At 43.1% G+C, this 72,089-nt stretch overlaps 1 protein-coding gene across 1 annotated transcript; it reads right to left on the bottom strand.

Moving 5' to 3' along the window:
* Nucleotides 1-39,366: 39,366 nt before the first annotated feature.
* LOC126100956 (endocuticle structural protein SgAbd-6) lies at nt 39,367-57,472 on the bottom strand. The gene is made up of 3 exons (XM_049911617.1): nt 57,351-57,472; nt 48,264-48,379; nt 39,367-39,781 (listed from the first exon to the last, which is right to left on the bottom strand). Exons 1-3 carry the CDS (start codon nt 57,357-57,359, stop codon nt 39,604-39,606), a joined length of 303 nt encoding a protein of 100 aa, XP_049767574.1. The 5' UTR covers nt 57,360-57,472; the 3' UTR covers nt 39,367-39,603.
* Between the last annotated feature and the right edge of the window lie 14,617 nt (nt 57,473-72,089).

The following is a 72,089-nucleotide window of genomic DNA, read 5'->3' as shown; positions in this document are numbered from 1 at the left end:
TCTGTGTCAATTTCTAATTCTTGTAAGAGTCCCTGAAAAGCTTCAATGTCGTCTTTGCAACGCCCTACCAAAATAATATTTCTTAAATGTTCAGGCAATTTCATTAAGCAAATGTGGATGAGTTCTGAGGGGCTGTATGGGTTTGACAGGTACTGATTCTTGTACAACATGTCTTCAAAATATTTCACAAAACTGGAAAATTCAGATTGTTCGAAATGTTTCATCATTATGATGCCATGTTTTACTCGGTCTTGTGTGGCTTGAGACCAATATGCTGAGAGGAAGGCATGGTAAAATTCTCCTTCACTGTGGCAATCGTGAATGACCGATCGCATTCTTACAGCTCGTTAATTCCCTAAGTAGCCACATATAAATTCTAACCTGTGCTCCAATGACCAGTTGGGAGGATAACAATGAGATAATTGATGGAGCCATTCTTGTGGATGAATGTCGTTGCCAGAATTCTTAAATGTTTTAAATTTACGTGTAGTAATGAACAGCTTATAGTCAAAACCATCATGTCGGCGAGTCGCATGTCGGTCATTGTTACGTCGTTTCGGCGGTTCCATCTCAAAATTCGGTGTACCTTGCCAATTTCTTTCATAATTTCTGAAGTGCCCTGTGTTATTATTTTGTGGCTGTTCCGTATTTCTATGTCCCTCTTCCCGTATCGGAGCGCGAGTGTCCTCTGAAATACGTAATTCTTGTATTACCTGTGTCAGCTGATCTTGTACTTCCCGGATTTCTCTTTGGTGTTGCGTATTAATTTGATTCAGATTTTGTTTCAGTTTCATAATTTGTTCGCACTCTTCTGTGTCATTAAAGACTACTGGGTTTGTGTCATTCAGATTATCATCTACCTTCGTAGATAAATTATTTAGCTGATCCGAAAGTTCAATAACTTTCTCTGATAATGATCTAATTTCCTCCATGTGTCTTTCTGAACCAATTTTCAGGGTATGTACTGTGTCCTTTAAGTTTTCCTGAGTTTTTGAAAGTTGCGTAACCGAATCGGTAGCTGCAACTGAGTCAATTTTAGCTTGCAAGGTCTCATGATTTTCATGAACAATAGTTTGCAGTTCTTTTATGGCTGCTTCGTGATTCTGTAATGCATTTTCATGCCGCGAAAAAATAGGTTGAAAATGCTCACAAATTTGTGTTTTTACGTCATTACAGACTTTTTGACATTTAGATTCAATGTTATGTAACTCAGTAGTTAAATCTTCACGTGTTTGTTCAATTGTGGTGTCTAACTTTTGAAGCTTTTGCTGTGTTTGTCTCTGATTTTGTTCCATTGTGTCTAACTTTTGAAGATTTTGTTCCACTGTGTCTAACTTTTGCTGTGTTTGTCTCTGATTTTGTTCCATTGTGTCTAACTTTTGAAGATTTTGTTCCACTGTGTCTAACTTTTGAAGATTTTGTTCCATTGTGTCTAACTTTTGAAGCTTTTGTTCCATTTGTTGCATTAATTGTAATAACAATGCACTGGTGTCTGAAACATGTTCCTCAGTGCTATTCGGCAATGCATTTGAACCGGCAATATTCGCAGTTTGAAAAGCAGAAAATGTGTCTTGACTTATTTGAGAAAAGGGTGAGGACGCAAAACCTGAATCTACAGTATTTGTAAAAGTGTGTCCTGTCATTTCGGATTCCTGAGGCGAGCTGTTGCCGAGCGATCGATCGATAATGCTTCCCTGTTCACTAATTGTTTCACTGCCTACACCATTGTTTGCCGCCCGCTTCATTTCCCTATGCACAATTACCAAATTACTACTTCGAACATTAGTTAATTCATTACTCGGTGGCGCTAACACACTGCTTTCGTCTTCACTGTCATTTCTCAGTTTACTTTGGAGCCTAGTATTACGTTTTTCACACGCCATTATTGTCACAATATTTCACACGATAACACAGAAAAACACAATTTGAAGAGCAACAATAAGAGAAAACATTAACATAGCACTGAAAATAATATCTCGTTAATTGCAAGCGCAGCTGCGAAATACTTGGTGCAAATCTACATGCATGCCATAACTGTTTTACTGTACAACAATGAAAGGCTGCAACTACAAAGGAGATTCTCTCTACAATTACGCGCTAGCAATAAACAAAATCTACACTAATTACACAAACTACAAGAAAAAATCAGAAGATTCCAGAGAGGTATCCTCGGCTAAGGGTCGACATATGAAACATCCCCTTAGAAAAATTATGCAGGACTGTGCTTAAACTGACATACAATATTTTTAGCGCAACACAATCTGACTTTCAAAAATCCCTACAAAAGAATGGCCCTGACTAACATTAACCTATGCGTTTCACAAATCGCTTACCTCACAAAAATCTTGGTTACTCGAACTACTGCAATACAGCGAGCGCCACTACTGCCAGCTAAATAAAAGATTCAAACTACGGAAGGCACTAACTACTGATAGGCATAGTTAGCAAATGAAAGATTTTGATAGAGAACAAACAATATATTTACCTTAATAGTGCTGAAAAATCATAATATACATAGCAGTTCATAATATCCAGTATTACAAATTTCAAAACTCCGCCATCTCTCTCCCCACATCCACCACTGCTGGCGGCTCACCTCCAACTGCGCAACGCTACGCGCTGTTCACGTCCAGCTGCCCAACACTACAATGGCAGACAACAATGCAAACTAGCCACAGACTGCACACAGCACAGCCAGTGATTTTCATACAAAGAGCGCTACCTGGCAGCGGCGTTACCAATATAAGAACGTAAACAGCCTACTTACAATATATATATATATATATATATATATATATATATATATATATGAGGTGGTGCGTCGATATCGTGTTGATGTATGGCTATTGTGATCAAAATACCCAACGGGCGTGGTCGGCCGGAGTGGCAGAACGGTTCTAGGCGCTACAGTCTGGAACCGCGCAACCACTGCCATGCCTCGGGCATGGATGTGTGTGATGTCCTTAGGTTAGTTAGGTTTAAGTAGTTCTAAGTTCCAGGGGACTGTTGTCCTTAGATGTTAAGTCCCATAGTGCTCAGAGCCATTTGAACCATTTTTGAACCAACGGGCGTGTGCTATGTATGCTGCTCGGTATCCAGGACGACATCATCCAAGTGTCCGGACCGTTCGCCGGATAGTTACGTTATTTAAGAAAACAGGAAGTGTCCAGCCACTTGTGAAACGTCAACCACGACCTGCAACAAATGATGATGCCCAAGTAAGTGTTTTAGCTGCTGTCGCGGCTAATCCGCACATCAGTAGCAGACAAATTGCGCGAGAATCAGGAATCTCAAAAACGTCGGTGTTGAGAATGCTACATCAACATCGATTGCACCCGTACCATATTTCAATGCACCAGGAATTGCATGGCGACGACTTTGAACGTCATATACTGTTCTCCCACTGGGCACAAAAGCAACTACGGGATGATGACAGATTTTTTGTACGCGTTCTATTTAGCGACGAAGCGTCATTCACCAACAGCAGTAACGTAAACCAGCATAATATGCACTATTAGGCAACGGAAAATCCACGATGGCTGCGACAAGTGGAACATCAGCGACCTTGGCGGGTTAATGTATGGTGCGGCATTAAGGGAGGACGGATAATTGGCCCCCATTTTATCGGTGGCAATCTAAATGGTGCAATGTATGCTGATTTCCTACGTATTGTTCTACCGATGTTACTACAAGATGTTTCACTGCATGACAGAATGGCGATGCACTTCCAACACGATTGATGTCTGGCACATAGCTCGCGTGCGGTTGAAGCGGTATTGAATGGCATATTTCATGACAGGTGGACTGGTCGTCGAAGCACCATACCATGGCCCGCACGTTCACCGGATCTGACGTCCCCGGATTTCTTTGTGTGGGGAAAGTTGAAGGATATTTGCTATCGTGATCCACCGACAACACCTGACAACATGCATCAGCGCATTGTCAATGCATGTGCGAACATTACGGAAGGCGAACTACTCGCTGTTGAGAGGAACGTCGTTACACATATTGCCAAATGCATTGAGGTTGACGGACATCATTTTGAGCGTTTATTGAATTAATGTGGTATTTACAGGTATTCACGCTGTAACAGTATGCATTCTCAGAAATGATAAGTTCGCAAAGGTACACGTATCATATTGGAACAACCGAAATAAAATGTTCAAACGTACCTACGTTCTGTATTTTAATTTAAAAAAACCTACCTGTTACCAACTGTTCGACTAAATTTGTTAGCCATATGTTTGTGACTATTACAGCGCTATCTATCACAAAGCGAAAAAAGTGGTCCAACTAAAACATTCATATTTCTTTACGTACTACACGAATATGTAATAAAAAATGGGGTTTCCTATTTAAAGAAACGCAGTTGATATCCGTTTGACCTATGGCAGTGCCATCTGGCGGGCCAGCCATAGCGCCATCTGGTTTCCCCATTCTAGCTAGACGAGTTTCGTTCTTTGTAGTTTTTTCGTTTGACGTTTATTTCGTGAGATATTTGGTCCGGTCACGATCAGTGTACCGCCCTGTATATATTCAGCAAATGGAAAACGTTGAACATAAATGTTATTTTAGATCGTGACACCAGACTATATGTAATTTTTGTATAAAGATGACCTAACTCTGATTGCAGAAAATGAAGATGACCATCAGAAGGTAGTCTATGAGTTGTAGCAGGATATCTCAAAATTACAATCTAACATTCTCAGTAGATAAAACGAAAGTGATGTCATTTCAGGGCAGACAATTGGTAAGATCTAAAATAGTCTTCAATAACAAAATTCTGAAGCAAGTATAACATTTAAAAAATCTAGGATGCGAGATCACTAACAAATATATCGATACCCAGGTCCAAGCCTACGTGGAACAATCTTAAAGAGTTTTCAGAATAAAGCCAGGAAAGAAACCCAGCCATCGTTTTATAAACCAATTTAAAAAAAAATGTAAATGTCGTGTGACTAGTTACTCCTGTCGGGTAGACCGTTCGCAGGGTGCAAGTCTTTCGATTTGACGCCACTTCGGCCACTTGCGCGTCGGTGAGGATGAAATGATGATGTTTAGGACGACACAACACCCAATACCTGAGCGGAGAAAATCTCCGACCCAGCCCGGAATCGAACACGGCCCCTTAGGACATTCTGTCGCGCTGACCATATTTTTTTCCATTTTGTTCGGTATTGTTCGTTGCGTTTGGTCCGGGCGGGCGTCACAAGACATCCGTTTAAGTTGATCGTTGATTCCTTTACTCAATTTTTTTATTACAGAGGGCGAGCAGCCTCTGACCGAACACGCTGAGCTACCGTAACGGCTACCACTCAGCTGCCTTGGGCGGACAGTGGAAGAATGTACTGGGAAGATAGAAAAAGAAATGAAGGAAAATAAGAGAAAACGGAGTATATAGACAGGATGGTTGGAGAAAGGTTCCCGGTAAAGGCTCTGAATTATAAATACTCTGGAAGAAGAAATGTGGGAAGACCATACAAGAGATGGGTACCGTAACAGGCAATTTGCCTAATGCATGAAGCGAAGAAGAAGATTTTAAAAAAGCTCTGGGAGGGTTGAGCTCAAATAAAGCAGAAGAGATAGATAACATTCCGCCGGAATTTCTAAGATCACTGGGGCAAGTGGAAACAAAACGACAATTGAAGTTCATTTGTAGAATTTATGAGGCTGATGACGTACCATCAGACTTCCGGAAAAATATCACACAACAATTCCGAACATAGAAAGGACAGATAAACGCGAAAACTATAGCACTTAACAGCTGTTGCATCCGGGTACTGCCAGAAGAACAGAAAAGAAAATTTAAGATCAGTTAGATAACGATCAGTTTGGCTTTAGCAAAGGTAGAGGCATCAGAGAGCCAGTTCTGACGTTGCACTTGATAATGGAAGACATTGTGAAGAAAAATTGAGACACGCCCGTGGAATCTGTGAACCAAGAAAGAGCGTTCAACAATATATATCTAAGATGTCACAACTTGCTTTACCGTTTGCACAAAGTTCCCTCATACTTGTTTCCGTGGTACAGGACACAACAAACACATCTAAACAAACATAAGCATATTTATGTATTACCTCTTCTGTAATCTCAATGCATATGGTCTCATGCATGCAGTTCCATGGGTACATCTGGTTTTTCTTCTTGCCCCTTATTTGCGAGTGCCGCTGTTACTGGCGGTAAGGTATTCGTTGAACCCCTAAAAGGATGAATACATCCAACATGCATGATGGTTGTGCTCGTTGGTAACTGTACCTTGGAATTCACTGTTCATTTCCATAACCTTGTTACTGTGTGATTAACTTTTTACTTTTCCCCTTTGGGGTGCATGGCCTCGTCAGTATAACCCACTTACAAGGGGAGGCCACGACGTTTAGAACGAGGGTTTACTGCAAACTTCGTACACTCGTAGTACTCCACGAGGACAACAAAATGTGTAAGCAGTAGCGTGTACTTCTAAAGCGTTATATAGAAAAGCGCAAGATAATTTTGGTCGTCAAATATATACAGGGTTATTACAAATGATTGAAGCGATTTCACAGCTCTACAATAACTTTATTATTTGAGATATTTTCACAATGCTTTGCACACACATACAAAAACTCGAAAAGTTTTTTTAGGCATTCACAAATGTTCGATATGTGCCCCTTTAGCGATCAAGCCGATAATCAAGTTCCTCCCACACTTGGCCCAGCATGTCCCCATCAATGAGTTCGAAAGCATCGTTGATGCGAGCTCGCAGTTCTGGCACGTTTCTTGGTAGAGGAGGTTTAAACACTGAATCTTTCACATAACCCCACAGAAAGAAATCGCATGGGGTTAAGTCGGGAGAGCGTGGAGGCCATGACATGAATTGCTGATCATGATCTCCACCACAACCGATCCATCGGTTTTCCAATCTCCTGTTTAAGAAATGCCGAACATCATGATGGAAGTGCGGTGGAGCACCATTCTGTTGAAAGATGAAGTCGGCGCTGTCGGTCTCCAGTTGTGGCATGAGCCAATTTTCCAGCATGTCCAGATACACGTGTCCTGTAACGTTTTTTTCGCAGAAGAAAAAGGGGCCGTAAACTTTAAACCGTGAGATTGCACAAAACACGTTAACTTTTGGTGAATTGCGAATTTGCTGCACGAATGCGTGAGGATTCTCTACCGCCCAGATTCGCACATTTTGTCTGTTTACTTGACCATTAAGAAAAAATGTTGCTTCATCACTGAAAACAAGTTTCGCACTGAACGCATCCTCTTCCATGAGCTGTTGCAACCGCGCCGAAAATTCAAAGCGTTTGACTTTGTCATCTGGTGTCAGGGCTTGTAGCAATTGTAAACGGTAAGGCTTCTGCTTTAGCCTTTTCCGTAAGATTTTCCAAACCGTCGGCTGTGGTACATTTAGCTCCCTGCTTGCTTTATTCGTCGGCTTCCGCGGGCTACGCGTGAAACTTGCCCGCACGCGTTCAACCGTTTCTTCGCTCACTGCAGGCCGACCCGTTGATTTCCCCTTACAGAGGCATCCAGAAGCTTTAAACTGCGCATACCATCGCCGAATGGAGTTAGCAGTTGGTGGATCTTTGTTGAACTTCGTCCTGAAGTGTCGTTGCACTGTTATGACTGACTGATGTGAGTGCATTTCAAGCACGACATACGCTTTCTCGGCTCCTGTCACCATTTTGTCTCACTGCGCTCTCGAGCGCTCTGGCGGCAGAAACCTGAGGTGCGGCTTCAGCCGAACAAAACTTTATGAGTTTTTCCACGTATCTGTAGTGTGTCGTGACCATATGTCAATGAATGGAGCTACAGTGAATTTATGAAATCGCTTCAATCATTTGTAATAGCCCTGTACCTGTGCGTGTCCATTTTTACCATGAAGCGGCGGCAGCCGAGTGGTTAACGTTCAAACACCGTAATCACTGGATCGAGTTCCGTCCGGCATTTTTTTAAATTTTCAACACAGCCATCTTCTTTAACATTTACATTATAATTGATGTTGTTGTTCTGGTCTTCAGCCCTGAGACTGGTTTGATGCAGCTCACTTATAATTGATATAATGGGCAAAATACGTGTAGTAGGATGAACTTGTATTAAATTTACAATGTTATTTGGCAGTCTACTAATTTTTGTTATCACAAGTAATGTAATATTCATAACTATCGACTAGTAAACGACCAACCACATAAAGTGATACTGAAAATGTATGCTTGTCCGTGATTTCAGGAATCCCTTATACCTGGAAGGAGCCCGAAACGACTTGTTACCTCCAAGTTTTGATCGGCACAGACGGCTTTCGAAAGATGTACAATTAATCGTCGCTTTCGTCATTACAAGTTGCAGGATGGTATTTTTCGTAAAAACATGGAAAACAAAATGTTAAACGGCACCAGCTTCGTTGAATAAATGCTATGTTTCCGCATACGCAAGGTCTTTTGACGTTTTCCGTGGAAAAAAACAAACCTCGTTAACATTTTCAGAAACCTCTCATTCAGACGATAATTTGGATGCAAACCATGCATAACGCAGTATTTCCTTAAAAATCGGCACTGATATTTGGTTATGCAGTATCGAGTGTATTTTAATAGCGTCTTCCGAGAAGAAATTTCTCGTTCTCTTTCGGTTAAATACGAACAGTTTTGAAGACACGGACAAGCATACATTTTCAGTATCACTTTATGCGCTTGGTCGTTTACTAGTTGATAGTTATGAATATTATATTATTTGTGATAGTAAAAAGTAGTAGACTGACAAAATAACATTGTAAATTTAATAAAAGTTCATCCGATTACACGTATTTTTGCCATTATATCAATTGTAATATAAATAGTAAAGAAAATGACTGTGTTGAAAATGGAACTCGATCCAGCGACCCAGCGACTTGAACGCCAACCAATTAAAAAAAAATTTTTCTGTATTTTTCGTTGAATTTGTTCACGGCGGACGTCCGAAGACACCCGTTTAGTTTGTTCGTTGATCCGTTCGCTCGGTCTATTTATTAGAAAGGGTAGCTCACGCTACTATGACTTCGAACACGCTGTGCTACCGTGCCGGCACCGCTCGGCTGCAGACGCTTCATGGTAAAAATGGTCACGCATATATATTTGACGACCGAAATTATCTTACGATTTTCTCAGTAACGCTTGAAAAGTACGCGCTACTGCTTACATATTTTCTTGTCCTCATGGAGTACTACGAGTGTACGAAGTTTACAGTAAATCCGCGTTCCAAACGTTGTGGCCTCCCCTTGTTAGCCATACGGTAGTCTGGCAGTTTTGCGTTGTGTTGTCCTAGTCTCTCTTGATGCTGGCTCTGAGCACTATGGGACTTAACAGCTGAGGTCATCAGTCATCAGTCCCCCAGAACTACTTAAACCTAACTAACCTAAGGACATCACACACATCCATGCCCGAGGCAGGATTCGAACCTGCGACCGTAGCGGTCGCGCGGTTCCAGACTGAAGCGCCTAGAACCGCTCGGCCACACCGGCCGGCTCTCTTGATGCTCAAGGTACTTGGTATTGGTCTTTTGCAGTCGCTCTGCACTTCTCTCAATGCTTTCGAGAAATTTGGGTGACTGGCTCACCATTCTTCCCTGATTTTCGTTTCATCACTTTAAATGTCGATGGCATTTTGCGACCATACACTACCTCGTACGCTGATAGACCTGTTCATTCATGGGATTTATAATTATATGCCACTACCATATGTGCCAAGAAAGTATCCCAATCATCGTATTGGCTGACCACATAATGGCTTAATTTTTTCCTTGTTGTTCTATGTAAATACTATATTTTTCCACAGGCCTGTGCAGTCGTGGACTGTGCGGCTGGTCCCGGCGGAGGTTCGAGTCCTCCCTTGGGCATGGGTGTGTGTGTGTTTGTCCTTAGGATAATGTAGGTTAAGTAGTGTGTAAGCTTGGGGACTGATGACCTTGGCAGTTACTTCCCATAAGATTTCACACACAGTTCCATTCCAGAGGCCTGTAACGTAAGAGGCACCTTATCAGATTGCAAATGTGCAACACATAACACAACTGTTTAATCCATGCCCTGATCCATGATTACCATTTTCAGAACCCTGATCTTCAGTAACGAATTGTTCAAAGTTGCGTGTGCTAATTTGTTGGCTTGCTGATTCACAGTAGTGATCAGGCCTACATAGTGAGAGGAAAGAATCAATAACAGAATGTCGCGGTTTCCTCTTGGCGTGTGGCCCATAGTGTTCATCCCTGTCAGAATGGTTTTCTAGCCCCAACAACGTCTATAGTGGTACACATTGATGACTTGAGTCCGCATGTTGTGCACATGGCACAGTCTTTAATCTACCACTTATGTCTTGTCCATGCCTTCTCTGTCAGTCCCCCCACGACTGGATAATATTTTGTTATGTGCCTGTTTTAACACTTCTTCCTACAGTGTGATAGGAACAACTACATGAGATCCACGACTTGTTGTCTTATATAATATACCATCATCAACAGTGAACTGTGATCGTCTTGAAAATAGCTTGCAATTCACATGAGCAGCTTGCACTCTCTGCTGCTCTGCAATGCTAAGACCTACTATCCATACTACACCAATGTCATTGCTAAGGCCATCTGCATCAGTCTGTTTCTTACCAGGTTTACGAACAGCTTCCAGGTCAAACTCGCCCTATTCTAGTGTGCATTGCTTAAGTGTACGCGGTTGATTTTTTAATCTGTGTGATCTCTTAATAGGTTAAATTTTTTCCCATACAAATAGCAATTCCTTCACTTTTTCAAATGCACTTTCAGTCTCTGTTGTTCAATGGAGTTCACACCTTTCTTTAGTAAGTGCATTACACGTTGTGCTGTTTCTAAAAACCCTGGAACAAATTTCCAACAATAATTTGCTAACACGAAACATGACCCTAGTTGCTTGAATATCTGGGTGTTGATAAATACCAAATATTATTTACTGATCTTGGATCTGATCTTGGCTAATGACATATCCCACATAATTCACTTCTTGTGGTACAAAATAACCTTATATGTCAAGAGTTAGGTGTGGTGAAAGTAATCATTTAATAACACCTTTCAACTATTGCACATGCTCATTCATATCCCTCGCAGATAGAATGATATTATCATATACTATTTCAGGTTTAATTCTCTCAGTGTATACGTACACCATATCCATAATGTTGAACTGTGGCTGGTGCATTTTTTAATCCAAACAACACTTGTCAGTTTAATGACATCAGGAAACGGTAAGTACAATTTTGACCAGTCCTCTGGTACTACATCCGTTTGACGAGAGTCACCTTTTAGATCTAAGTTGAAAAATATCTGCATCAAATCAAGTTGTCTAGGGGTTGATTATATTCAATATTGAATACACATCTCTAATCATAAAGCTACTGAGGCATCTACATTCGCAGCAGAATCAACACTTCTTTGCTATATTTGAATTCTTCTTCAGTAATATTACAATAAGTCCACCATATGCACTGTCACTGTTACCTTCCTCAGCCCTCAGTGATACCATCACATAATTGTTAGTACAAGAATTTCTCCAAACGGGTTGTAGATGATGGGACACACTACATAGCTTATCATACACAAGTGGTAGTTAATAAACGTAAACATGGCCCGTATTACGCTTATAGCGATGTTTATTTAATCGTGCGATCAGCTAATTTCGACTAAGCGTCATGGTGAAACACAATTGTAACACAATTGTAACTCTTAGTTACAAATAAAAAGTAACCACATTCTGTCATTTTACTGAAGGATCCACATTATAGTGACACCTTTTAAGATCGTATTCTGAACTTTGCTCTATATCTGATCCAGAGCAAAGTTCAGGATATGATCTTAAAAGGTCTCACTGTAATGCGGATCCTTCCGTCAAACGAGAGAGTAAGATTGCTTTTTACTTGTAATTAAGAGTGATTTGAAAATGACATGAAATACATGTCAGTGCCCTCAGATGGAACGCCGTGCCTCCAATTTCTACCATGCACTGCTCAAGGTGAATTTTAGCGTGTTGCTTATACAGGAAATCTAGTCCTAGAGTCTGTGAAATACAGGACAAAACTTCCATATTTTCCCGTAATTTTTCTACATCAATCTGCAAACTTAACATTGCTGAACCTGGTGGCTGCATATTATCACGCTCAACTCCTCATAACCTATATTGTGGAGGAATTAAATGCGTCTTATGAGCACGTGTGTCTAACAAAAATCTGTGTTTCCCCTACCGTTCATTATGCAAATCAACATTCCTCCTCTGCATACGTTTTTGCAACATTAAAATACAGCTGGAGTACCACCCAACTCCACCAATACTGACACAAGAAAGAACCGAATATTCTTATGTCTGTCTGCTTTTTTAAAAAAAATACTATCATACCACAGTGATCACGGTACAGGTAACGTTACTTAACATCAGAAAAATGAGCCATGATTGTTGCTATGATTTAGTTAGGTGCAACAGAGATAAAATTAGTCATTTTTCAGAACATTTCTCACGGAGAAAATTCAAATCGGTAGGAGATCTGAACTGAGGTGAGAATACATAGAGGACAACATGATCAACCATTACATCGGAATGCCTTCTTGCTTGTCTTCCATAGCTGATAAAACCCAGGTGTATGCACCTTGCACTGATCAGCTGGTGTGGTGTATATCTCACACGGTAGTAACAATGGTGTGCGATCATGCATATCAGAAGCAATGGGCCCCATATGCTATGGATGATTGACCAATTGAGGCAGTCACCCTCAGATGAGGTTCGCTGTAATAAAGTATATCAAATTGAATGAAGGCCGTTGTAATGTAGGCCCTAATGCAATGAGTAGAATAAAAATTGATACTGTCGTGAGTTCCAGAACAATCGGCACGAAGGATTCCGAAAGATACCGAATGGTTCCTACCATGGAGTTGCTGGATGACTGTTTTACGAGTAGACAACAGCCATAGTTTTGATAGCCAGCCACAGCAATAAGATCATTCTGTAAAAAGTGTTAAAAAGCCGAAGTTGCACATACTCCGTGTGACTACAGTCGCCGATGGACTGAGTAAACCTGAAATAAGTGTAGCTAAATTGTAGTTGTTATGGATCACTGAAAATTTGTGATGAAATAAAGGAAGGAAAAGTAACAGCCCATCAAAATAGCACTAGGACAAGAAAAAGTGAAGAGGAACGAGAAAGAAATTATTAATTATTATAAAACTTTATCATCTACTTCTAAACAATATTCTGAATCTTTTCTGAATAATAAACCAACTCTGGATGTTTTTGGGACTTCAAAAAACTACTTTATGGATTGGTAAGAGTTTCCTATGTTTCGTGATAATCTAGTTGTGTTGTTTAGCTTTAATTACGGTCACAAAACGTTGGTTGGATCTGTCTCCAACCCTCTCAACTAACCAAGGGCAAATACAAGCACAATGTCCTACTGTATATACGTTATTTTAAATGTGCCAGTTTTAACCTATTCTTCTTCCCACTCCCTTTTCCTGTAAAGAGATTGGCCACCGCCTATGAGAGCGGGCTGCCCATTGCCACCCCTTCCGTTTGCTCGTAGAATTGACCCCTATATAGGAAGTACCTCGAAGTCAGTATGTGTCTGAATAAGTCCAGGAGAGCACCGCCGAACTTTTCTCCAATCAGCTCAAGTGCATCACTCAGTGGTACGCAGGTGAACAGGGAGACCACTTCGAAACTGACCATAATGTCAGAGTCCGAGATCTGTAGCTGCCTGAGGCGTTGTACGAAATTCTGTGAGTTGCTAATGTGATGGGCACACCTCCCCACATATGGCGAGAGCATCTTCTTAAGGTGTTGGCAGTGAGGTAGGTGGCTGCGTCATTATTGCTGACTATTGGACGTGGAGAAACCCCTTCCTTAGGCAGGCCATAAAATCTGGGTGGTACTGGTGTTTTAGCCCTTAGCTGATTAACGGTCTTTTCTGGAAGGCCGGTTTCCTTTAGAAGAGCCCTGGTCTTCTTATCCACATTGTCTGTGGGGTCCGTTTCTACTGGTCTGTACGCCGAGTCGTCTAGAAGGTGCCGCATCTTATTTTCATAATCTGCCTTCTGTAGGACGACGGTCGCATTCCCCTTATCTGCTGGTAACACCACAATGCTGTCATCTTCCCGGAGTTGTATGAGAGCCACACTCTGGTCACCGGAGATGTTTGATTTGGGCAGCTTGGTTTTAGTGAGCGCCCTACACGTCTCTCATTGGACTTCTTCAGCCTCACTGGCAGTAAGTTTCATGGCCACCTACTCGGCTGCACTGACAAAGGCCGCAACAGGAATATTTCTGGGGCTAACAGAAAAATTGAGACCCTTGCTCAATACTTTCAAGGTGGTCGCGTCCAATTCCGTCTGGCTCAGGTTGACGACAGTGCGAGCGTCCTCGTTCTGCTCCGCCTTGCTGTTAAGACGCTCAAACTTGACTAGTTGACAGGACGCCGATTTCTTCCTCGTCCACTCCGCTATGGATCAGAAGGTGCCATCAACGCGGTCCCAGTCTCTTATGGTTAGAGAATTTGCTATAAAAATATGTAGAGCCAGCAACTCTCTGGACGTGACAATTAAGTCGGTGGCGCATGTCACCGGTGGTGGCCAATCCCTTTATGGAAAGATTTGAAGAGGACGCACTTACATCGGCCCCGGATCAACGGAAATGCTTTTTCAGATACGTGGATGACACCTTTGTCATATGGCCCAACGGGCTGGAAAAGCTCGATGTTTTCTTGGACCACCTAAACTCACGCCACCCTAACATTAAATTCTCCATGGAACTGGAGAAAGATGTATTCTGTTTCCTAGATGTACTGGTTAAGAGGAAGGGTGATGGTACCTTCAGTCACGGTGTGTACCGCAAACCACTCACACCGACTTGTAACTTGCATGGGGGCTTAATTTAAATACTACTGCAGATATTGTTTAGTAGCAGTAGCGATTACGCAAGTCTCGTAAACGGCTGGCCCTGACTAGTTTTTGTACGCAATCTGACTGCATGGAACAACCACAAAGAATGAAATGAAAATTTCAGTTAATACAATTAATTAATTAAGTCCCCAGCAACTATAAAACCTACGAAACCAACAAAGCACAAGTGTAGCTGTTCTGTATGTGGTAGTATGACTCAACGCACATCTGGCACGGTTCTTCTTCAACAAGACAAGAATTTTTAAATACCAATTATACTGACGTGATAAAAGAAAATTAGAAATACTATAATTGTGCAAGAAAACCAAAATTACACTCTAATACAAGAACAAAAGCCAGATGCCTTGTCGACTGAACCTGTAATGATGCATTATTTAGGTCACTGAAATAATGAGAGAGAAAAATAAAAGTAGTTTGTTACCTTAATTTATATTGACGAAATGCACTCTGATCATTACAATGTCTCCATTAGAATAACATCTGCTATCTCTCCCATCAAATAGCTGCATAAAGTATGGAACAAACACTCACTACTACCCCATCTCACTCCAACTTCAGCTACAAGCAGTGTCCACCACAACTTCTCGGCAAGAACTGCTTGCCGCTACGTCTCAATAAGCACTGCCAGTGGAGGTGGCGGAACAAAACTCTCTGGCGCGATCTTTGGCGCTGTGGCTCAGTGTAGCCACCTTTCAAACTGCAAGCCAGCAGGTGGCACCAACCGGCACAGGAAAACGGTGTACTCAGAACACTGGTTCACCGGGCACGAACACTGTCAGATGCGGATAATTTGGCGAGGAAGATAGAACATCTACAATCTGTGTTCTACACAATGGATACTCTTCCCGAGATGTTCAAAAGGCGATGCGCCCTGTTTCGCCACCAGGGGTTCCTGAAGAGATGCAAGAAGAAACGCAAAAGGTTGCACATTTGCCATATGTTGGGCCGATATCTGACAAAATCAGCAGAATTCTCCTCAAACATAACATTAAAAGCATGCTCCAGCCAGCCACCAAGGTTAAGACTCTGCTAGGGAGTGTGAAGGATGACCTGCATCTACAGAAACCGGGCGTTTACCACGTACCATGTGAATGTGGGATGGTATACATCGGCCAGACGACCAGAACCGTTGATATGCTGTACAAAGAGCACCAATGGCTCACCAGACTGAGACAGGCGACCATGTCGAGCATTGTTTAAAACTCAATCATTCTATGAAGTGTAATGATTGAAAGATTTTAACACAAACATCGAGATAATGGGACAGCGTCATCAAAAAATCTATTGAGATTAAGGTCGCGGAGAATCTCATTAACCGGGACGCCGGTTTCCAGCTGAGCTCGGCTTGGAACCCAGCACTCGATCTTCTGAAGACGCAACGTAGGCAACATCCAGACCTCAAGGGACACAAATATAAAGATGAAATTAGGGATAACAGCCCAGTACATGTATCAAAGGACGTACGTGGAATGGTACCAAAGACAAGAGACATAATATCTGAGGGTGTTCTTCCGAGTCTCGAGCGACAGTTTGTATAGAATCGGCCTGAAAATGGCACTGCAGCCGCTCCTGGGGGACAACAACTTCGGACGGAACACCTAACACGGCACACAACGGTAACAGAACGTCTCAATTCACAGAAGGACTCAAATGACGACAATCTGCAGATAAAACGTCTAGCACAACATAACGCCATTCAGAACTTAATTCAGCTTTGTTGACGACGGATAATTGCCACGAAGTACGCGCACAGCGTTCGGAACAGCCCTGGCTAGAAGTAAAAGCCACAGCCGTTGCTATTGGTCGGCGCACACGGCAGAGGGAACGCCTAGCACAACGTAGGCATCAAATACCGGACTCGTTCCACACTGGAATCGGTATCGGGCAGTACCTGAAGAAGGCTGCGAGTCACGCATATGAAATATCGTCCATGAAAGACGCGAATAACCCCTAGTTAAAATCGTGCTTGTTAACAGATAATTTGTTTCATTATGCCTTCGCGCCGCCCAGCTGCTTCTTCCATTGTATCATTTTCGGCCTTTCAAAGCTGTTACACATTTTTCTGTACAAAAATTACCTTTTGTATAACACTGTAAAGTGAATTTCCATGGATTCTCTACTGATGGGAATTGTTTTGTACGATGTAATGATGAAAAACTTAGTTATCAACATAAAAGTGCATCGTGCTCTACGTATATGGCGTTGCTTAGAAGTTTAATCTAATTGGGTTTTCTCGTTGCTCGATACCAGTTTGCGCTTGTCTCGCTGTTAAAAATGTCGACGAGATACAATGTATACCTTTGGCAATTTCCTATGATTATCGTTATGACCTGGCATTTGGTAAGCTAAAAAAGAAGCATGTTATACTCACTATAGTATGTGTCTAATCAGTGGTGAAAATGTAACATATTTCTAATCTTCCTGTCCGCAGCTTGTGGTCGTGCGGTAGCGTTCTTGCTTCCCGCGCCCGGGTTCCCGGGTTAGATTCCCGGCGGGGTCAGGGATTTTCTCTGCCTCGTGATGACTGGGTGTTGTGTGATGTCCTTAGGTTAGTTAGGTTTAAGTAGTTCTAAGTTCTAGGGGACTGATGACCATAGATGTTAAGTCCCATAGTGCTCAGAGCCATTTGAACCATTTTTTCTAATCTTCCGATACCAATTCTGTATTTTATTTTATAGTCTTTGAAAATGAAGAAATGTCGAAACACATAAGGAGACTTTTGGGAATAATAAAATGTGTGTCAAGGCATCTGAAAATTATTAAAGTGCATACTATGACCGTTTCCGCTCATAGAATTTTCATGCAAATTGTGGCTGATAGTGAGTTATTTATAAGAGATTGACCACCTTGATGCCGTCCACCATGGATCCCTAAAACATTGATCACCCGAAACCCTACTTGCGTTTTTCTAAGTGGATATGGTATTTATTGATTTCCGGCAACACACTAACAATAATTTAAAAAAATACATGATTATATAGTATATCAGGGAAAATTGTGACTGGTAGAATGAACGCAGTATGTTATTTTTGAGGGAGAGTCATAGGCAGAAGTACAGTTAGCTTCAGATGTGCCCCACGAAAGTGTATAGGGAGCCTTGTTATTCTGTCATATATTAATGAGCTGGCAGTCGATATTAAAAAATCAACCTCAGACTTCTCGAGAATGATGCAGTTACCTATAACTTGTATTTTATGAAAACAACTGCAGCAATATTGAATCAAATCCGGATAAGATTTAAAAGTTGTGCAAAGATTGACAACTTGTTTTAAATGTACACAAAGGAAAAATTACGCACACGAAATAAAAATAAGTAGTATCTTACGGCTACAACATCAGTGACTTACAGTTAGAATCATAACAGTGCAACAGTTTGTAAAGATTTGAAATTTAATGGTCTTATAACTTCAGTTATAGGTAAGACAGACGGCAGATTTCGGTTCATTTTCAGGATACTGGGAAAATGCAGTCTACAAAGTTGCTTGCTTGCAAATCACTTGTGCGCCTCATCTTAGAATATTACTCAAGTGTGAGCAACCACTGCAGATAACACTAACAGGGGATACTGAGCGAACTCAAAACAAGGTGGCACGAAATCGCAAGTTTTTTTAATGCAAGGGAAGGCATCACAAAAACGTTTAAAAACGTGACTTGGTAGCTCCTGGAAGACAGAGACACATTATCCTACGAAAGCCTACATAAAAAATATCAAGAATCAGTATTAACTGAAGAAACCAAAAATATTCTTCAGCCCCTCACGAGTAGCTCTGGTAGGGACAGTGAAGATGAAATTGGACCTGCCGTTCTGGGTGGGCGGTTGGCGACTGGCGCCTTGACGCCAAGGGAGGCAGTGTTGAGGATGCACGAGTATGGTGTGTGTTCTCGGGCGACAGTGCACAGGAAGAGTATCGTGCCTGTGTTGCTTGACGAAAACATCGTTTGCATAGTCGCTAGTATTCTGGTTCCGATTCACCTTCAGCGTTTTCCTATTTACTATTGTCCTAATGGGTGTGCTGCTCCAAGACGTAAGCATATTTTGCTGAAATGAATTCCAGTTGTCGATTATGCGAATAGGATGGGGCAGGGGATGTGTTCTTATAATTGTTGTGTTTAAGTGGGTGATCTTCTTATATCTAACTGGCCGGCCTTATGTTTGGTTTTGCTGTCCATCCCGTCTATATTCCAGCATAGTGTCGACCATTCTCTGTGTTGATTAAACTATTTTCTGCTGCCTTTAAATGACTGGGAAAATTGATATTAACTTTAAGTTTTCTGTATGAGTTCGCATTTGCGTGTTATTTGTGAACATGGGTTTTTGGTTCTGTTCAAAGTTGTGGTGGCGTGTACGTGTTATCGTAAAGTATATGAAAATGTAGCAGCAAGAATAACAGAATTGTTTGAAAGAAAGAAGTAATCTCTGGTAATTCTTATTTATGTGCTGCTGAGCCCGACCGTAATGAACTATTTTGTTATACCTTATCACTACAAATAAATATTGAAATGGTGTTTCAATAATTCAGTACGTGACATTAAAATGTATGCACCAAATAATTAATATATCACACCACAATCTCTAGCCATAACAACACTGGTGTCGTAAATATTTTTATTTAAAGTCACTGATAAATTATTCTGAGAAACATTAATCTTACGCACCAGACATAAAAATTATTTCATTTACGCAAAGTCCAAGATTGTTCTACTGATGTTATTTTCACTTTTAGAATAGAAAAATAATAATCTTCTCTGGGTTCTTGTCCTCGGAGTTCAAGTATTGTAATATCGATCGAAAGAATTAATGTCTGGCTACTTCTGCAGCTTGAAGTTGCCGCTCCATATGCTCACGTAGTGGCGACAGACAAAGCACAGTCTGGACTGATGCGGACACAAACATTCATAGTTGGTTATCTAGTTACAAATAGAAGTCCGTACACCAGATTTCCATTTAGTTAATTGTACGTTACATTTTTCTTTTGATCGCTTATGACGACCTTTTACAATATTTAAAAGAACAGACCTCAGCTTATCTTCGATCTCATCCGCTTCATACATCATAGAGAACAACAGAGCAAGGAAAACTTCCACAGACAATACAATACCAACACTTTCTTTTAGTGGTATTATCTTTCGTAATATGATTATTCTTTGTAGAAAACTGTTTATAAAGATAATAAAACATATTGTTGTTCGACATTTCACAATATAATAATAAGTCACAATATAATGATAAGTCTTTTCTCAGTTCTCACATATAGGCTTAAAAGTCATTTCTGGAAAAATATTCATCACTTCATAAATCTCGAGCACCGTCGGATACACAGGCGACACAAAATTTGGCGTTGACTTTACAGTACGTAAGGTGGACATGTCAATTTGATTTTGTATGTTATCGATGTGCATGTCAGAAAGAGAGAGAAAGTTATGTTGTTGTTGAACAATCTTTGGTTTTGTCGTAGCACAGTCTTTTCCTCTGTGCAGTCTGATACATTCTTAGTTGAATTGTGATGGACATATTTTAGTGGTACTGTGCTGACTTGTGATTGTATCTGTTAGATGTACATAGTTTTGGTAATATGTAGGTTTTTTATTGAGTGGGAGGTAACGTTGGACTAAATTTCACACAGAAACAAATATAATGGGAAGGTTACATGTATTTATTTCAAATCTATTCGTCATTTCCTCCTTCTCCCTCTCTCTTTCCATCTGATTCTCCCCCATCTAACAGTCCACTTTCTTCACCTTCCTCTCTCTGTCCATCTCCTCCCTCTCTCCCTGTACAAATTCTCTTCTTTTCCTACTATGTCGATCTCCTCTTCCCCCTTCTCCCTGTCCATCTTTCTCTCGTTCCTTTTTATGCACATCTCCTCTTTCCCCCCCCCCCCCCCCCCTCTCTGTCCACATCCGCCTTCCATCATCTCCTGAACGATGTGTAGCACCAGGTGGTTACAATTATACTGCACGTACTGACAGAGGTCCAGTGTGCGCTCTAATCATAGCACGATAGCGAAATTTGCGAGATAGTCTTACGCACTAATGCGGAATCAATTTACCCCGAAAATATTATCAGTTCCACTTTTGGCAACCACATACAGATATGGCACTGTGAATGCAAGAAAGACATACAGAAATGTTTCCATATGCAACTGCTTGACAACTGGACTTTGGCAGAAAAGGTGAGGGAAGTGAGAAAGGCATAATGTTGATTTTATTATTAACTGTCGCTTACACAGGTTGTTCAAAATGAGCACCAGAGACAACGGCGATATGCTGTACAGCGTAAGATTTGCAACTGGTAGCCAAAATTGGAACTAATTTTTTCCAGCGTAAATCGGTTCCGCATTAACGCATTAACCTACCTACCAAGTTTCGCTGCCATATGATAATTACAGCCCATACTGGACCTCGGGAAGCAGCTGTCATTTAATTATAACCACCTGCTACAATCATGTAAACTTGTACGTACATTCAGAGGAATATGTGGTAACTCTCTGTTAAATGTGTTGGGACTGGAGTTAGTAGCAGAGAAGTAATGAATTTAAACGCCATGACGTCCTGCCTGATGCTATAATTTTACTGCATGAACAGCGAAAATGTAGTATGCGTTAAACTTTTCATCTATCATCATTTTGTGAGGGTTATTTGCGAGAAAAAGTGCCTTAAAATATATATTACTGACATTACCAGAGCGGGGTCGATCTGTAGTCTATTGAACTCCGGAAAACTTCAAAGAGCCAAGATCTTTAGTAAGGTACTTATTTAGACTACCGATTTCGGTAAGACTACGTTTCATCTTCGGATTTTCAGCTTTACAGTTCATATGGCGGAGAAAGTACGAATTATAAAGTTGAAGATTCGAAGATGGTAACACCGTCTTACCGAAACCGGTCGTCTAAATAGAAACTTAACTAGCGATCATGGCTTGTTTGGAGTTTTAAGGGAGCTCAGTTCCGTAAATGTATGAAATTGTATGTAAATTTTATTGCAAGTAACTAATCACGTAGTACACATCAACCAATAAAAGCATTTTAACACATATGATAAAGTTCAAGACTCAATGAGTAATTAACTTTTACAAAGAGTAAACATCTTTCCGTTATTCGCTTATTAGTTTTCAGATCAGCATGTATCTTGCACTACACACTTTCTGAATTAGCCTATTTTCTTCCTCAGGTTTCAAGCTTCCTCCTTACCAAATCTCATCGAAATCTGCTCAGCAGGTTACGAGTAGTAATGATAAGTTTAAACGTCATGGATGATGAGGCTGTTATGCACGAATCTAAGTGTTTATGACGTATTTGCTAAACTATGTGTCGTGCAGTGATATAATTTTGCGGATACATTCGGTGGTGTACATGAACGTTGTCTGCAAAACGTGTTACGAATACAGTCGCAGTAAGGAAGTAAGAAAGTTTAAACGTCATTATTGATACGGAAATGAGTGGTGGCAATGCTGTAAGCGATAAACATTTTTCCTTCCATTTTTTTTAGGGGTACGTCAGCGAGAAAAAGTTTCGTAAAGGTTTGATATTATGTATTAAGTTTGTTGAAAGTCACTAAGTGCTCTCATTTTCAAATATAGATAAATAAAATCTGGTTATTCGTGCGTCCCACCCACTTTCATGGGAAAGTGGTTCTCACCCTCACAGCGAGTCTTTCCTCACTGTAGGTGATATGTGTATCAAGTCTGGTCAAAAGTGGTGTAGTAGTTTTGGACGAGCTCGGGAATATAGATACATACTTACATAAATACATACATTTTTATAATATGTGTGAATATATTTTTTACCATGACTCTGTTTTCATTTAATATACCCCGTACGGTTCTCCTATCTACGTTGAAGTTACTGATGAAAACCCCATAAAAATACGTCTAGTAGTTCTACAGATTAACATGTTCAAGACAGGTAGACAAGAAAGTTTTAGTAAAGCTTTAAATAGCGATATCATTTTTTCCATGATTGTGTTTTGATTAACTAACACATAAGCGCTAACCCAAACGATGCTCAAATTACCTCGGAAACCGCCAAGAAAATCGGTCTAGTAATTCTGGAGGTAAGACGTGACGGTTTTAAGATTTATTGTTAGTGTAAATTGTATGTTAAAATATTTCTGTGTCACATGTTTTAGGCTTTCATTTGCTTTCAGCAATAGCACTTACGGTGTTTTATATTTGATTACAAAGCTGCTGTCATCATCATAAACAATTTTCCCCTACGTCTAACATTGTCTGGAAAGTCATTGATGTATATCTAAAATAACGTAGATACCAAGACGCTCCTATGGTAATATACTTGGACATTGGTAAATGTTACACAAAAAATTTGGTTTTAGTTGAAACTTGTACAACATTTATCCTTTGTACCCTGTTTTTTCAGATACGATCATAACGAGTTATTTCCAATTCGTCGTGTTCATAATGTATAGTTTTTCTAGTGGAGTTTTACGATCAACAATATCAAAGGCCTTTAATAGATCTTAAAATATGCCTTCTCTTTTGTAAGGTCTACAATTGCTGATTCTGTATTTCTGCTATTCTAGAAACCGAACTGTGCTTCACTGAGGAGGTAATATTTACCCAAGTAACTCGTTTATCTTTCACAATGGATTCTATTAATTTTGAGAACGATGACAGCAGAGAAATTGGATTATAGTTTTTTCATATCTTCTGCACCGTCATTCTTTAATGAGGCACAAATCGTGCCTCTCTTAGATACTCTGGAAAGTTACCTGAACTGAAAGACTCGTTTATTATACCAGTTAATGAAGGTGGTATATAGATAATGCATTTCTCTAGCTTAAATGTTGACCTACTGACTCTCGTTCTTGAATTTTTGTACTGTTTCTCTGACTTTATACCCTGTGGTGGCTGACAACGTTATTGCACTTGCTGTGTAATCTTTTCTGGTACATCATTTGAGATACGAAATTTTTCTTGTACTTTCTCAGCTTTAGCTGAAAAATATTTATTCGCATCTCCCTAGTTTCTGTGGATCATGTATCGACCTACACCTGCCTTTTACCTGTAAGCTATTTTCAGTTTGTTTGGTTTCGTGTTGCTTGTTTTAACAATCTTCCATTCTGCTTTGCTTTTATCTTCAGTATTTAGTTTTATTTTGTCATTTGATGACTTTTCACGGAAGCCACACTTTTCTGACACTCTTTTTGTATCTTGGGTAATACACACAACAACAAAAGTTTTGCATCAACCCGGTCCCCAGAACTCCTGAAGATAGAAGTTGACTGTGGATATTGTATCACAGACACAGTCCATTTGACTATGCAGAGATGGCACTAACCCCCTCTCCCCCAAAGATCTAAAAACCATGCATGAGCAGCGCCTATGAGACGGAGGGGGTCCGACAGCCGATCAGTTCCAGTCATTCCACCAGGAAGGAGGTACACAGCTCGTGTTGTCTGTAGTTCAACCATGCCTAGACAGTCAATACCGCGATTCGATCGCGTCCGCATTGTTAGTTTGTGCCAGAAAGGGCTCTCAACAAGCGTAGTGTCCAGGCATCTCGGAGTGAACCAAAGTGATGTTGTTCGGACATGGAGAAGGAGATACAGAGAGAGACAGGAACTGTCGATGACATGCCTCGCTCAGGCCGCCCATGGGCTACTACTGCAGTGGATGACCGCTACCTACGGATTATGGCTCGGAGGAACCCTGAAAGCAACGCCACCATGTTGAATAATGCTTTTCGTGCAGCCACAGGACGTCGTGTTACGACTCAAACTGTGCGCAATAGGCTGCACGATGCGCAACTGCACCCCTGACGTCCATGGCAAGGTCCGTCTTTGCAGCCACGGCACCGTGCAGCGCGGTACAGATGGCCCCAACAACATGCCGAATGGAATGCGCAGGATTGGCATCACGTTCTCTTCACCGATGGGTATCGCATATGCCTTCAACCACGCAATCGTCGAAGACGCGTTTGGAGGCAACCCGGTTATGATGAACGCCTTAGACACACTGTCCAGCGAGTGCAGTAAGGTAGAGGTTCTCTGCTGTTTTGGGGTGGCATTATGTGGAGCCGACGTACGCGGCTGATGGTCATGGAAGACGCCGTAACGGCTGTACGATACGTGAATGCCCTCCTTCGACCGAAAGTGCACACATATCGGCATCATATTGGCGAGGCATTCGTCTTCATGAACGACAATTCGCGCCCCCATTGTGCACATCTTGTGAATGGCTTCCTTCAGGATAACGACATCGCTCGGATAGAGTGGCCAGCATGTTCTCCAGACATGAACCCTATCGAACATGCCTGGGATGGATTGAAACGGGCTGTTTATGGTCAACGTGACACCAACCACTATGAGGGACGTACGCCGAATCGCCGTTGAGGTGTGGGACAATGTGGACCGACAGTGCCTTGATGAACTTGTGGATAGTATGCCATGACGAATACAGGCATGCATGAACACAAGAGGACGTGCTACTGGGTATTAGAGGTATCGGTGTGTACAGCAATCTGGACCACCATCTCTGAAGGTCTCGCTGTATGGTGGTACAACATGCGATGTGTGGTTTTCATGAGCAGTAAAAAGGGCGGAAATGATGTTTATGTTGATATCTTTTCCAACATTCTTTACAGGTTCAGTAACTCTCGGAACCGAGATGATACAAAATTTTTTTGATGTGTGTAGTTTAGCAGCTCTAGCTCACTATGGTTTTCTCTTCTAGACCTGTGCTATTTAATAGTCTGGAAGGACTTTCTTATACTACTGTTACGAAGTGTCTTTTCTTTGGAATTTGGAATCGCTGCTTTATAGGAATGTCTGTAGAGAAACTTGTATCTACATTGTTTTATACATAAACTTCATCTCACCTTTGGTCTGACAATGTCCCCGAAAAATGTCGAAATTTCGCGTTTTTAGACAGGTCTTTTGTAGGTCTGCAGTCTGAGAGGTTTTTCCAATGAAACTTTTACTTTTATTAACTGGCACAAAAGATCAGAGAGTCCATCATCTTTTATGTAAAACAGAGTGCTCTCTTTCTATGTCTGTAACTATGATATGGATTACTAATGCTGATGTTTTCGTTATCCTTGTGGCACTGTTGGCCAGTTGTGTCATGATAAAACCGTGCAACTGACTTCATCTATGATATTCGTATATTTGTATTTAAATCTCTACATAAGATTATCTTGATTTTAGGCACTGCAGCTTTGTCGAGAACCTCAGCTGACTTTTTTTAAAGGCTATTACATTATTACTTGTACCCAAAGAATGATTATTCTTCTTTGTACATACCAATATCTGTTAGTTCAATAACTGGTTTTTCAGAATGGTACTGATGTTAAGAGGTCGTGTCTCAGTTTGAGTTCCCTTTAGGAAAGTCCTACAAGTATAACTCCTCCTGTCCTGCGATGATATTGTTATAGTCTGAATTTCTGTATCTCTATACCGGTGTTTTGTGATGTAAATTAATGTACAATTCAATTGATATTTTTTTGAACTGATGAAGAATTTTCTACACTAATGGGGACATTGTTTAAGCAGGGACACCTGTTTATTCCAGAAGACTTACAAGCAACTCCATTAGTGCGAGTCACAGAAGGCCAATGATGTTTGCGACATTCGACGTCCCACATATTGTCTACCATGCAACTACAATATTGGTTGCTAATGGCAACAGGGGGCGGGCCTGGAGGTGTTCAATGATGAGCACAGCTCGGGGCTACAGAACGTTGAACTGCGTAGTCGACGAGCAACTCACAACAGTGCTACAGTGCTAGTGGTGTTAATACAGAACAGAGCAATGACAACGATAAACAAAGCAAACATTGCAATATGTCTACAACAGTTGCAGAAGTTGACATTTCGTCAGAAAAGAACCCAAGAAATTTCGCAGATTGAGAAAGAAGTGGCAGATGAAATATTAGCGTTTGTGCAAGATGAGTCAGTGGAATGTGTTGTGTCGTATACGATCGACTGAGCGTGCAATGTTAATGAGGAGTATAATCATGACGAGACATGCTTAGCAAATGAAAGTGATACTACAACGAGTGCCGACCATGTATTTCATCATCCTTGTCGACACGAAGCCACAAATCCCGTCTCCAGTAAAACGTAGTAAAGGACAAACATGGAACGTCATCCGCAGCATAGTAAAGAAAAAAAAATTATAGATTACGAATAAGCACGCAGCAATATGACCGTGTAGTGTACAAGAAAAACTACGGATACCCAAGGGAGGACAAGGCGCACTTCTTACAAAAACTGGTTTCAAGGATGCTCGAGACAATTTACAGGATGTGCGTAATATTGTCCTACTACGTTATGCACATGAAATTGCACGCGACATACATGACAGCGATTACAAGGAAAGCAGTGGGTGCTTGCATAACTTAAACAGTTGGAGGACGTAAGATAACAAAATTTCAAACAAAGCGTCTTTATCGATGCACAGAAAACTGCGGAATCGGCCCGAAAATATGTAGATGAGCAAAACAATCAAGAAGGAATCTGACCAATCGGGATTTGAAGAGGAATCCTGGAAATTAAATGTATCAGGAGATTTGTATCAAAATCGCCTAACATCTGTGCCTTAACGTATCCATATACAATTACGTCTACTGTTAATCTGCATGGTAGATTGGCTGGAAAGTTATTTACTGTGCTGCGAGAAGCTGGAGGTGCTCTGCCCTCTACCGTTCTTTCTTGTGTGCGTAATCTTGCAAGGGCACTAGGGAACAAATGCTTTACAGTAAGCAAGAGTGGGAAAATGGGTGTCACACAACTACAACTATGGTATGAGCACTGCTTCTGGCCACAAACTGGTCAAAATAGCTTGATTTTGCTTGATTCTTGATATGCGTATAAAAATCATACTACTTTGGAGCAAAGTATCCCTCTTGAAAAGTGTGTGTGTGGCATTGCAGTTCATACCACCTAGAACCATTGGACAGATTCAGCATCTGGATGTTTTCCGTGCCTATAAAACATATAAACACACTATCTCCAGCTACACGTCAAAGGATTGCTAGTTCCACGATAAGCTCCATGCTGTCGGTTGTATGTCATCGAATTCCATCATTTCTCATCATTTCGTTACACCTATATGATTCTATACGAGTGGATACCCAACTGAATGTCCTCCACGGCTTGTAACTCCCAAGCAGTTCGTCTTCGATCTTGAAGGTGCGGTCCTTTGTAATCACTGTGGCCCGTTAACCATAGTGCAAGTGAATAGTTTGTTTTGAGCTTTTCTTGAATGTCGATGATGCCCATTTTGTGACAGGTACTACATACATCTCATAGAAGGTTGATCTCTGCAACGCCTTGACACCCATTTTCTGCCGCCCTCTTGATCCACATGGTGAGTCATTAGCAGCTAATATTTTTCCTATCATAAGCCTTAACAAGACACTTTCAGATCAGCCTTAGTGAAGATTGAATCTGCTACCTACTTGGTAGTCATCCTACCAATGGAAATGGAAATGCCTTGTGGCTAGGGCCTCCCGTCTGGTAGACCGTTCGCCTGGCGCAAGTCTTTCGAGTTGACGCCACTTCGGCGATTTGCGTGTCGATGGGGATGAAATGTTGATGATAAGGACAACACAACACCCAGTCCCTGAGCGGAGAAAAATCTCCGACCCAACCGGAAATCGAACCCGGGCCGTTAGGTACGACATTCCGTTGCGCTGACCACTCAGCTGCCAGGGGCGGACCTCCTACCAATGGCAACAGGTGTTTGTTAATAATTTTGAAGTCGTATTGGAGCGATAGCGATGTTCTCAAGCAGTAAAACGAAAACAGCCATTACACATGGAAACTAATTAATTGCGATATAAACTGTCGGTTTTCTTTATAACACGTACCTGACCGTGTGCGACCCGAGACCCGCATATGAAACGCTGAAACCGCAGTCCTTGCTGTGTGGTTTGGAAACGAGCACCCACTACACTCCTCGCTTCTCTGACCTTGACTAAAACAGCAAATTCATCTCTTGTGTAGGCCTGATTCGACCTTTTCACAATGATAGTGAAACAGTTTCAGGACGAATAGTCGACTATAGACTCAATTTAATATGCATTTTTTCGTTGAGACTCAAACATACTAACAATGAAGGTCAGAGATTGACCAGGGTAAAATGCTCATTGAAACAGACGGCAAAACTGCCTAGATAGAAGAACATTTTTACTAGAGCGTTAGACAACGTTCGATCAATCAAGAAAAAAGACACACACACGTAATCGAAGGTCACAGATTGAAGAAATAAAGTACTTAATTGAGAGCAAAAGAAAGAGGTACTAGAGACCGTTCTTGACAATAGAACATGGCAGACCTTAGCGACAGCATAAGGCCATAGGTGGATCGAATGCAATTGCAATTAGGAACTGTTACCGTAATCCGAGATGATATAATTCTCGCAACTAGCGATCAACAAAATCATTAACCGGTTAACTCTCATCGACCCTTCTGGTGTCTGTAGCACTCGCAAGCGGAACCCTCCATAGGTCGCCCTCTGACACAGATGAAACTTAGCAGGATGAAACAAAGAATATAAAGGAACACCTCTTTAGGATCTGGTGCCAACTCTCAATAGTTTCCGAGAAAATAACGGTTAAAATTTCAATGTGACTGATCAGTCTGTTAGTTCAGTGTCAGGGTAAGCGAGTTGGTAGCACAGTGGTTAAGGGCGCCGTTTTAAAAGACTTTGGCGCTCCGTGTTCAATTCTAATCTTATATTGCTTACTTTTCTTTATCTATCTTTGGAACATCAACATGTTATCGGCATCGTGATATACAGTGGAACTATTAACAGAAGAAATAAGTGTTTCATCATAAAAAATTTATACAATCTTACACGATTAACTGTAATTGGAAATGAAAAACATATGAATTCTAATATTTCAATTTGTCAATGAAATAGGAATACCAATGCGTCGATTAGAAGCAATACTACTAACGTGTACACCGTCCTGTCAACCTTGTGACAACGTATACTTTTACTGACAGGTGAAGAATTACATTCTCTGATAACTGTAGTGCCTTCTTCTCATCGCACAGCAAAGGGAAATCACAAGAGAAATGCTGCATTTAAAATACACGCCTTGAACGATCATCAGTTGCAGGCTCCAGCTTTTGAGAAATGCTATGATATACACTCCTGGAAATTGAAATAAGAACACCGTGAATTCATTGTCCCAGGAAGGGGAAACTTTATTGACACATTCCTGGGGTCAGATACATCACATGATCACACTGACAGAACCACAGGCACATAGACACAGGCAACAGAGCATGCACAATGTCGGCACTAGTACAGTGTATATCCACCTTTCGCAGCAATGCAGGCTGCTATTCTCCCATGGAGACGATCGTAGAGATGCTGGATGTAGTCCTGTGGAACGGCTTGCCATGCCATTTCCACCTGGCGCCTCAGTTGGACCAGCGTTCGTGCTGGACGTGCAGACCGCGTGAGACGACGCTTCATCCAGTCCCAAACATGCTCAATGGGGGACAGATCCGGAGATCTTGCTGGCCAGGGTAGTTGACTTACACCTTCTAGAGCACGTTGGGTGGCACGGGATACATGCGGACGTGCATTGTCCTGTTGGAACAGCAAGTTCCCTTGCCGGTCTAGGAATGGTAGAACGATGGGTTCGATGACGGTTTGGATGTACCGTGCACTATTCAGTGTCCCCTCGACGATCACCAGTGGTGTCCGGCCAGTGTAGGTGATCGCTCCCCTCACCATGATGCCGGGTGTTGGCCCTGTGTGCCTCGGTCGTATGCAGTCCTGATTGTGGCGCTCACCTGCACGGCGCCAAACACGCATACGACCATCATTGGCACCAAGGCAGAAGCGACTCTCATCGCTGAAGACGACACGTCTCCATTCGTCCCTCCATTCACGCCTGTCGCGACACCACTGGAGGCGGGCTGCACGATGTTGGGGCGTGAGCAGAAGACGGCCTAACGGTGTGCGGGACCGTAACCCAGCTTCATGGAGACGGTTGCGAATGGTCCTCGCCGATACCCCAGGAGCAACAGTGTCCCTAATTTGCTGGGAAGTGGCGGTGCGGTCCCCTACGGCACTGCGTAGGATCCTACGGTCTTGGCGTGCATCCGTGCGTCGCTGCGGTCCGGTCCCAGGTCGACGGGCACGTGCACCTTCCGCCGACCACTGGCGACAACATCGATGTACTGTGGAGACCTCACGCCCCACGTGTTGAGCAATTCGGCGGTACGTCCACCCGGCCTCCCGCATGCCCACTATACGCCCTCGCTCAAAGTCCGTCAACTGCACATACGGTTCACGTCCACGCTGTCGCGGCATGCTACCAGTGTTAAAGACTGCGATGGAGCTCCGTATGCCACGGCAAACTGGCTGACACTGACGGCGGCGGTGCACAAATGCTGCGCAGCTAGCGCCATTTGACGGCCAACACGGCGGTTCCTGGTGTGTCCGCTGTGCCGTGCGTGTGATCATTGCTTGTACAGCCTGCAGTGTCCGGAGCAAGTATGGTGGGTCTGACACACCGGTGTCAATGTGTTCTTTTTTCCATTTCCAGGAGTGTACATGGTAATTTGCTGCGAAATTATCACCATATCATGAGGTATTAAGCAACGTTAACGACGTTGCTTTTTCTAAGGATAATCATAGTAAAAAAAAAAAGAAAAGAAAATGTGACTGCGGGATATGAGGCTTTGCACGTTGCTCGTGGTGCTCCAGATTTTTATGCTTTGAGTGCTTTTGTGACAGATATCGCCATGGAGGATGCACAGCATCTCTTGAAGTATAAAACTAGAAATGAAATAAAAAATAGAAATATGATTTACATGTTTTTCATTTTCAGTTACTGTTAATGAAATAAGATTGTGTAAGATTTCTGACGATAAAATCTATTTCTAATAAGATTAGAAATGTTTATGTCTATTGTGTTATACAATTGTATTTCTTGATGTCACAGAAATATTAATGTCACATACTTCCGCTATAACAGAGGTTTGAACATAGGAAGCAAAAATTTGAAAGTGTGCTCTTGACCACTACAATACGGACTCATTTAACACAACACTGGGCGAGCAGACTGATAAACTGCCACTGAAAAATGTAAGTCATTTTCTCGGAAGCTACTGAGAATTGGCACCTAACCCAAAATAGGTCCTTGTTTCCCCCTGCGACTTTCGTCTGTGTCAAAGGGCGACCTATCTTGGGTCCTCCTTGCAAGTTAAACCGACTCTGCGTAGCTTCGGAACGGTAGGACCATACGGTCTGGAGACTGACTGCAACAGTGGCTATGATTAAAGTGCAACTACTCACAGAAATCCAGTGTGAGTTGTAATTATCGTATGGCTGCGAAACCTGGTAGATATCCTGATCTGTCGATGCGGAACCGATTTACACTGGTAAATATTAGTTCCAATTTTGGCCGCCAGCTGCAAATTTGGCGCTGTGAATGCAAGACAGACGTCTATAAATGTTTCCATGTAGAATGGATTGTGAACGGGATGTCGGCAAAACAATGAGTGAAAAAGTTAATATGTTAACTTTATCACTAACCGATGTTCGCACAATTTGTTCAATATGAGCAATGGGGACGTCGACTAGATGCTGTACAGTGCCAGATTTGCACCTGGCGGCCAAAACTGGAACCAATTTTTTCCAGCGTAAATGGTTCCGCATTAACGCATTAGAATATCTACAAAGTTTCGCTGCAGCGCGATAACACAGCCGACACTAGACCTCTGTGAGTAGCTCCACTTTAATGACAATCACCTGGTGCATCCTCATGGCAGGAGAACACGAGACGTAGCAAGGTGGGGGTTATTTTCATATTCTGCTTAATTGTGATCATCTGCTAACTTTTGTGTCACGTTGCCTGACACGGATTTCTTCTGACGGCCTGAACCGCTTCTCTGATTCTTCTTTAGTGTACTGAGGCACGAAGGACCGTTAAAGCTTAGAACTAAGGCTCCTTTACAATGGAAAACATCAAGGCAAAAATGAATAACTTCTAAATTAATTGCAATTAGTCTAGGAAAAGTTATGGACAACAGCTCTATACCGGGGCATCATTAGTGGGGGACAACACAACTCCACTGCGGTATCATTAAGATCTATTTGGTATCCGCGTTCGCCCTCGCAGCACAATTAACACCACGAGTCAAATTATATTCAGAATCAATTAACATCACTGCTGCTCTCAAGTGCTTCTGTGCTGTTTAATTAACCTAATTCTGAAGCGGCGATAATAGTTTGCCATGACTGAAGAGTGTGGCATCACACACCTACTATGATTTCACTGATTAGCTCTACCAACTTCTTCTTCCCAGTCCGCATCTTCCAATATACTGACAAAATGCCCAAATTCAGCCGTCATAAGTATCATCCTCAGCCTCGCATTAATTCAGTTTACAGCATTTTTACGCCATAACAACAAATTGCAAGTTGGTGCCACAAGGCTGAGGTACTGCCATGTCCTGGTCGCAAACTACATCATAAACCCAATCACTATCGAAGCTCTAATTGCCCCGTTATACATCTACATCTACATAACTCCGCAAGTTAACATACGCCACTTGGCAGGAGGTATCCTGTTTCACTACTGCTCATTTCCTTCCCTCTTCCACTCGCAAGTAGAGCGAGGGAAAGACGACTATATACATGCTTCCGTGTGACCCCTAATTTGTCGTATCTTAACTTCGTGGTCCTTACTCGAAATGTATGTTGGTGGCAGTAGAATCGTTCTGCAGTTGGCTTCAAATGCCGGTTCATTAAATTTTCTCAATAGTATTTCTACGGGGGCCCTCCGGGGGTTTCGATTAAAATGATACGAAACTGCGTCTCCGCGTACAACGTCTCGTGGCCAGCGCCACCACATTGTCTTACTAGTCTTTACTCTATTCGAAATGGCAAGCTCTTACCACATTGGACAGTCGGCACACTCGACGCCCTTCATCATTTCAAAAGCAAAATCACGACTAGTCGAGCCATTTTACAAGCCTCCAATTACTGTCCAGTTTCTGTATTGTTTGGCCCAATGAACAAATATAGCTTTTTATGCCGGTGTGGACAGTGACCTCTTGCGAGGTACTTCATTCCAAGTGTCCATTCTACGCAGTTCCCTTCGCAGTGTCCAGTCGGAAACGTGTCGAGCTAGACCTGTGTTCACCGAAAACAGCCATTCCTGTCGGCTTTGAGACAGATTTTCATTTTGCAGTCCCTGTTGTTTAGGACCTTAGGCCATGTTACATCGTTGTCAGTGGCACATTACCTTTTGTAGACATGCTGAATATTCTGATATGCCAGAATATAAAATACGGCTACTTCAGTCTCGGTGTGGTCTCAAGCACGTCGAAACACTTCAACTCCTTTTCGCCATTCTGTCAGGCCTTCACATCGATCCACCTTATCGCACTGGTACCTTACAACAGACTGGTACATACACACCACTTCCCTGCTAAGATTTTCTTCGGTGATGGAGGGCTCTAAGCAATGTACACAATAAGTCAAGTTCACGCCAAGACAATAAAAAAATGTTCAAATGTGTGTGAAATCTTATGGGACCTAACTGCTAAGGTCATTAGTCCCTAAGCTTACACACTACTTAACCTAAATTATCTTAAGGACAAACATACACACCCATTCCCGAGGGAGGACTCGAACCTCCGACGCGATCAGCCGCGCAGTCCACGACTGCAGCGCCTCAGACCGCTCGGCTAATCGCGCGCGGCGCCGAGACAATAGAAAAAAAAGGTAACACACCACGAAGGATAGTGAAAATTGGTCACAAATTGATATTCATACAGATATCGACGGAAAATGCAAAACTCTTAACGCTGGCGGCTGATATATGAATGTGTGACGCTGCAGCGCAGTTTCACCGTGCAGCTGCCAAAAATAGTAAACAGGGGATATGTCGAGACCAGAGCGTAAATTCTTCGCGAATTTCATTCCATGTGCTCAGCTGCACAGTAACTACCTAACAGACAAGCGTGATCAACATACACTCATATCAGCATCTGAGAGAGGACGCGTAGTTGGGGTTAAAGAAGCCGGTTGAGCAATCGGCGAATCGCTCGACATTTGAACAAGAGCGATGTCACTATTCGGCTATGTTGGCAGTAATGGTGAATCATGGCCGAACACAGCGTGAAGAAGGAAGCCCTCGACCTAGAGAGACGACAGACCGTGCGGTCAGAGAGGCACTCAGCATTACTGTATCATTGATCCGACTTCAGTGAGCTCAAAGACCATCAATAGGCGGCTCACGGAAAGGTTGCGAGTTGCCGGGGCTAGCAGTGTTTTTAACACTCAATTCTTAGAGAATTTACATATGTACATGATGCTCTAAGCCCCCCCCTATTCTAACTCCAACTTTTTCTGTTGCACAAGGATAAAAAAAAATACGCGAACTGACTCTAATCAACCCTGCCAGTGGAGTAGAAGAGAGTTTGGCACCTGCAATAATTTAATTTGATAAATAAGTTAATTAAACGAAGGTTTCATTAACATAGTGAGGAATGATGGGGTTGCTCTACCTATTAACAGAATGAAAGTTCTGTCCAAAATAACAATATGATTTATTAAGACTAAACACAAAATAATAAACAACAACACATGAAACATTAACAGTACATCAAATTGGCTCTAATTGGATACTTAAACAAACGCTGTGAATGTGAAGTTGTCCCTAATCTAGATTGTGAGGATTATGACGAAGTGATATGTGCAGCCAATTCCTAGCAACTCAATTCTTAGAGAAAACACATAGCCAACCCAACATTAATTGCTGCTACCCAAGACAGAACAAAGTTAGAAAAAAAGACGAACAGGCGCGCTCTGCTGAGCTCTGATTGTCACCTAGGAAAATCCCTATCTGCCGGTGCTGCGGACATACATTACCAAACCGACTTCTTGACTCCCAGGACACGATCTGCCGTACCGGAGCCGTTGGCTGGTTGCTTCGACGTCCTCGACCGAAAAGCGAGAGCCGACTACTTACAAGAGCACCCGTACAAAAACCGAACACAGAACATTCCCGCCCCCACGACAGTGGCCGTGGTTAAACGTTCCAATCAGCAACTCGAAAACCGGCGGAAAATTCCACTCCATTGCCGGAACGCTACCATTCCACCAATGGAGATTCTTGGCGCCAATTTCTGCGCCGATCTTGCTACGTCACGGAGCTATGCCCTGAGCAAGCCAATTACAGTTACTATTTTGCAGAAAGTGCGGGAATTTTCCCGCCACAGCTGCCTGGGTACACAAGTCATTCCCACGCCTCGCTGGTAGCCCGCCAGAAAGTGTTTTCGCTAAGTTTCTGCGAAGTAACGGAACCTCTAGCCCAGCCGCTACTTCAGGCTCTGCGGGCGTGCCACTTGACAATGTCGGTGTCTGCAAAGCATTCACTCGACTTCCTCACACCCGTCGGCTTAAAGCTTTCCAGATCAGCAGAGCCCGCCTGTCACCGGACCACCCGGATGACGAGAGACGCTGCGTGGGAAGTCCGCGTGTGAAGGAATAGCAACTTTCCACCGCATGCAATTAGAGAGGAGAATCGTAAGATAGAAATATGAGAGGGGGCTCATGCCACCTCTCAAGGTGGCTGAGCTCACGACGCCCATTGTACCAACTACCAGTGACCTCTGGATATTAATAAGTACGTTTGCAATGGTGTCGGGCACATTCGGCCTGGAATCTCATGGACTGGAGCAGTATTGTCTTCAATTATGAGTCCCGCTTCGAACTGAGCCCCGAACAGCGGTGGGATACAAAACTAACTGTCGTTCGTCATACTGACCAACAAGTCGTGTGATAGTCTGGGATGCCATCTCTTTTCATAGCAGCGCCTCTTTAGGTATCATCAGCGGCACCCTTACAAAACAGCGGTACGTCGACGATATTTTTCGCCCTGTTTAGTTGCCCTTCATGGGAGCCGTCCAGGGCTTACGTTTCACAAGAGAATGCCCGCTCGCAAACGGCGAGGGCTTTCCGCTGCTTGTCTTCGTGTTCTCCAAACCTTCCCCAGCAAGGTCGCCGGATCTCTCCCCAGTTAAAAGCGTTTGGGGCATTATAGGCAGGGCCCTCCAATAATCTCGGGATTTTGACGATCTAACGCGCCAGTCAGGCAAAATCTGCCACGATATCTCTCAGCAGAACATCCAGCAGCTCTGTCAATCAATGCCAAGTCGAATAATTGTTTACATAGGGGCCAGTTTGTGAAGCTCTTCGTCTTGAATAAATCGTCCAGTTTTTCTGAAATTGAAATCATTTCTTTGTCTGTACATGTACATCATATCTACCCATTTCCGTCCCGTCCCGATCACATATTGGTTGTGCGTCTTTTTTCTCCTTTGTACTACAGCGAGAGAAAATATACACTGGCGGGAAAAAAATCGCAGCACCAAGGAGGAGTTTTGCGACATAAACGAAAGTTGGTAAGCGTGTTTCCACTTCTGGAAGATGATGTCTCTTCAGATTTCGTGCCAGTCGTATAATACCGGCGCTAGTAGTGCCACTATGAGGATGGAAATCAGATTCGTTTTAAATACACCCTGTAACGGTCGTGAGCATTTGAGATTGGACGTGTTGAGTTGATGTTACTCAAGAACGCCTTTATGGTGACAAAAAACGCCGTTATCAACACCTCACAGAGTTTGAACGAGGTTTTGTAATAGTGCAACGAGGAGTTGAATGTTCCCTCTCTCGCTTCCCACGCCCGGGCTCCCGGGTTCGATTCCCGGCGGGGTCAGGGATTTTCTCTGCCTCGTGATGGCTGGGTGTTGTGTGCTGTCCTTAGGTTAGTTAGGTTTAAGTAGTTCTAAGTTCTAGGGGACTGATGGCCATAGATGTTAAGTCCCATAGTGGTCAGACCCATTTGAACCAATGTTCCTTCTGCGATACTACAGAAAGCCTTGCTTGGGATTTCGCCGCTATACATGATTTCTGGCAGCGGTGGTCACGAGAATACTGGCTGTCGCAAGAATATCAGGCTGTGGACAGCCACGTGGAAGACCATAGTGTTCCGTGAATGGCTCTGGCGCATCGTACTGCATCTGTGGCAGCAATCTGAGCAGCTGTTGGCACATTAATCGCTTAACGAACTGCTACAAATCGATTACTTCAAAGACAATTCCAAGCCAGAAGGCCTGTAGTGTGCATGCTACTGACTCCAAACCACCGCCGTTTGCGACTTTAGTGGAGACAAGGATAGCTCATTGAAGGGTAGGGTGGATGACTGTTGTGATTTCTGACGAAATCTGGTTTCTGCCTCGGTGCCAGTGACGGCCGTGTGTTGGTTAGAAGGAGCCCATTTGAGGGCCTGCAACCAATCTGTCTCCGTGCTAGACACACTGGACCTATGCCTGGATTTATGATCTGGTGTCTGATATCGTATGATACCAGGAACACTCTCGTGGTTATCCCACTCACGCGACTGCGACTTTCTACGTCAGTCTGGTGATCCGACCTGTTGTGCTGTCATTCACGAAAGGCATGTCAGGGGGTGTTTTCCAACAGGATAACGCACGTCCACGCACCGCTGTTGTAACCCAACGTGTACAGCAGTGTGTTGACATGTTACCTTGCCCTGCTTGAATACCAGCTCTATCTTCAATCGATCGCTTGTGAAACATTATCGGACTACTAGAACGTCTTTAACACATTTCGGCATTAACCGTCCCTCGGTTGACGCACCAAGTGAACATGCATAGAACTCCATCCCAGAAACTGTCGACCGCTTCGGTCGCAGGTTCGAATCCTGCCTCGGACTTGGATGTGTGTGATGTCCTTAGGTTAGTTACGTTTAATTAGTTCTAAGTTCTGGGCGACTGATGACCTCTGAAGTTAGGTCGCATAGTGCTCAGAGCCATTTGAACCATTTTTGAATCAGAAAATGTCAGACGTCACCTGTACAACAAAATGCATACACGTTGGCATGCTTTCACCCAATGGCTACACCATTTATTAGTGAACCAGGATTTCACATTTGCAATGGCTTATTTCACCCTTACACTAACCTGTGACCTTGCAATGTTAATCACTCACATATTTTGCGTAGACAAATGTATTCCCGAAATTTCATTACTCTACATTAGTTACTTTGACGCCACGATTTTTTTCCGTCAGTAGTCTTGTGACAGCGTAACTCACGGAGCGAAAATTACCCAGACTATATTCGCCCAGTATTTGAGATTGGGCACTTTGAGACTTCCAATAAACATTACACATAATTTCAAACCTTTAAGAAACATTCTCTCGAAAGCACACACCACCCAATAGTGGAAGGGAAAATGTTTCTCGCTTAGTATATTACAATTTATTAGTCTTTACTATTAACTCTAACGGCAACACATTTAGGAGATAGCACCCACACGTACCTACAAAGTTATGGAGCTAGGACATTTTACGCGTGGGAGAAGGATTCTTTACAGCCGAGGGTAGGGTTTGCTGGTGTTTTGCTGATGACCACTGATAAATATGAAGAAAACTTTAACTGATAATCACTTTTATTGACACTTTGAACAATTATTTACAGTTTAGGGTAGAAGAGAGAAAAGAAGGTGGAGGGTTAGAAGAGATTGCTGGCAGCCCCTCGTCGTGCGAGATGGAAGGAACTCTGTCGGCAGCTTCCCGCGGCGTGAGCCCCCTCAGCCCCCACGCCCCCCAGCGCCGCGGTGCCGGTCGTCGTGGGCGGGTCAGTCTGGTGGCCTGGAGGGCGCGAGCGCCTACTGCGTGTACTGCGGCTGGAAGCCGTTCTCGTCGGCGATGAAGTTGATGCTGTAGTCCTTGCCGTCGGCGCCCTTCCACGTGATGGTGCCGCGCACCTCGAGCGCCTCGTTCTCCGTGCCCTGGTTCTTCACCACTCCCTGCTCCTGCCGGATCAGCCCGTCGCTCGTCTTGAACCTGCGGCACAGCAGAGAAAGCCGTCTCATCACCTACCCTGTAGGGCCACTTTATTACGACTATTTCCTAGGCATGACGTACCTACACTATGTCGTAAGCCACCTTAGATGAAGCTTGGCGGAGGATACTTCTGGCACCACTTTTTCCCGTTCCATTCACGAATGACGCATGGGATGAATGACTGGCAATACAGCTCCGTATAAGCTCTAATTTATCGTCGTGGGCGTACGAGGAAGAGAGAAGTTGCTGGACTCCTCTTGAAATGTTCGCTCTCAGCAGTAAACATCTACTTTACTCATAACGCCTCTCTTGTAGCGTCTGCCACTGAAGTTTGTTTATCATCTCCGTAACGCTGTCGCACCGAGCAAACTATCCCCTGGCATCGCCTTTCTTTGGATCTTCTACATCTACATCTACATTTATACTCCGCAAGCCACCCAACGGTGTGTGGCGGAGGGCAGTTTACGTGCCACTGTCATTGCCTCCCTTTCCTGTTCCAGTCGCGTATGGTTCGCGGGAAGAACGACTGCCGGAAAGCCTCCGTGCGCGCTCGAATCTCTCTAATTTTACGTTCGTGATCTCCTCGGGAGGTATAAGTAGGGGGAACAATATATTCGATACCTCATCCAGAAACGCACCCTCTCGAAACCTGGACAGCAAGGTACACCGCGATGCAGAGCGCCTCTCTTGCAGAGTCTGCCACTTGAGTTTGCTAAACATCTGCGTAACGTTATCACGCTTACCAAATAACCCTGTGACGAAACGCGCCGCTCTTCTTTGGATCTTCTCTATCTCCTCCGTCAACCCGATCTGGTACGGATCCCACACTGATGAGCAATACTCAAGTATAGGTCGAACGAGTGTTTTGTAAGCCACCTCCTTTGTTGTTGGACTACATTTTCTAAGGACTCTCCCAATGAATCTCAACCTGGCACCCGCCTTACCAACAATTAATTTTATATGATCATTCCACTTCAAATCGTTCCCTATGCATACTCCCAGGTATTTTACAGAAGTAACTGCTACCAGTTTTTGTTCCGCTATCATATAATCATACAATAAAGGTTCCTTCTTTCTATGTATTCACAATACATTACATTTGTCTATGTTACGGGTCAGTTGCCACTCCCTGCACCAAGTGACTTCCTGCATTTCGCTGCAATTTTCTAATGCTGCAATTTCTCTGTATACTACAGCATCATTCGCGAAAAGCCGCATGGAACTTCCGACACTATCTTCTAGGTCATTTATATATATTGTGAAAAGCAATGGTCCCATAACACTCCCCTGTGGCACGCCAGAAGTTACTTTAACGTCTGTAGACGTCTCTCCATTGAGAAAAACATGCTGCTTTCTGTTTGCTAAAAACTCTTCAATCCAGCCACACAGCTGGTCTGATATTCTGTAGGCTCTTACTTTGTTTATCAAGCGACAATGCGGAACTGTATCGAACGCCTTCCGGAAGTCAAGGAAAATGGCATCTACCCGGGAGCCTGTACCTAATATTTTCTGAGTCTCATGTACAAGTAAAGCGAGTTGTGTCTCACACGATCGCTGTTTCCGGAATTCATATTGATTCCTACAGAGTAGATTCTGGGTTTCCAGAAATGACATGATACGCGAGCAAAAAATATGTTCTAAAATTCTACAACTGATCGATGTCAGAGATATAGGCCTATGGTTTTGTGCATCTACTCGACGACCCTTCTTGAAAGCTGGAACTACCTGTGCTCTTCTGTTAATCTTACTTTGTATAGGTCCCAGACTGATAAAAAGTACTCAAAACTCAATCGAACAAGTGTTTTGGAAACCACTTCATTCGTGGATGAGTTTAATTTCTCCGAGTGAATCTCAATCTGGCATGTACTTTTCCTGCCATTTGTTTTATGTGCTCATCCTCGTTCAGGTCATCCCGCATGGTTATTCCTACGTATCTTACGGCAGTTACTGTTTCCATTGATTTACCACCAACAGCGTCATCGAACAGTAATGGATCTCTTCACCTATTTAAACGCGGTACGTTACTTTTATTTACGCGGAGACTTAACACAGGCCGTTTCACGCTCAGACCACTGGTCAAGAAGAGGTTCTGAGCACTATGAGACTTAACTTCTGAGGTCATCAGTCCCCTAGAACTGAGAACGACTTAAACCTAACTAACCTAAGGACATCACACACATCCATGCCCGAGGCAGGATTCGAACCTGCGACCGTAGCGGTCTCGCGGTTCCAGACTGTAGTGCCTATAACCGCTCGGCCACTCTGGCCGGCGGCCAAGAAGAGCGGTTCATTCTCAGAAGAGAGTACGTTCGGAGTTTCCAGCAGACATAATTATGCTGCCGTATAGACAACAGGCTCTTGACAATGTGCGATTGAAATGGTGCGGCTACTGGAAACGTACTCCAAAGTTCAAGTTCGCGGGACTGTACGATTCTTGTGGCTAAAATCTCTCAAGTGCTCATAGATTCGCAGTGGAATTCTGGCAGCATATGGAATAAATGCAATGTCACGTTACCGTAGTGGAATGGTGCCCACTATTTGACCAAGGCGTGGGTGATGCTATTCTGGTAGGTCAGATCTTGCACTATGTTAATTCCATCTTTTTGACAACCTGAAAGAACATCTGAGGGGAAAGTAATGACGAGGACGTTCACACAGCGGTTTGCCAAAGGGTCCTCGGCAAAGGAACGATTCTCTATTGTCGAACCATTCGTAGAACGTACCGACTATTTTTTACGGAGACTTCGTGACTATATTCAAAAATAGTGCCATGTATCTGTGTCACTTTGAAATATCGAGCAGCATTCAATAAAAATTACTTCGCCTGCCATAATAACATGTAGCTTATTCTTTGAAGTTCCCCATACGTTCAGGGTGAACTGCCAGTACCTCAACCAGGCCTCATATCCTGCGCATTACGTGTGTCGGTTGATGGTGTCGGCGACATAGCTAAACGTAGGTCGGTTGTATGTACTTATTCCACTCCCTGGACTCATACATAAAAAAGTGCATTATTCGGAGAGAGGAAAAAACTGCTCTCGCTAAAAAGGAAAATAAGGAGCTTAGTAGAGTTGGAAAACACGCTCTGATTGGGGAGAGGGTGGGAAACGAAATCGACATAACTTTTTCATAAGTCTGTCCCAGTATTTTCCTTAAACGATTTAAGGAAACCACGATATACCTTGATCTACATGGCCAGACAGGGACTTGAGCCACCATGTTCCCGAGTACGACGCCAGTGTGCTAACCATTTCATTACATCGCACACCAAGAGTAGAATGATTCGAAAACTATAAACTTAGTACAGAGTTTACGTGCCCGGAGGAACGTTGCCTGACAACAACAATGTCTTTTCCAGCCTAACAGTGTTCGGTATAGGACACTGGGAAGTGTCTGCACTTCCGCTGACGATGGTGCATCTACGAAAAAGACTTGAATTTCATTCAGAACGTTGAGACTGGGCAACTGCTGACTGACAATTGGTAGTTTTCTCTGATGAGTAATATTTCCTACTATGTAGGATAACTGACGACAGTCGAGAAATAAAGAATATAAAAGGCAAAGAAGCAATAGCAAGAATAGTGTTACTCTAAAAAAGAAACTAATATGCACAGAAATATATGAAATTTAAAGTCTGCCGCCATTTTTTCCTGTCTGTGTGTGAACGCGTAACTCAGCAACTGCTGTAGCGATTTTGACACTGTTTTATTCGTACTAATACACGCGGAAGGTTTGTGTATGTAATTTTTAACTACATTATTTGAAGCCCCCGGCGCGTTTTTCTGCCTGTACGTGAAGAACCTCAGAAACTTCTGTAGGGATTTTGAAACGGTTTGCTGTTAACAGACGGACATTCACGATTATACTGCTACGCCAAACAAGACGTTTGGACGTAGATAGCTCTTTCCACGCGAAGCAGGGGCGGGTGCCTAGTAGAATATAAAATTAATTGTTGGGAAGTCATTTCTGAAGGTATTCGTCTGGCGCATAGCCTTATACAGAAGTGGGAATGTGGAAGAAGATGATGATGATGTTTGGTTGTGGGGCGCTCAACAGCGCGGTCATCAGCGCCAGTACGAAGTCCCAATTTTTACACAGTTCAAGTTTTTTACACAATCCACTGTAGCCAATGTCACGAATGATGATGATGACAACACAGACACCCGGTCCCCGGGCAGAGAAAAATCCGCAACCCGGTCGGGAATCGAACCCGGGGCCCCGTGATCCACAGGCAGCAATGGTAGCCACTAGACCACGAGCAGCGGACGGAAATGTGGACGATGAACAGTTTACAGAAGAGGACAGAAAAAAGGACCATTTGGAATGTGATGTGGCGGTAGAATGCTGAAGGTTGGATGGTTACATCTAATAGAAGGTTCAAATGGTTCAAATGGCTCTGAGCACTATGCGACTTAACTTCTAAGGTCATCAGTCGCCTAGAACTTAGAACTAATTAAACCTAACTAACCTAAGGACATCACACACATCCATGCCCGAGGCAGGATTCGAACCTGCGACCGTAGCGGTCGCGCGGTTCCAGACTGTAGCGCCTTTAACCGCTTGGCCACCACGACCGGCTCTATTAGATGGGAAAAGGAATTGGGGAGACAAGAAATTTATGACACAACTAAATTAAAATTAGGGATCCGTTAATAGAGCACATCTTGAGACATATAGGAATCGTGAATTTGGTAATGGAGGTAAGTACGCATGGGAGTTGCTATGCAGAGATGAACAGCCATGCACAGAGTAGATTAGAGTGTAAAAAAAAACGTTGTTACAAAAATATGCTGTGAGACAAGGTGCCGTAAAAGGTGTCTTGAACGACAAATTAAGCATAAGAACGCATCTACGAAACCGCCATTCAACGATAGTACAGACTGTCGAAAGTGTAGAGGCCACTGCCTGCTTCTGGGCATCTCTTTGAGTAGCAAGGGTGTGTCTAAACGCCGAACGAACACATGCGGTACTTCATGTAATTGGACTGAAGGCAATCAGGATGTCATGTGGTGCCGAATGCGTCCGCACATGTACAACAACAGCGCAGGCACCGATATGCGCGATAGCGGCAGAGGGGTCGACGGCTGAGCTCATATTTGCCGCCAAAGGGGCTGCCTAGCTTCAGGGGTTGGTCTCTGTAACTTCAACGCTCCGTGGTGTTGTTGGATGACGTTTCCAGACACGGGTTCCTGTCCTCATACTGTTGCTCAAGACACCCTCTACGACCACTCGAAATCCGTTGGTATACATTTTTATTACCCTATATATCTAGTTGCCCTATTCCTCCGAACTACACCAGATTGAACTTGGGTGAATTGTTATGTTTCAAGTGTGATCCTCTATACCAAACCCTTCAACAATTCCAGTGCGAATTCCAGGAAGCAGTGCGAACAGAACGGCTACACCTCAGTCACTTTCAGAATGTCTAGCTGTTTTCTGAGCTGGAAACGACAGTAATGCTGAATACTATGTTGTTGTACTAATGTAGACCTTCCTCTGACGAAGGAGTAGTGTGAGGAATTCTGGGTGACTAGCAATTGTAAAATAAATGATGTTTACTTGTTGCTGTTATACCCCTAGGCATTATCAGTGTCTGTAACGAACTTATTTCTGTAATTATGTTTCCGAAGGTAAATATTAATCAAGAATATAGAACCTCTGGTTCGCTACTTCCAGATGCGTGAAACTGGAAGTTTGTGAGCTCTTTCGCTTCAAATAAGGCGGCAAAGTAACCGTTTTCAGATCTTCACCTAAAAAAAGGTGGTTACGTAGCACTTGACTTTTTTTTAAGAATTCCACATTGAAAGCAACGGAATAGAACGTGGCTGAAGCAAAGAGCTTTGCTCAGAAACAAATTTGTTTCAATATTCTATTTCTGAGGGAGGAGTGTAGACTGGTTACAAACACCAGCGCTGAGCGATGAAGAGAAGTCGATATGGATTCTTCAGTGTAGCCCAGACTGTGCGTTTCAAGTCACGACAGTCCACCCTGTTTTAGCTTATGATTTCTGAGGTATTCCCTGCGGTGATTTATAGAAGGTACAGTTAACAGAGTCAAGGCAAATGAAGATTATGTTGATATCCAAATTATTTCCACTACTTTCCTAGACGTCATCATTAGGTGCTTATGAACTTCCGTGTTCTTGTCCTGGGTTCCACAGGTTTCCTTTTTATTTTTCAGATAATAAGATGTTGGGCGTCCCGATCCTTACTTCGCACGGTATCGCTGAAAATTTGCAGAATTTTGATAAAACAGTTACTCGTCATCTTTAGACTACGATGTCTGCTGTCGGTAAATGTTTCCGACTTTATGTTAATTACCGCACAGAAAGTTGAACGCCAATTCGCTGAACGACAACTCTTAACTCGGACATACGGAGTAGGTTTTACGCTACACTGCTATGTCATTTCCACTGTCAATGTGTCAAAAGAACTGGTGGCGTCTAAATGTTTACGCTAGTAGCGTAGCCTGTCGGAGGGAACGTCTTATCGCCATTACTCGTTTTATCTCCAGGTCCACTCACACATATAGCAAGAGACAAATGACTGTCTCTGCACGCCTGGGCGCGCCTCTTTTCTCTTCCTTGTACGGTGGCAGTACAACAGCTTGAGAACTTTTCTGAATCAGCTTGTCTCTAAATTTATGCAAAGCCTTTCGCGGGAACAACGTCACTTTTCTCACTAAGATTTCTTTTTACGTTGCCTGAACATGTCTTTAACACTACTTTCGAAAGAACTAAACCGACCGGTTACAAGACGGGTCGTCTCGCATTTCCGACAACCTCCTCCTGCAGGTCCACTTCGTGAGGATCGTAAACACTTGTGCAGTACTCATGAGTACTCCCACACGAATTCTGTCCGTCGTCTCTCCTCTTCTTGCTTTTGTTGCAACTGACCACTGACATTTTAATAGATTTCTGCTATGTTTGTGACCTCGTAATATTGAAAAATGCTTCAATGTTTGGGAGACTCTTGGTGGAGAATCACGATGTAAGCTAACGTTGATACACTGTTGCCTTTGTTTTCTCTATAAAACGACGAAACCCTTAGTTATGACCTCCATATTTGAAAAAAAGAAATATTTCGTCGGAAATGGATGTCCAGAATGATTTGTGATAACTTCATACGGGTTGCCGGACCATGTCTCAAAACCAGAAAGTTGTGCTCTACCATATGTGGCAACTATGCACGTCTTTTATACGGACTCGACACTTTAATTTGCTCGGACAACAATGTAGCGCATCCTACGTCAGGAGTAAAGCAATTGGGACGGTGAGCCGGCCAGCCCAGATGTGGCTTTTAGGCACTTTTCCACATCCCACCTGGTAAATACGGGGATGTTATCCACGTGCCGCCTCAGTTGCAGCCTACGCAAACATTTGGAAACGTTCTCGCGCTTGCACATGGAGATCTACTCCAGACGCAGATAGACACGGGGTATACAGATGAACAAAAGCCTGGTGACAGTAGATGTTTAGACTCTTTAAATTCCGTAATCACGTATATAAACTTTCTGGCCGAATAATCCATACTTAGTGGTCGAATGAATTTGTTGGGGAAAACTCAACGTTTGATCCCCATTTGTGGATTATATGTTCAAAGAGGTTTGCGGTGGAGCATGTAAGGCCGCGCTTGGCATCTTATCGTCAGTCTTGTGACTCACTCTGAGGTTTGTAGCTTCTTTGCAGGCTCGGTTTACATGTTGACTCACTGTTGACTGAAGTAAGATTTCATTTCCGTGTGCTACCACGCAGAGGTGTGACGTCATGTGTTTACGAAATCGAACACAAGTGGCTGTTGGATGCGCTGCTGTGATCGCCCCACTGTGGAAGGCCCTGGTCATATTAAATTGGTCTGACGGTATCTTGGCTCCAAAGAGTTTTCCGCAGCAGTTGATCTATCTTTTTTTCCTCTTTCTACTGTTGCCCTTATATTCTTTAGTCAATTTTCCACCGTTCATTTTGTAATAACTACATAGAAGAACCCATAGTTCCAGCGTATTCTCTTCCACAGCGAACAAGGATTCACAAGTCCTCTGCAGCTCTTCATGTGTACTTTGCATGCGACCTGGCGATCTGTTTCACTACTTGAGACACAGGGCTGTGCTTTGAGAAGGATGGAGCTCAAGAATTTGAAATCATCAGTCAGTTTTGTAAATCACATCACGCGATTGTGTGAATTTTCGTTCGTCAAAGTCACAGATGCTTTCTGCCTCCGCCCTCGTTCAGTCGCACCCGAGGTTCCATCTGTAATAATCTCGATGTGAACGAAATATTAATTTCTGCACTTCTTTTCCATCTTGTCTGCATAGTCAGTTTTTCGTGATTTTTCAGAGATGTCTACATGGCATCCCAGTTACCCCGCCGGTAGTGAGATTCTACGTCAACGGCTTCAGAGTCTTTGGGCCCCCTCCCTCCCAGTTTCCCCTCCACCGCTACCCACGTTTCGTATGGGTCGTGGTAATCGAATGCACAGATACTCACCCAAAGGTGTACTGGCCGAGTCCATCGTTGTCAATGCTCTGCTCTAGGATGACGGCCTCACCAGGCTTCTGGGGGCGGGCGGCGACTACGGCGATGAGGGCGGCGGCAACGAGCAGCTGAAACACAGGGCGGCAACGGTAATCAGCGGCGAAATGTGGCGCCAAATACCACACATCACAGCTCCTGGGTCTGACAACGGCCTCTGTTCAGCGAGGAGGCTAGGTATGTCTTATCTAGTTGAACATAATAACTGATGATTAGATCCAGTAGAACTATCAAATTGGGGACCTTGGTTACTAAGTTTCACACGGTGTTGAGAATAGCTCCCGACGCTTTCCGGGGGATTACGGTCAGACATTTAGCGGGCCAGTAGAGTTGCTACATGGTGCCTGAGTGTTCGTCAAACTAGGAACGTACGTGGGCAGTCTGGTAAATACGACTGTTGTTATGTGGGAAGACAGGAGCGTCCGTAGCACATCAGTCAAGACATAGAAACGAATGGTGACACATGGTTATCGTGTTTGTTGAAATAAACACCTTGGCTCTTGTCCACGGTTCGAGATGACTGGGTGTTGGTGTTGTCCTCATCATTTCAACATCATTCATGAGAGTGGCGAGTTTGGACTGAGCAAAGACTGGGAATTTGTGCGGGCCGTAGTTCGACGCCCCACAAACCAAACATCATCATCATCATCTTGTTCACGGTAACCTGAATGTGTGGACCCAAGTCTTGATACTAAAATACTCCCCAAAACATTACAGAATCACCTGCGGCCTAAACTACAGCCACCGGACGATGTGCAATAAATCATTCATTGCGCCTTCGGTGGATTCGACACCTTGCATTATTTAAACAGAGGCGAAATCGCGGTCCCGTCGGCCCAAATTGTACGGCTCCCTACTGTCCAGTTTCTGTGTTGTCTGGCCCATTGAAGACGCGAAGTGGTATGTGTGACAATGAGCAATGCCTTTCGTCAGGTAAAGGACTGCAGATATAAGCTACATGTGGACCTCTTTGCAATGTTCGCTCGGAATTTGTTTGAGAAGGACCTGCTTTCACTTTCAGGAGCAGTCCTGTTGAGTCTGAGGCAGATTGTCATGAATAAGGCGTGACGCCTTCCGTTGTTATCGGTTAGAATATGTATACTGCCACTGTTATTACGCCGTGATACACTGTTGCGAGTGGACACCATTGCTTATACGTACATGGACGGTCTGCTTTGATATACTAACAAATCTGGCAACTTCATCCACGACGTAACCATGGGCTTGTCCAAACAAGAGAGCTCCTGAAACTTGCTGGCCGATTAAAACTGTGTGCCGGACAGAGGCTCGATCTCGGGACCTTTGCCTTTCTCTGGTAAATGTTCTACCAATTTAGCCATCCAAGCACGACTCCCGAACCGTCGTCACAGCTTTACTTCCGCCAGTACCTCATCTCCTGCCTGGTACTGCCGAAAGCAAAGCTATGGGGACGGCTCGTGCCTGGGTAGCTCTGGTAGCTCTGTTGGTAGAGCACTTGCCCGCGCAAGGTAAAGGTGCCGAGTTGGAGTACCATTCCAACATTCAGTTTTAATCTGTCAGAAAATTTCATATCAGCGCACTCTCTGATGGAGAATGAAAATTTCATTCTGGAAACGAGAGCTTCTTTCTGCCATTTTGTCACGTCTACCTCTCGACTCATTTTACAGTGCTGATACCATATAGCCGACCGGCACATGCACACAATTTCACTGAAGTGTCTTAACACCAGCGGTGGAAGGCCACATGAGCACCTTGTACCAGTTCTAGACCACCAAAGTGCTCTTTTTAAGGGGATAACTGTTACTTGGTCCAATGAGATTGTGGCAAAAGTTGACATCACTTCTGAACTGTTCGTCTCTTCTCGCCACGCAAGCCTGATACGTCTTTACTCTTTGCACAGTTCCTCCGAAACCAGTGCATTGTGCTGACATATCATCCCTGTGTATTCAATGCTTTTGTGGAGAACAAATGTGTAAAACATGTACGTAAAACAGCAGTAAGAATAATGATTAACTGTAGAACTCGGGCAGAGTGCACGGTAATAATTTTTAAGAAACTGGTCATCCTCACTGCAGCAGTTCATTTAACAATCTATCGTGCATAGCTGGGAAAAGATCAATATCTCACAGTTTCGCACACGATCGTGCAACAAGTCAACTCGGACTTTTATTTACCAAGAAAACAACAGGCGAAAATCTCACTATAGCGTTTTGTATCTCGGATCAAAATATTAAAACTGTTATCTCAAGAAGACAAAAGAGATAACTACATGTATTAAGAAAGGTTGTCGAAAGATTTCTCTTAGAAAATGCATACTACACAATGGAAGATTACTTAGAAAATTCAGAGTGTGGGTAAGAAAAAAGTAACTACTAAAATTCCTTATTACATTATAATATACATTCACAGTACAACGGTTCTTTACGCGAAACTGATACTCAATATCTGTAGTGCATAGTACTAACGTCTCCCCATCTTCCTGCGCTCAGCATTTCACTCATCACGAAGGTTTCTACAGCTTTTCTAAATCACTTCAGGCAAAAGTCTGGGTCACATCTTCCTCTTAAATACTTACGTTTATCTGTGTTCCCCTTAGGCACTATACCTAGTCTGTGTATATTTATATGTATTTCTACATGACATATTATTATTAAAACGTGTTTCATTGTGAAATACTCTACTACTTACTGTAGATGTAACTGATGGTGTCTGGATGAGATCGGTGTATTGACTACATACTACTTAAAAGTTGATTAAACAGTTTCTATGTAACTATTTTCTTCTCTTCGGATTAGTCGATTAAGTGATTCTCCACTATGTCCTTGATGTGAGTAATCTCCGCCCTGCGCAAGGAACTCTCCGACGAGGAGAGAGCTACCTGCTGCGGACTGATACTTTCAGTTGAACTGTGAGGTCTAGCAAGGCAGCTCAGCTGGTGACAGAATTGTACACCAATGGGGAGGGTCTGCTTTTGATTACCTGTCAGGTACGCAGTATTATCCTGTCTTCACAAAGAGTGCACTCTGCTACTTACTGAAACGTGCGAGTGAGTTGACCGTAGCCTTTTGAAGGGACAATCCTAGGGATCAATTGAAGACACTTTTTTACAAAATTCACTGTACTCATAGATCGGAATTGCTGTTCAGGGATTTAAATTCTGCTCCTCCAGTACAGAACAGTGTCTCAATAAAATCGCCAACATACTCGGTAAGGAACAGTAAGACAAGACTAAATTTCACTCGTAACTCTGTAGATCTCCGTGACGGCCATACCGAGATGTTGGATCATAGCTGCAGTGACTGATTCGTTATTTAATCGATGTTCTAGAATACCTTAGATGGCAGAACGAACTTACATTTCTCTTTCTAAACGGATGCAGAACGATGTAGATAAAGTAGGTTGCTTTAACGGCTTTGATATTGCCCGAGCAATAGGACAAACGTGATTATTAGGCCAGAAGGAAGAAAAGCTAGTTGAAATAGCAATCCTGTCTATGTAGTATCAGTTCAGCAGCACTTCACACTTGAAAGACACTGGCGTTAAAGTGATTTACGGTCTCGGTTGACGCGTGAACAGACCGAAAGAGGATTTAATTCTGTCGTCTTACGCATGCAACTTAAAAAAATGTTAACATCGGCCGAACCTTAATGATCTTTAACGCAGAAGACAAGTTTAAAGCGTGTGTTTTATTCCACTATTTATGCGGGTCGTACATAATACTGTAGCACCGTAAGCCTACAGTATACACACCGCAGTGGTTTGCAATAGCTGGAAGAAAAATCAGGAAACAAACGTACACAAAAAAGCAAAAGAAATGAGTGAAATGTACAATTTCCAGCGGTACCAATAGTGTAAGGATAACAAGTGTAGGAGAATCTCATATTTCAAAACAACGGAAGCTCGTTTGATACTAAAGTGAAACTAATATTACACAGAGAAAGAATATGAGATACATCTGATCCTTTGGCGGGGGTCAGACCCTGCAGCAGAAAGTCAGTAAATGAAATACAGTTATTATTTGTTCTGAGAGGATGTCATCTTCCTTCCACTCATTGGTTCGTATACGACGTTGATGTTTTTGTGTTAGCCGTGGTATTAGAGTCACCATAATGGAGAAGTATGCTTCAAGTACACTTCCTTTTATTTTCAGTTTTTAAGTTCAGTTGGAACGCCGACTGAAGATTACACGTTCCCTTCAAACTCTGCATCTGCCAGGACAAAGGTGTCCACAGATTGGCAGCAACGAAACTGTAATTAGAAAGTCGATGCGGTCACACCTTTCATTTAAGAGTAGGTAAAAAATGTGGAAGCAACGAAAAGTGTGCTGTCTGGTAGGGTGGAGAGTCGTGAATGAGGTGTAAACGTTATCCCCAAGTTTCGTAACCGGGGACTCCTATCGGTTATTAAGAGTCGTTAAACTGGAAACTGACGCGGCGAAAATGTGTGTCGGAGAAGCGATTGCGATTTTAACGTAACTCTTAGGAGAAGCCTTTCTGAGTGAGTTCACTCTCACCGTTAAATGAAGTTGTTTTATGTTTAAGTCACTGTTCCTTTGGCTGGTTTCATTATGCCGTGCATCATATGGTAATCTTATTTAATCTGCCAGGAAGTTTCATGTGGTAATCTGTTCACCGCAATAAATACATGAAATAAATTAGTTTATGTATTTTATTCTAATTATGGTTTTGCATAGAATTGTTTCTCCTCCTGTCCTTTGTAATACCTCTTCGTTTTGTACTTTATCTATCTCTACATTATTTAAATACTTTTTTGTGGTAAGAAATCTAAATTTTTGTTTCCTGTAACTGGGTCAAGTTTTTACAATACATAGCACTGTTCTAGAAATACATCTTCCTTAGTTGCAAGCCAGTTCTTTGTTTGACTATACCGCTTATGTTGAAGTTTTCTTTGCATGTCTCAGTCGGCCTCCCACGTTTTTGCCTTACTATTTTCGCATGTCCTATTACGTCTTCCTCAGTTTTGATATTAACATACTTCCCCTTCTGTTTTCTGTTATTCTTCATCATTTAAGCTCAGTTCCGTCTAAAATATGTCCTACATGGTCTATCCATTCCTTACTTTAAATAAGAAGTCTTATGGTTAGCATTTCTATCGCTTTCACTTGTAGTTGTTTCATTCTCTTCATTGTTTCTTCGACGTAGCGAAACTTGCGATACTTACTCTCAGTTCGTATATATAGGTATTTCACTTGTACTTCGCTAAATTTCTCTACATTTTGAAAATCAATTGATTTGATATCATAAGATGGTTTATCTTCCCCGAAAAATTCTGTGAAGACACTCTTTTCTTTATTCCGTCAGATTCACCTCTCTTGTCCATTTGCCTCCTTTGGAAACACACTACCTTGCAATGTTTATATTTATTCTTTTTTCACGTCAAGGTCTTATGAAGTTGTGAGACATGTCAACTACAAGTTTTCACATTTATCTGATAGTTTTGTTTTAGGCTATGTTATCAAAGTTGTTTTCATGAAATCTGACAGCCACTAAATTGATTCAAAAGTGTGTGTGTGTGTGTGAAATCTTATGGGACTTAACTGCTAAGGTCACCAGTCCCTAAGCTTACACACTAAGTAACCTAAATTATCCTAAGGACAAACACACACACCCATGCCCGAGGGAGGACTCGAACCTCCACCGGGATCAGTCCATGACTCTAGCGCCTCGGACCGCTCGGCTAATCCCGCGCGGCGATTCAAAAGTATTAGATATCAAATCAGTTAGCCTTATCTGCTAGAGTGTTTAGTACCTCCCTCTGTCATCTGCCCACACTTCTTTTGTTACTCAGTGTGATGTCAAAATTGGAAAAAGCACAGAAGCATCTATTTCTTCCACATCAACATTTTCCTTTAACGTTCTACGACAGGCTTTCCGTACTTAGTGGAGTCTATCTGTTTCCTTCTGCACTCAGCACATGCTTCAAGCTGAATAAATATATACTCGTAAAATGACCCTTAGTTCAGACTACAGTATTTATAATCTTAGCGGCCAGTATCCTAGACTAACGACGGCTACCTACAACAAGGAATTTCTCTATTCGGAGTGACTACATGCAGAACATGGAAGTGATCATTTGGAACAAACAGTTACCAACAAATAAATGTTGTTGAGGTTCCTTCTTTGTGTCTATATCTTTCTTTACAGTTCAGCATGCAGTATAACCACTTACATTTAACCGCTAGTTTCCTCTCGTATTTGTTGTGTAGGGAAGGCGCAAAATCGACGTTGTCAACAGATTCAGTTTTAGTGGGTAATTTTCACGTTCATCGTTTGTTAATTATACATCTAAATGCTTTTATGATAATAAAATTTCAACGATTAGCTATGATAAATATACGATTTGTTGCGTTCTCATAGATAAGTTACAATGAATAAATCCTAAGTAAGAAACAGGTATTTAAACCCTATCAGTATTTCCAACGCTCAGTTGCATGGACTAGTTTCGCTTCGGTTTGGAAGGCGTGTATTCCAAAACTATTCGTTGAAATTAGTATAGAAGGTAGGGAACATCAAAACAAATATATTTCAAGGAGGAACATATAGTCTCTGACTTCAGCTTGCGACGTTAGATAGCATTTTGCAAGTGGCGCTGACCTAAGCAGTTGTCTTAGAGTCGCTGACAGAATATATGTACTGACATCCTACTATCCAGAGTTGCAATGTTTGAACACATCTGAATCCATGTGGTCTTGACCTGGTGTTCATTAACAGCGATTCGGTGTTAATGTGGGGGCCGGCACTCTTGGTGATAGGTTGACTGGACCACACATTCTTCCACGGTCAGAGACATCTCATTTTCGTGGAACGTGTGTTGCGAGAACTGCTGGAGGTTGTACTTCTGAATGTTGGGCATAGGGTATACTAGTAACATGATAGGACGCCAGCTCATTTCAGCCTCTGTGTGAGGAATCATCAGAGAACCATCTTCGAAAATCGATGAACCAACCGAGGCAGTTCTATAGCGTAGCCATCCACGTCAGCTGACCTTACATGGGTGGATTTCCTCCTCTGGGAGGCATATGAAGCAGCATGCGTATGAAACCGTCGTGGGAACAGAAAATAACGTCGCTAGAATTGCCGTCACTGCTGGTACCATAGCGGACATGCAAGGAATCTTCGAACGGACACGGCAGTCAACGGTCCGATGCTGCACTGCGTGGATACACGCCAATGCTCGCAAATTCGAGCAGTTCCTGCGAATGCCATTGCTGTAATTAGCATGCTAAACTTCCTTTTGTGTAAAATGCCCCTAGCATCAGAAATTGCCACCAGGGACCATATGCACAGTAATTAAATGTATTTGCTTTGATGTTCTCTGCCTCGTGTACTAATTTGAACGATTATTTTCGGAACACCCTGTATATAAATGGGCACAATGTACCCTAATTGTTCACCTGCCTAAACAGGAAAGTGTGTTCTGTTCCCATCTATATGCGAGTCTTCCATTTCAAAATGGGAATCGATGAGCCAATCGAGGCAGCTCTGTAACTATTCCAGGTACGTCAGAGCGCGTGTGTCGTTGAGTTTTTCATGACAATGAATACCGGAAAGTACGTCCAAATCACCACAAATAGTGACGTCTCAGAACTCGAAGCATTGCGATGAGTTTATGGGTGATCAAACTGCCGGCTGGCTACAGGTGATGAATACGCCTTAGCCTAAAAGTATTCGAATCAGATACTACTAGATCTGGCACAATATCACTAGTGGGTTCGGCTCACTTAGAGGGTTGTGAAATGGTAAATCTGTTTACTACAGCTGACAGAAATAAATTTAATTGTGAGAGATTTTGCTGATCATGGAATCATTTCCTAAGGAAATGTGAGGCAGTCATATCAGATTCCGCATATCTAGTGGCGTTATTTACATTAGTCTGATATTTTCGTCCGTAAGCAAGTATTTTAATCTACTGTAGAGAGATGACGCATTTAAATTCTCTTTGTACGTATGAAAATGAGATGGTTAGACAATAATACGAACATTCGAAGGAAAGTGAATATTGCAGTATCAGATCAACCAGACGATTCTTACAATACGGGCCATGTGATGGAAAAATAAGCTACGATTCGCTTGTTGCTGTTCACAAATGCTTTAGTTTCAACCAAAGAAATTGAACATTGTGAAGTTTTAATGCTGACAGGAAGAGGCTTCGCTAAAAATGCATGCACCGTTTAAAGCAAACGATGAAATACTCGTATGCGTACATCGACTAGCTGATAACAGAAAAAAGAAAGGTTGCTGGGCCCACAAGTAAGTTAATGCATCGTTTTCTACCCGTAGGTACAGAATTTGGTCTCTAGTCATGCATAGAACTTTATCCTAATTCTTCTCATCTGACAATGGAGAATAATTACTCTGGTGCGGTTTATACGTTAATCTCTCCTTATAACTGGTTAGGCTGTCCCGTTCTTAGGTTAGAAAATAGCAAGAGCATTGCACCAACAGTAAGTGTCATAACACTATGGTCTCTGGCGACGAAGATTTCCTGACTTAGATCTTCAATAAGTGTTAATTAGATGGGAGACTGAGGTCAAGAAAGAACACTGCCTATATCTATGTTAGGACAACTGAGCTCTAAAGTTACCTTCCGTAAGTGGTAACCAGATGGGACAAAGAAATTTGGAGGTGAGGAAAACGCAGTCGGAAGTACATCTTTGTTAGACCAACTGCGATCCAAAATTATATTTAGCAAGCAGTAACCAGGTGGAATCTAGTAGGAGTGTGATGAGGAAAGCACAGTATCTGAAGTACATCGATATTACACCAACTGCGATACAAATGTAACTTTAGTAAGTGGTATCCAGATGGGACCTAGGAACACTGAAGTGAGGAAAGCACAGTACCTGACGATCAAACATTATCTTCAGTGAGTGGTAACGAGATGTTATGGTCAGATCCCGATGAAGAAAGCACAATATCTGGAGTACAACAAAGTTAGTCTTACTGCAAATCTAATTATCATGAGTTTTGCTCACTTAGTACAGTTGAAGGTCAAAAGGCACTTCCTTTGCTCTAAATAGGTAATAAAAGCCTTGGAACTCACCAGCTTCATGTTGGCTGTTGGCTGGGGAGAGCTGTGCAGCAGACGAGTCAGTTTGCAGAGTGCAGAAGTGTGACGGTACCCCGTACAGCCAGGTTTATATAGCGGGCGCTCTGGCGACCCCACCAGGATCGTCTTCCTGTCCCGTCGCGCCCAGAGCCGCGACATTCCCCTTCCACCAGGTCCCGACCCATCCCATAACAGTGCGCGACCGCCTCGGCCGTGAATCAGGGCCTGGGCCTTAAAGCTGACACTTTTAGAATGTTGTCCACTTTTTCTCCCAGATCCGCACGCATCTGCCGCTGAGTTACGCTCCAGACAGGACTACGCTCGCGGCGTGGCATAGGTGAACCGCGAAGGACGCCCTGGCTGTAAAGCAGTCCGCCGTGGCAATTCGTGGCTGCAGGCTTTCCATGTCAACAGGTGAATCTGAAGTATCGCAATGTGCGGTGGTTCTAAAGAACTCTGTGGGTGGTACTAAAGTATTTCTCTGAAGAGATGAATGACTTTGCAGTGAGCTGTTCAATAACTGTGTCTTGCAGCAATGCGGACTTTCTATGTACATTCTCAGCAAACCACTGTAAAGTGCACAGCAGAGGTTACTTAGCATTGTAACACGTATTAGGGTTTCTTCCCACCACAATTGTGTGTGGGCCGTGGAAGGATAGAACAAGAAAGAAAGATTAGGGTTTAATGTCCCGTCGACAGTGCGGTCGTCAGAGTCGGAGCACAAGCTCTGATTACGAAATGATCGGGTAGAAAATCAGCTGTGGGTTTTTCAAAGAAACCGTCCCGGTATTTGTCTGGAGCCGAAATCACATAATACTTAAATGCGGATGGCGGGAGGCGGATTTAAACTGTCGTCCTCCCGAATGTTGGTCCAGTGTGCTAACTATTGCGCCACCTCGCTCACTACAGTGCAAAGAACGATAGTTTAAAGGTCACTATGTATTCTGTAATTACTCTGATCTTGTCTTCGCGGCCCCTACTGTAGTGATGTCTAGGGAGTTGAAACAATTTAATAGACTCCTCGGCCCTATGCAAAACGCTTTGCGGGTCTAAGGCTTCCACTCAGTCCCCTGTTGGCCATTCTAGTGTGGTAGTTGGAGATAGGAAAACGAAAGCCGAAGTTTTAAATTTCACGTTCAACAAATCGTTCACACAGGAGAACCTTGCAAACATAAAGTCATTTGATCATCGGACAGACTGCTGTATGAACGACATGATAATAAGTATCCCTGACGTAGGGAAACAACGGCAATATTTCAAAGCAAACAAATCACCAGTCCGGATGGAATCCCAATTCAGTTTTACAAAGAGTACTCTACGGCACTGGCCCCTTACCTTATTTATCGTGAATCTCTCGCCCAGCGCAAAGTCCCACACGACTGGAAGAAAGTGCAGGTGACTGCATTATATAAGAACGTCAAAATAACGGACATGCAAAATTACAAACCAATATCAGTAACTTTGTTTTGCTGCAGAATCCTTGAACATATTCTCAGTTCGAATATAACAAAACCTCTTGAGACTGAGAAGTTTATATCCACGAATCAGGATGATTGTAGAAAGCATCACTCGTGCGAAAGTCAGCTTGTCCTTTTCTCACACGTTGTGCTGCTAACAATGAATGAAGTGCTATAGGCAGATTCCACATTTCTAGATTTCCGGAAAACATTTGACACGGTGGTCCTTTGCAGGCTGACAACGAAGGTACGAGCATATGAAATAAGCTCACTGATATGTGAGTAGCTCGAAAACTAGAAAAATAATAGAACCCAGCATGTTGTCCTCGACGGCGAGTGTTTACCAGAGACAAGGGTTTCGTCAGGAATGCTCCAGGGAAGTAAGATAGGACTGCTCTTGTTATCTGTATACATAAATGATTTGGCAGACCTGGTGGGCAGCAATCAGCCGTTGTTTGCCGATGATGCTGTGGGGTACGCTAAGGTGTCGAAGCTGAGTGACTGTAGGAAGATACAAGACGATCTAGGAAAAATTTCCAGTTGGTGCGATGTATAGCAGCTAGCCCTAAATGTAGAAAAATGTATCTTAATGCGGATGAGTAGGAAGATCAAAAATGTCATGTTCGGTTACAGTATTACTAGGTCCTGCTTTACGCCGTCGTTTAAATATCTGGGGGTAACGTTGCAAAGCGATATGAAATGGAACGAGCATATGAGAATTTTGGCAGGTAAGGCGAATGGCCTATTTCGGTTTATTGGGACAATTTTAGAAAATAGTGGTTCACCTACAAAAAAGACCGCATGTAGGACGCTGATGCGACCTATTCTTGAGTACTGCACGAGTATTTGGGATCCATACCGAGTAAGATTGAACGAAGACATCGTAGCAATTCCGAGGCGGGTTGCTAGATTTGTTGCCGATAGGTTTGAACAACACGTAGTCTTACGGGGATGTTTCGGAACTCAAATGAGAATCCCTGGAGGGAAGGCGTCATTCTTTTCGAGAAACACTATTGAGAAAATTTAGAGAACAGACATCCGAAGCTGACTGCCGAACGATTCTACTGCCGCCATCATACATTGCGCGTAGAGACCACGAAGATAAGATGCGAGAAATTAGGGCTCATACGGTGGTTTGTAGATAGTCGTCTTTTTCTCCATCTGTTTGTGAGTGGAAAAGGAAAGGAAGCGACTAGTAGTGGTGCAGAGTATCCTCCGCCACGTACCGTACGGTGGCTTGCGCAGCATCTATGTAAATGTAGATACAGATGTTGGTTTTTGAAACTCTGTAAGTGGGTGTAGTCGGTGTCTATCTTCAAATGTTTTCCAGTGCAAACTTTTTCATTACCGTAACGCTGTCTCGTGAGTCAAACAAACCTGTGACCATTTGTGCACGTTCGAAGTCCCTGTTAACCTTATCTGCCGGCAGTGTGACCGAGCGGTTCTAGTCGCGTCAGTCTGGAACCGCGCGACCGCTACGGTCGCAGGTTCGAATCCTGCCTCGGGCATGGATGCGTGTGCCGTCTTAGGTTGGTTAGGTTTAAGTAGTTCTACGTTTTATGTGATGACCACATATGTAAAGTTCCATAGTGCTCAGAGCCATTTGAACCATAACCTTATCTCGACACTTGAACAGTATTCTCCGCACAAAAGTTTTATAACCAGTCTCCTTTGTAGGCTGCATTTTGCCATTATCCTTCCAATGAACGGCAGTATGCCCCTTGTATTAGCTACGTCAGAAATTTTGTCATCGTTACGTTCCGTATCCCCGTAAACTGTTACAACCAGGTAGATGTTTCAGCGATTCCATTTGTGAGTCAAGGATATTTTGCTCACAGGATTCTATTTTCCTATGTTTTGTTAAGTACACAGTTCTACATTTCTGCACACTTAAAAGCACAGTGCCAGTCTTAATACCACTTCGAACTCTTATCAATATCTGTCTGGATATTTTTTCAGCTAATATTTAATTACAGAGAATTGTGTCATCTGAGAAAGAATGAGGCCACTATTATCATTTTCTGTTAGGTAGTTAATATGCAATATTAACAACAAGAGCCCCATTACAGTTCCCTGGGGCACGCCTGAAGTTCCTTCTGTTCGAAAAACATAAAAAAAATTTATGTCTCGAATCAAAAACAGCCGACAGTTGCACTAAATTATGTTTATTTTAAACCCTGACCATGGTTTCTGCTATAATAACATAGTCTTCTTCAGAAGACATACACACTAATAAATGAAAAATGTCTTAGCCTATTCGAGACAATTTCGTAACGGTTGCTGTTGTCGCTGCCATGATGAAAATAATTAAAAAAATTATCTCATGACCGAATGTCTTTGCATACGTCCCATACTTAGCTTAGGCTAGAGTCATACTTACAAATATGTGAGATGTCAAAAGGAGGAATTATAGCGACATTTCACTTGCAGAAATGAAGAGGAAGTGTCATTACCACTCTGCAAATAAAATGCGCAATGTCGCGAAGAGTAATGGTTGCCTCTTAATCTCTTAAGCGTTACGTCTTGGGAAGTACACGGTAAGACGTCCTGCGTGCTTGCTCACATGTGCCAGAAGATCAAGGCTGTCGTGTACTTAACCGCATTTAACTAAAGGGTAGGGCACTCTGATTATATTACATTCTAACAAAGCAGACATTCTTTTTTTACACTATGACCAAAATAACTGTGCGATGTAAACTATATGAAATACCCTCATTCGCCACATATGATCAAAGTTTGCAATGTGAAAACAAGAATGAGTAAATAGTTACAGTGAAATCGTAAAGTAGGGCCTATAGTTTGGGGAATATGAACCTTTCTGAGGCATTAAAATTGGGCATCTGGCTAGAAATCAGTTCAACTCCTTCCGATGACTTTGATGAGCAGCTGTCGTATGCGTAGAAGACTCGGTGACAAATCAGTGCTCCATCTTGTTATCATTTCTCCTTTAACTTCCCAAAGTGAACAGAAGTTGTCTGAAAGCATTTACGAGCGAAAACTACGCATACGGAATTTGGAGATAAGTGTGGGCTGAACATACTGGTTTACTCATCAGAAGAAATGCAGGATAGATCTGATTTCTCAAAGAACATAAAAGAAGAAAATCCGAAGTTCGAAATAAAAAAAGGAGGCAGTTGCATATCCAGTTCCAAGAAAAAAAATTCAGTACCTACTTACTGAATTTCAAAATTGAAACTGGAAGGTGTAAACAGTGGTAATATATAGAAATAATAATACTTGCAGGAAAGAGAGGTAGTGGAGAAAGGGAATGTTACATACAGAAAACTGTTTTTTCTATTACGTAGATCACAGTTTATTATCCTGATCGCTTTTGGATAAATTCGTAAATGAGTAACGCACTGCTGTTACCAAATCCCTCTTATTTCGTAGCTTTGGGAGAGGTTTGAGAGACACATCAAAGCCACTCTACAGTGAGGTGACAAAAGTCGTGGGATAGTGGGATAGTGATTCATGTGAAAAATTTTCCGACGTGATTATGGCCACACGATGGGGATTAACATCCCGTGAACGTGGGATGGTTGTTGGAGCTAGACGCAGGGGACATTCCGTTTTCAAAATCGTCAGGGAATTCAGTAATCCTAGATCCATTGTGTCAAAAGTGTGCCGAAAACGCCATAGCCAGGAATTACCTCTCACCACGGACAACGCAGTAAGCGATAGCCTTTAATTAAAAGACTGAGAGCAACGGCGTTTGCATTGAGTTGTCAGTGTTAACAGAAGAGCAATACTGCCTGAAATAAACACAGAAATCGATGTGGGACGTGTGACGTACGACGATCGTATCTGTTAGCATAGTGCTGTGAAATCTGGCGTTAATGAGCTATGGCAGCAGATGACCGACATGAGTGCCTTTGCTAACAGAACGACATCGTCTGCAGCACCCCTTCTGGGCTTGTGACCATATCGGTCGGAACCTGGAAAAAGCGTGGCCTTATCAGAAGAGTCGCGATTTCAGTTGTTAGTATCTGATGGTAGGATTCGAGTGTGGCGCAGACCCCACGAATCCAGGGACCCAACTTGCCAACGAGGCACCGTTCAAGCTGGTGGTAGTTCCATAATGGTGTGTGCTGTATTTACATGGAATGGACTTACGCCTCTGGTCCAACTGAAGCGATCATTGACTGGAAATTGTCATGTTCGGCTACTGGGATACTATTGTCAGCCATTCATAGACTTCATGTTCCCAATTTTTATAGATGACAATGAGCCTTGTCACCGGTTCACGATTGCTTTGAAGAACAGTTCGAGCGAATGATTTGGCCACCCAGACCACCCGACATGAATCCCACTGAACATTTATGGGACGTTATCTAGAGGTCAGTTCGTGCACAGACTCCTCCACCGGCAACTCTTTCGCAATTGTGGACGCCCATAGAGGCAGCATTGCACAGTATTTCTGTAGGGGACTTCCAAAGACTTGTTGAGTGCATGCCATGCCGAGTTGCTCCACTAAACAGGGAAAAAGCAGGTCCGATGCGATATTAGAAGGTATTCCATTTGCCACTTCAGTGTGGAGCCTGAACCTTGGAAAATTGGCTCTCGCATTTAAGACCAATCAGTTGGTTCAGTCATTCTCGCAGTTCCCTAGTTACAAGCCTATCACTGTGTCTCTGAATCCGTTTTGTGTCCAGAAAAGAGAAAGATAGACCAATTTATGATAACGATCGGCTCGTCCAGAACAGTTTCGTTCACCAGGAGGAGGAGGGAGGAGGAGATTAGTGTTTAACGTCCCATCGACAACGAGGTCATTAGAGACGGAGCGCAAGTTCGGGTGAGGGAAGGATGGGGTAGGAAATCGGCCGTGCCCTTTCAAAGGAACCATCCCGGCATTTGCCTGAAGCGATTTAGGGAAATCACGGAAAACCTAAATCAGGATGGCCGGAGACGGGATTGAACCGTCGTCCTCCCGAATGCGAGTCCAGTGTGCTAACCACTGCGCCACCTCGCTCGGTTTTCGTTCACCAGTTCATACCGCATCTGTATACGTGAGTTAGCTGCGTCTAATAACACGACCTAACCATGAGTGACGTAAGCGAAAGTTAAAGTAGTTTTGGCTTTTGTTTTCCAGTATTTGAGGGCTTTTCTGTCTTGCGCTTGATGCCGTTCGTTGTAAAATCTCTCTAGACAGCGTTTCTGAACTCCCTAGGTGCACAAACACACAAGCTTTAAACGAAGCGAATTTTTCTTGGCATAACAAACTCTGCTGAAGTCAGCGCTTTCTGCTATAGTTTTATGTTGAATAGTACGCTTTCCTTCTTCACGGTTGATACGGAAGCGCATAATTCCCCACTGTCCTTGTGATTACGTCGAACTCTTTTTAAGTATCTACTTTGAGTCTAATAGCACATCTGCACCACTTCGTGAGGAATTTTAACATCGTGGAGCATGAAAATTTGAAAGAGTCAAGGCACTTGAAACAGTGCAGTAGGAGATGCCAGTTTACGGCTCTCTACTGTATGCTATGCGTGATCTTCGTCTCAGCAAAATTAGTGCAGCGTAAATTCATTTGAACCTGCTTGTTGTAGATAAGCCTCGGTCATCTACAATTTTCACCCCTCCTCCACATCTGACGTGCACGTACACACCCACACACGCTTTCCTGCACAAACAAACTCATGATTCCTTGGTGCGTCAAGTTGTGTCCTGTGAATTGGAGTGTGAATGAATCATCCGGCTGGTACTTAAAGGTATTTTTTTATTTGCCGCCGATGATGGCGCTGCAGTGTATATAAAGCAAGACCTTTATATACAACTGAAATATTTATTCGTGCTATAAAACAGAACACCAAATAATGATAGTACGCGTCCCGGGTCTGTTTGAAAATGGAAGTGTGGAGATCTCTTCATTCATTCAATTTGTGTCATAAATTTCTTTTCTCCCCAATTCAGTTCAGTACCTCCTGATTAGTTATCTTATCTACACATCTAATGACGTGTATGTGTAATGCTGCGATTGGTGGTTCCTATGGGACCAAACTGCTGAGGTTACACTAGGCTTTTACACTACTTAATTTAACTTAAACTAACTCACCCTAAGGACAACACACACATCCATGCGCGAAGGATTACTCGAATCTCTGACGGAAGGAACGGCCCGAACCGTGGCAAGGCGCCAAGGACCGAGCGGCTACGCCGCGCGGCAATGATGAAGGAAACTGTTGATGCTGTGTATCGTCGTTCGCCAGTGTTGGGTGGTGCGTGAGATGTCACTGTTCTTCGGTGAAACTGACGGCCATCAGAGACTGAATGGCGCAAAGGGCCGTCCTACTTGAAGGAGGTTTGTAGCATCGCGAAATTGTAGGATTTACTATGCAAACTGTTTTGCTAGGGCAACTGAGCATTTCTACAAGATGTGGACCGAAGAGCATCAAACGAATCGAAATGCAGCATTCGGCCACGAATGCAATGTTATTACATGATAGCACTCATATAGATTCCTGGAAATTGAAATAAGAACACCGTGAATTCATTGTCCCAGGAAGGGGAAACTTTATTGACACATTCCTGGGGTCAGATACATCACATGATCACACTGACAGAACCACAGGCACATAGACACAGGCAACAGAGCATGCACAATGTCGGCACTAGTACAGTGTATATCCACCTTTCGCAGCAATGCAGGCTGCTATTCTCCCATGGAGACGATCGTAGAGATGCTGGATGTAGTCCTGTGGAACGGCTTGCCATGCCATTTCCACCTGGCGCCTCAGTTGGACCAGCGTTCGTGCTGGACGTGCAGACCGCGTGAGACGACGCTTCATCCAGTCCCAAACATGCTCAATGGGGGACAGATCCGGAGATCTTGCTGGCCAGGGTAGTTGACTTACTCCTTCTAGAGCACGTTGGGTGGCACGGGATACATGCGGACGTGCATTGTCCTGTTGGAACAGCAAGTTCCCTTGCCGGTCTAGGAATGGTAGAACGATGGGTTCGATGACGGTTTGGATGTACCGTGCACTATTCAGTGTCCCCTCGACGATCACCAGTGGTGTACGGCCAGTGTAGGAGATCGCTCCCCACACCATGATGCCGGGTGTTGGCCCTGTGTGCTTGGTCGTATGCAGTCCTGATTGTGGCGCTCACCTGCACGGCGCCAAACACGCATACGACCATCATTGGCACCAAGGCAGAAGCGACTCTCATCGCTGAAGACGACACGTCTCCATTCGTCCCTCCATTCACGCCTGTCGCGACACCACTGGAGGCGGGCTGCACGATGTTGGGGCGTGAGCGGAAGACGGCCTAACGGTGTGCGGGACCGTAGCCCAGCTTCATGGAGACGGTTGCGAATGGTCCTCGCCGATATCCCAGGAGCAACAGTGTCCCTAATTTGCTGGGAAGTGGCGGTGCGGTCCCCTACGGCACTGCGTATGCCACGGCAAACTGGCTGACACTGACGGCGGCGGTGCACAAATGCTGCGCAGCTAGCGCCATTCGACGGCCAACACCGCGGTTCCTGGTGTGTCCGCTGTGCCGTGCGTGTGATCATTGCTTGTACAGCCCTCTCGCAGTGTCCGGAGCAAGTATGGTGGGTCTGACACACCGGTGTCAATGTGTTCTTTTTTCCATTTCCAGGAGTGTACTTAGAATGTGAGTGAGCTCTGCCTTCTGGTGCGGCCTAGACAACTGGCACTTATTTCAAAATGACCTAGATAGTATATAGCCCCCTTCTACATTGGGATCGTCAGTGTAGGCGGTGACAATCGGAAATTTATGCCTCATTCCTCTTGAATAGCGAGACTTACACCACTGCAACGTGCAGTCTGCGGCAACCTAATTGAGAGGAACCTATCTAGAAGAAGGGGCGAGACACTGAAAGCCATCCAGATGCATCAACGCATAGCGTGAAAAGACTATGGTACGAGAAGTAGAATAATATCGTCGTGTAGCAATATACCTGAGCTAATAGAAGGGTATAAATAGAACCAAAAAATTAGTGACAAGAGTGGCAGCGTCAGAAAATATATGTAATATAACTGAGAGACAAACATCCGTACGGCGAGGAGAGCGTCGACACCCTGCACTTACAGCTACGACATGAGCAAAGGAAAAAGCTCCACCACTACGTGTGGCTTCCTGCATACATAATTCTCAAATACGTAAGTAGCAAAGGAAGGACGAGAATAATATATCTCTAAATTGCTGTTATTACTGAGAGTAGGTAGCACAAGAAATAACTGAACTTAACGACGCCATTAAACCTTGGCGAACTAATGATCTATGTTTAGTAATTATAGGACATGTCGAGTGGGATGGACGGTCTATTGAGCACAGAATATGGACTTAAGAAAAAATATGAAGGTAGCGACAAACTTACTAACTGAATTGGAGGCCATGTAGAACACGAAGTGAAGGAAGCCAAATAACGCATGGCGCAGGAAGAGGACATATAAAGCAAACTGGTACAGGCAAAGAGAGTATTCCTTTCCAAAAAAAAGCTTGTTAATATCAAACATAGGTCTTACTTTCAGAAAAAAATTGATCAAAGCGTACATCAAGAACACAATGTATGGAAGTGACTCATGGATATGACAATCGACGCGTTCGAAATGCTTTGTTAGAAAAGAATGTTAAAAGTTAGCTACGCCGATAGGACCAGAAACAACGTTTTCCTCAGAATCGGCGAGGAGAGGAACATTTAGAAAACACTGACAAGAAGAAGATGATAGGACTTGTGTTAAGACATCACGGGATAGCTTCCACGGTAGTGGAGGGAGTCGCAGGGGACGAAACTGCAGGGAAGGATGGAGATTGGACTGCATCTAACAAATTACTGAGCACATTGGATATGAGAGATACTCTGAGTAGGGGAGGTCTGAGCAGAAGAGAAAACTGTTGAAAGGAGTCTACTGGTGCACACTTGTATGTGACACGCGAATATGATATGAATATTAATGTAAACCAAACTTAAACTATTATACTACAAGCGACGTATATCTCTGATAGGCTTTATAATGCGGATCGCTGACTGTGTACGACCGTAGAGCCAAAGATACCGTTTCTGGTCTGAGATTATTATAGTGTTGGAATAAGAGAGCGCTTGGCGGACAGTTGTAGGTAGCTGTCTGTGAGCGAAAGACGATGTAGTAGGCAGTTTTTGTGGTGTGCTTTGTGAAGCCATCAAGAGCTGGATTAATTTTGGTATGTCAATATTGTTGAACTTGGAAGCAGAAGTCTTCATGCAAACAACGTAAAGATGTTAAATAATTATGATTTCTGTTTTTGCCAGCGCGTTATTTTAGATGAATTGGCTGATAATTTGTAATTGTTGAGTAACCCGTTGAATGTACGTAAACCGTTTTGATAAAAAGGCTCGTTAGATATTTCACTTTTTAATGTCTCTAAGACTTGTTAAGAGAGCTACGTGTAATTTGATGATTTGCATTTATGTTGAATTAGTGAGGTTGGATAATACTTGCTGTTTAAATCTCATTGCCTGTGAATCAATTGTGAGTAATATAACTTCAGTTGTCAGATGTTTTTGAAAAGCCATACTTAACTTGCAATAAACTCCCTGTCCAGGTCACATGTTTTTTATAGAAGTTGGATTTTCTTAAATGTTCTCGTTTATCAGCTAAAAGAATTTCATGTGCATTTCAAGTATTATGGCCAGCATTGCACACAGCTGAACCTGTAGCTAGCATATTTTTTGTGAGAGACCAGAATATATCGCGTTCCACCGTTGCTGCTTTTGAGGTAAGACAATTTAATTTATTTGTTACGTGCACAGGGACCAAAGTTATCAGTACTGAACAGGACTAGAGGATTCAGTGCCTAAGGGGCCGAATGTATTGTGCAGTAACTGTATTTCTTTATTGTTATTGGGAGTTGCATTGCCCAATCGATTCGTGTTAACTTTTGCTAACAATAACACAGTGTAATTACACCACTTGCACGTACAACATGCTGTACGATAATTCGAGTTTTTTTATCCAGTCCATAGTTCAGACATTCAATCAATGTAATCTTAAGTTTATTTTTATAAAAGAACGTTACACTCTGCACTGCCGTATCAAGCCATTCAGAAATTTGATAACTAAAAAATATTAGTAGCAAAATAAATGTCGTCGCGTTTATATTTTTACATTTATGATATTCTTAGTGTAATGCATATGCATTAACAAGAGCATACAAGGACATCGATAAAAACAATGGCTACAGCGAATGCACTTGGCTTGTAAACCTGATTTTACGTGCCTATTGGACTAACAGAATATATTGGTTGTATCGAAATCGTTGTTATTAGAGATGACGGAACTGCCTTGTATTAGTGTTTCATTATTCCTACTAATGCTAATTAAAGTGAGTCATAGTAACCAGGCCTGAAATAATAGCCCTCACAGTCACCTGTGTACTCCAAGACGAGACGAAAGGCTGAGTAACATGTGAAACAAATAAAAAACGAATAACAGCAATTGGCAGCAATGCGTCGCTGGCAATATTTTGCAATTGCTACGTCGCTACTGCTTTCTAATTTGCTTTGTTCCTTGCGCACGTGTTCACTTTAACTCAGCAACCTTCTATAAGAGAAGACAGACGTTCCTTGCTGACAAATACCAAGTCCGTGCCATTATCTTTAAGCAGCAGTTGACTGTAGTGACGAGAGAGCTGCCTGACTGGGGCTTTCTGATTGCCGTAATGCTATCTACTCATCCCAACAGGGACTGCGTTGCCAGAGTGACTTACGTCGATCCACTGGATGGGAGACACAGAGCCAAAGTAGGAAGGTAACGCCGTATGAGGGACGCTCAGTCATCTCTGCTGTTGTGGCAGGAAGCCGTCTGAACTGTTGTGACTGAAGATTACAACAGATTCTCATTCAGTGCGGCCTCCATGGAATAACGACAAGCCTTACTGCGCCTTTGGTTTTGCTTCATTTTGAGGGTACTAGAATATGGTTGATTGCTGGTTGTTATTGTATGCTGGCTCAATAGTGCCAGGCTAGAGATCCGTAGGTTTTGACTTCGACCCCACATTATTATCTGTCACTTTTCACTCTGGCACTGTTCGTTCATTCGAAAGATGCTGAGATGCATCGTGATTCGGACCCCGCGTTAAGCTCTGTGTCCTCTATAACTGGCCTGATAAGTCAGCTCAAAGGTCGAAGGAAGACTAGGGCATACCACCTCCAACAGGACCAGTGAAGGACTATGCTTTTCACACCAACCTTCGGGTTGATGAAAGATTTACTTTTTCTCTTACAGGTAATTCTGTAGGTTATCCTGCATCTATGGGCAATAAATCTTCAAAGTAACTGAAGCATTGACGTCTCGAACAGAATCTATGTGCGTATTCTTCTCTCGTTGTCTCAAACGCAACGGTTTTCTTTAAATGACCTTTAAGGTAGTTTGGTCGCGTTGCGTAGCAGTTGGTGAGGGTGGTGGGCAAAAATTCACGAAATATGGAGCAATAAATACACTTAGGTGTATCTGGATAAGATAATGTTAGTGCCAGTATTGAGGGAAGAGATTGGGGAGTGTGTAAGCGAGGATACTCACTAATACGTGAAGTTCAAAAGTCGTAGAGAATATACCGATTTCTAAGAGAACTAAGGGTTTCACATCGAACATTATATTTAAATACCTGTCAACTACAATCACCCGCTTCCATGCACCACAATATGGATGAAACACACCGAGGACTCTACCACCATTACTTAGCACCGTCAATAAAACAATAAAAACATTTTCACATATACGGTAAAGTTAGTAGCTCATATATTACTTAACGTTATCTAAGAATATTTATTGCTCCACAGTTCGTCGATTTTTGCTCGCCACACTAACGCAATGCCACGTCCCTGGACCACACTCCCTTACTAAAAGCATGAAACCAACCAAGGGTTATCTGCCAACACATCACGAATGTGTGGGAGTCGATGATCATGGAGAAAAGTTTGTCAGTACATACACAAACAAGCCTTTTATGTATGTACATAGATTAACGCTCAAGAGGACAGAATTTTTGTCAAGTACTTAACAAATGATAATTAACTATTTAGTATAATAAGGTAGAAGTGACACGGGCAGAAGAAGAATCATCCTGAAATTTTGCGCTTCTGGTTAACAAATAAACAGTGAACTATCAACATAGAACAGTGAAGCAAACTGAAATTGCAGCTTCACGATAATAAAAGGCGATTGTGAGTGACTTGCTCTCTCTGCTTGACCGCTACAGTTCATCCGTCGCACGTCAGAAAAAAAGAAAATGTTGCTAAAAATACTGTGCGCTGGTCTCTCATATAATCTTGAACTCATTCAGTACCGCTAACATCTCCAGAACGAAAAGGTTTTTCTCTGGAGATTTAGATTTGAGGAAGCAATATTTCCTTTTGTAGAGGACAATATAAAAGAACGTTAGTTAACGACACTTCAGTAGACAAATTACGTCTGTCATAGTGACGTGAGCGAGTTTACATGTTGTCGATTTATCGGTAGGATGATCTTTTTCTTCTTCTTACGCCTTCCCATTGGAGCGGGGTCCACTTTTTGGGTCAGTGCACGCCATTTATTACGGTCTAACGCTTCCAGGGGATTTAGGCTTCTTGATCTTAAATCTTCGTTTATAGTGCCTAGCCGTCGTAAGTTAGGTCTTCCACATTGTCTCTGGCCTTCAACAGCGAGGTAATACGCTAAGCTGATGACTAAAGTAGACGGTGGCCTTAAGATGTGTCCTTACCACTGAAACCTCTATTCTTGCATTTCCTTGTTGATTGGAGCCAGTTCAGCTAGTTACTGGATCGTTGTATTATTGGGGCGTGAGCCGTGGTCGACTCGCGTTAATGCCGTTTCTCCTTTTGGGAATTTTGTCGCCATCGAGTGACATCTTATTCTTCCCTCAGTTACTATCTGAACGAGTTGCTCACTTGCCTCTGTCGATACTAGTACTGCTGTCACTTCTTTGGTGTGACAGTTATATTTCCGTGTCATGGTGTTTGCGGGCAGTCGGTCGGTTGCGGCGGAGCAGCGAGGAGGTATCTGCGGCGTGTGATGAGGCTGGGGCCACAGGGGGCGTGCACGCGCAGTCGGAGTTGTGTGGCACTAGCTGCGAGAACTGCCAAGTTCGTCACCCACCGCACCTGCATACTGGAGTTGAGTAACCAGTGAACCTGTCATGAAGGCTCAACCGTTGTCACATCTCTTCGTTGATTACTAGTTGTTGCATCCTGGGCTGTCCCCACAAGCAGCAACGTGATGGTGTGTTGGAGTCGGCAAATTTTGCAGTCGTCTCCCTGTATGGTGTTTAGCCTTTG

This window comes from Schistocerca cancellata, chromosome 9, assembly GCF_023864275.1.
Source record: "Schistocerca cancellata isolate TAMUIC-IGC-003103 chromosome 9, iqSchCanc2.1, whole genome shotgun sequence".
Lineage (NCBI taxonomy): Eukaryota > Metazoa > Arthropoda > Insecta > Orthoptera > Acrididae > Schistocerca > Schistocerca cancellata.
This window is presented reverse-complemented; position numbering and strand designations above follow the sequence as displayed.

What these genes read in the sequence shown, in the direction of transcription:
- LOC126100956 (XM_049911617.1), bottom strand. An exon ending in CTCGGCCAGTACACCTTTGG is followed by an intron (nt 39,782 to 48,263) that starts GTGAGTATCTGT and finishes GCTGTGCCGCAG; the next exon opens with GTTCAAGACGAGCGACGGGC.